We start from the raw sequence: 67,815 nt of genomic DNA on the forward strand, positions 1-67,815 counted from the left end.
GGTGGTCACTCTCTGACAGACAGACACGGTCAGTGAGAGGGAACCCTGCGGTGGTCACTCTCTGACAGACACGGTCAGTGAGGGGGATCCCTGCGGTGGTCACTCTCTGACAGACAGACACGGTCAGTGAGGGAGATCCCTGTGGTGGTCACTCTCTGACAGACAGACACGGTCAGTGAGGGGGATCCCTGCGGTGGTCACTCTCTGACAGACAGACACGGTCAGTGAGGGGGAATCCTACGGTGGTCACTCTCTGACAGACACGGTCAGTGAGGGGGATCCCTGCGGTGGTCACTCCCTGACAGACACGGTCAGTGAGGGGAACCCTGCGGTGGTCACTCTCTGACAGACACGGTCAGTGAGGGGGATCCCTGCGGTGGTCACTCTCTGACAGACACGGTCAGTGAGGGGGATCCCTGCGGTGGTCACTCTCTGACAGACACGGTCAGTGAGGGGGATCCTTGCGGTGGTCACTATCTGACAGACACGGTCAATGAGGGGGATCGCTGCGGTGGTCACTCTCTGACAGACACGGTCAGTGAGGGGAACCCTGCGGTGGTCACTCTCTGACAGGCAGACACGGTCAGTGAGGGGGAACCCTGTGGTGGTCACACTCTGACAGACACGGTCAGTGAGGGGGATCCCTGCGGTGGTCACTCTCCGACAGACAGACACGGTCAGTGAGGGGGATCCCTGCAGTGGTCACTCACTGACAGACAGACACGGTCAGTGAGGGGGATCCCTGCGGTGGTCACTCTCTGACAGACACGGTCAGTGAGGGGGATCCCTGTGGTGGTCACTCTCTGACAGACAGACACGGTCAGTGAGGGGGATCCCTGCGGTGGTCACTCTCTGACAGGCACGGTCAGTGAGGGGGATCCCTGCGGTGGTCACTCTCTGACAGACACGGTCAGTGAGGGGAACCCTGCGGTGGTCACTCTCTGACAGACGGACACGGTCAGTGAGGGGGATCCCTGCGGTGGTCACTCTCTGACAGACACGGTCAGTGAGGGGGATCCCTGCGGTGGTCACTCTCTGACAGACACGGTCAGTGAGGGGAACCCTGCGGTGGTCACTCTCTGACAGACGGACACGGTCAGTGAGGGGGATCCCTGCGGTGGTCACTCTCTGACAGACAGACACGGTCAGTGAGGGGAACCCTGCGGTGGTCACTCTCTGACAGACGGACACGGTCAGTGAGGGGGATCCCTGCGGTGGTCACTCTCTGACAGACAGACACGGTCAGTGAGGGGGATCCCTGCGGTGGTCACTCTCTGACAGACAGACACGGTCAGTGAGGGGGATCCCTGCGGTGGTCACTCTCTGACAGACAGACACGGTCAGTGAGGGGGATCCCTGCGGTGGTCACTCTCTGACAGACAGACACGGTCAGTCAGGGGGAACCCTGTGGTGGTCACTCTCTGACAGACAGACATGGTCAGTGAGGGGGATCCCTGCGGTAGTCACTCTCCGACAGACAGACACGGTCAGTGAGGGGGATCCCTGCGGTGGTCACTCACTGACAGACAGACACGGTCAGTGAGGGGGATCCCTGCGGTGGTCACTCTCTGACAGACACGGTCAGTGAGGGGGAACCCTGCGGTGGTCACTCTCTGACAGACACGGTCAGTGAGGGGGATCCCTGCGGTGGTCACTCTCTGACAGACAGACACGGTCAGTGAGGGGGATCCCTGCGGTGGTCACTCTCTGACAGACACGGTCAGTGAGGGGGATCCCTGCGGTGGTCACTCTCTGACAGACACGGTCAGTGAGGGGGATCCCTGCGGTGGTCAGTCTCTGACAGACAGACCCGGTCAGTGAGGGGGAACCCTGCGTTGGTCACTCTCTGACAGGCACGGTCAGTGAGGGGGATCCCTGCGGTGGTCACTGTATGACAGACACTGTCAGTGAGGGGGATCCCTGCGGTGGTCATTCTCCGACAGACACGGTCAGTGAGGGGGATCCCTGCGGTGGTCACTCTCTGACAGACAGACACGGTCAGTGAGGGGAACCCTGCGGTGGTCACTCTCTGACAGACGGACACGGTCAGTGAGGGGGATCCCTGCGGTGGTCACTCTCTGACAGACAGACACAGTCAGTGAGGGGGATCCCTGCGGTGGTCACTCTCTGACAGACAGACACGGTCAGTGAGGGTGATCCCTGCGGTGGTCACTCTCTGACAGACAGACATGGTCAGTGAGGGGGATCCCTGCGGTGGTCACTCTCTGACAGACAGACACGGTCAGTCAGGGGGAACCCTGTGGTGGTCACTCTCTGACAGACAGACATGGTCAGTGAAGGGGATCACTGCGGTAGTCACTCTCCGACAGACAGACACGGTCAGTGAGGGGGATCCCTGCGGTGGTCACTCACTGACAGACAGACACGGTCAGTGAGGGGGATCCCTGCGGTGGTCACTCTCTGACAGACACGGTCAGTGAGGGGGAACCCTGCGGTGGTCACTCTCTGACCGACACGGTCAGTGAGGGGGATCCCTGCGGTGGTCACTCTCTGACAGACACGGTCAGTGAGGGGGAACCCTGCGGTGGTCACTCTCTGACAGACACGGTCAATGAGGGGGATCGCTGCGGTGGTCACTCTCTGACAGACACGGTCAGTGAGGGGGATCCCTGCGGTGGTCAGTCTCTGACAGACAGACCCGGTCAGTGAGGGGGAACCCTGCGTTGGTCACTCTCTGACAGGCACGGTCAGTGAGGGGGATCCCTGCGGTGGTCACTGTATGACAGACACTGTCAGTGAGGGGGATCCCTGCGGTGGTCACTCTCCGACAGACACGGTCAGTGAGGGGGATCCCTGCGGTTGTCACTCTCTGACAGTCAGACACGGTCAGTGAGGGGGAACCCTGCGGTGGTCACTCTCTGACAGACACGGTCAGTGAGGGGGAACCCTGCGGTGGTCACTCTCTGACAGACACGGTCAGTGAGCGGGATCCCTGAGGTGGTCACTCTCTGACAGACAGACACGGTCAGTGAGGGGGAACCCTGTGGTGGTCTCTCTCTGACAGACACGGTCAGTGAGGGGCAACCCTGCGATGGTCACTCTGTGACAGACACGGTCAGTGAGGGGGAACCCTGCGGTGGTCACTCTCTGACAGACAGGGTCAGTGAGGGGAACCCTGCGGTGGTCACTCTCTGACAAACACGGTCAGTGAGGGGGAACCCTGCGGTGGTCACTCTCTGACAGACAAGGTCAGTGAGGGGGAGCCCTGCGGTGGTCACTCTCTGACAGACACGGTCAGTGAGGGGGATCCCTGCGGTGGTCACTCTCTGACAGACAGACACGGCCAGTGAGGGGGAACCCTGCGGTGGTCACTCTCTGACAGACAGACACGGTCAGTGAGGGGGATCCCTGCGGTGGTCACTCTCTGACAGACAGACACGGTCAGTGAGGGGAACCCTGCGGTGGTCACTCTCTGACAGACGGACACGGTCAGTGAGGGGGATCCCTGCGGTGGTCACTCTCTGACAGACAGACACGGTCAGTGAGGGGGATCCCTGCGGTGGTCACTCTCTGACAGACAGACACGGTCAGTGAGGGGGATCCCTGCGGTGGTCACTCTCTGACAGACAGACACGGTCAGTGAGGGGGATCCCTGCGGTGGTCACTCTCTGACAGACAGACACGGTCAGTCAGGGGGAACCCTGTGGTGGTCACTCTCTGACAGACAGACATGGTCAGTGAGGGAGATCCCTGCGGTAGTCACTCTCCGACAGACAGACACGGTCAGTGAGGGGGATCCCTGCGGTGGTCACTCTCTGACAGACACGGTCAGTGAGGGGGAACCCTGCGGTGGTCACTCTCTGACAGACACGGTCAGTGAGGGGGATCCCTGCGGTGGTCACTCTCTGACAGACACGGTCAGTGAGGGGGAACCCTGCGGTGGTCACTCTCTGACAGACACGGTCAATGAGGGGGATCGCTGCGGTGGTCACTCTCTGACAGACACGGTCAGTGAGGGGGATCCCTGCGGTGGTCAGTCTCTGACAGACAGACACGGTCAGTGAGGGGGAACCCTGCGTTGGTCACTCTCTGACAGGCACGGTCAGTGAGGGGGATCCCTGCGGTGGTCACTGTATGACAGACACTGTCAGTGAGGGGGATCCCTGCGGTGGTCACTCTCCGACAGACACGGTCAGTGAGGGGGATCCCTGCGGTGGTCACTCTCTGACAGTCAGACATGGTCAGTGAGGGGGAACCCTGTGGTGGTCCCTCTCTGATAGACACGGTCAGTGAGGGGGATCCCTGTGGTGGTCACTCTCTGACAGACAGACACGGTCAGTGAGGGGGAACCGTGCGGTGGTCACTCTCTGACAGACAGACACGGTCAGTGAGGGGGAACCCTGCGGTGGACACTCTCTGACAGACACGGTCAGTGAGGGGGATCCCTGCGGAGGTCACTCTCTGACAGACACGGTCAGTGAGGGGGAACCCTGCGGTGGTCACTCTCTGACAGACACGGTCAGTGAGGGGGATCCCTGCGGTGGTCACTCTCCGACAGATAGACACAGTCAGTGAGGGGTTCCCTGCGGTGGTCACTCTCCGACAGACAGACACGGTCAGTGAGGGGGATCCCTGCGGTGGTCACTCACTGACAGACAGACACGGTCAGTGAGGGGGATCCCTGCGGTGGTCACTCTCTGACAGACACGGTCAGTGAGGGGGAACCCTGCGGTGGTCACTCACTGACAGACACGGTCAGTGAGGGGGATCCCTGCGGTGGTCACTCTCCGACAGACACGGTCAGTGAGGGGGATCCCTGCGGTGGTCACTCTCTGACAGACAGACACGGTCAGTGAGGGGGATCCCTGCGGTGGTCACTCTCTGACAGACACGGTCAGTGAGGGGAACCCTGCGGTGGTCACTCTCTGACAGACACGGTCAGTGAGGGGGAACCCTGCGGTAGTCACACTCTGACAGACACGGTCAGTGAGGGGGATCCCTGCGGTGGTCACTCTCTGACAGACACGGTCAGTGAGGGGGAACCCTGCTGTGGTCACTCTCTGACAGACACGGTCAGTGAGGGGGAACCCTGCGGTGGTCACTCTCTGACAGACACGGTCAGTGAGGGGGATCCCTGAGGTGGTCACTCTCTGACAGACTGACACGGTCAGTGAGCGGGATCCCTGTGGTGGTCTCTCTCTGACAGACTGACACGGTCAGTGAGGGGGAACCCTGTGGTGGTCTCTCTCTGACAGACACGGTCAGTGAGGGGCAACCCTGCGGTGGTCACTCTGTGACAGACACGGTCAGTGAGGGGGATCCCTGCGGTGGTCACTCTCTGACAGACAGACACGGTCAGTGAGGGGGATCCCTGCGGTGGTCACTCTCTGACAGACAGACACGGTCAGTGAGGGGGATCCCTGCGGTGGTCACTCTCTGACAGACAGACACGGTCAGTGAGGGGAACCCTGCGGTGGTCACTCTCTGACAGACAGACACGGTCAGTGAGGGGAACCCTGCGGTGGTCACTCTCTGACAGACAGACACCGTCAGTGAGGGGGAACCCTGCGGTGGTCACTCTCTGACAGACAGACACGGTCAGTGAGGGGGATCCCTGCGGTGGTAACTCTCTGACAGACAGACACGGTCAGTGAGGGGAACCCTGCGGTGGTCACTCTCTGACAGACACGGTCAGTGAGGGGAACCCTGCGGTGGTCACTCTCTGACAGACAGACACCGTCACTGAGGGGGAACCCTGCGGTGGTCACTCTCTGACAGACACGGTCAGTGAGGGGGATCCCTGCGGTGGTCACTCTCTGACAGACACAGTCTGTGAGGGGGAACCCTGCGGTGGTCACTCTCTGACACACAGACACGGTCAGTGAGGGGGAACCCTGCGGTGGCCACTCTCTGACAGACACGGTCAGTGAGGGGAACCCTGCGGTGGTCACTCTCTGACAGACATGGTCAGTGAGGGGGATCCCTGCGGTGGTCACTCTCTGACAGACACGGTCAGTGAGGGGGATCCCTGCGGTGGTCACTCTCTGACAGACAGACACGGTCAGTGAGAGGGATCCCTGCGGTGGTCACTCTCTGACAGACACGGTCAGTGAGGGGGATCCCTGCGGTGGTCACTCTCTGACAGACAGACACGGTCAGTGAGAGGGATCCCTGCGGTGGTCACTCTCTGACAGACACGGTCAGTGAGGGGGATCCCTGCGGTGGTCACTCTCTGACAAACACGGTCAGTGTGGGGGAACCCTGAGGTGGTCACTCTCTGTCAGACAAGGTCAGTGAGGGGTATCCCTGCAGTGGTCACTCTTTGACAGACAAGGTCAGTGAGGGGGAACCCTGCGGTGGTCACTCTCTGACAGACAGACACGGTCAGTGAGGGGGAACCCTGCGGTGGTCACTCTCTGACAGACAGACACGGTCAGTGAGGGGGAACCCTGCGCTGGTCACTCTCTGACAGACAGACACGGTCAGTGAGGGGGAACCCTGCGGTGGTCACTCTCTGACAGACAGACACGGTCAGTGAGGGGAACCCTGCGGTGGTCACTCTCTGACACAGAAGCGGTCAGTGAGGGGGATCCTTGCGGTGGTCACTCTCTGACAGACACGGTCAGTGAGGTGGATCCCTGCGGTGGTCACTCTCTGACAGACAGACACGGTCAGTGAGGGGATCCCTGCGGTGGTCACTCTCTGACAGACAGACAGGGTCAGTGAGGGGAACCCTGCGGTGGTCACTCTGTGACTGACAGACACGGTCAGTGAGGGTGAACCCTGCGGTGGTCACTCTCTGACAGACACGGTCAGTGAGGGGGAACCCTGCGGTGGTCACTCTCTGACAGACAGACATGGTCAGTGAGGGGGATCCCTGCGGTGGTCACTCTCTGACAGACAGACACGGTCAGTGAGGGGGAACCCTGCGGTGGTGGAAGTCTCTTTTCACAGGGGTTCTTCCGCTGTCCATTGGGGTGGAAGGCGTTGTATCGGACAGTACCGGACAACAGGTTTTTGAGCCGGTGGACTGACTCCCCGTCCAGCTGTCTATCCTGCGTGCGGGAGGTGACGGTGTGCCACGCGTTTACGGAATATGAGCGGCTGCGGCCGCTCTTTGAATTCAGTGAGTGCTGCCGTTGTGGTTCTGGCTGCACTTCAGTCCCGCGCTTCTCATTTCCGGGCAGCCGGTTCGGAAAGCCGAGAGGCGGATCCCCTGGTAGGTTGGGTCCCGGGCCTGGCCAAGATTAGTGGAGGCGGCGGAAGGAGAAGGGCGCTGCCCGGGCCGATGCCTGCCCCTTTCCCGGCTGTCCTTGGAGAGGGAGCGGCGGGCACTGCGGGATTTCCGTGAGCGGTGGCTTCCCGCGGTCCAGTCTGTTTTATAGACGTAGTTACCGCTTAGTGATTTGAGTGTAACTGCTGTTTTGTAAATGTTATTGACTTGTGTCTGTGTGTTGTGAACAAACTTTGATAGTTCTGATACAATAAACTTCTGAATGAAGTCGGCGCTCTACAGGGAACCAATAGCCATGCACCTACCGTACGCGCGTCGTGACGCCATCACGCAGACGTCTCCAACTGAAGGGGATCGTAATCGCCCGCAGTGCCCAAGATGGCGGCGCGTTGCCTAGCGGCGGCCGGATCTATAGTGAGTTTATCGGGAATCCCCGCCGTCAGGGTTAACCAGTGCAGACTGGTGAGCATGTTCCAATTGTGCTGGGTACCGGGGACCCGGGGGTGCCATTGGTTATCGTTTGCAGTTGTGTCCATCTTGGGTTTACTGGTCCAAGGTCATTCTGGTTACGTAACTGTTTAGCGAGGGGATGTCGTGGGTAAGAGTTGTTGCTCCTGGGCCGAGATTGGAGGTGGTGGGTGAGAGTTGGTGCCAGTACACACGGGTGGGTTGTGGTGGGCGACTGTTGAAACCATTGGATGGGTGGGTGACTGTTGGAACCAGTGGGCCATGATGGGTCAGAATTGATGTCCGTGGGCACGGGGGTGTGTGGTTTGTGAGCAATAGTGTTAGTGAATGAGGTAGGTGTGATTGTCGAGGGTTTGGTTAGTGTGACTAGATAGACGTGTAAATAATGCTAATAGGTGTGTTTGCATAGCCACTTTATGTAATGTGTAACATGTGATAATGTCCATGAACGCACAGACATAGCAGCTTTGGGCCTGTATTCACTGGAATTTAGAAGAATGGATAGGAATCTCATTGAAATCTATCTGCCATTTCTTTGTTCCCTGTTACTACCTCATGAGCATCATTTTCCAGTGGTCCAATATCAACTGTCACCACCCTTTTACTCTTCATATAACTAAAAATACGTTTGGTATCATGCTGTGATGGATGGAGCCGGGCAGCGAGATCGATTGAGGATGGGTGAATTGAGCTCCAACTTGTGCACATTTCACTGTTTAGTTTCAGTGGGCCCTCTTTGCTTTTGCTCTACAATTCAACCATCAGGGGCAAAACATGTTAAAGTGCCGGGGTTAGGACTGAGCTTAAGTTACCACTCAATGCACTTTAGTAAACTATTTAAGAACTTTTTAAAAGCTATTTATTAATGCTTTTTGGGAGGATGATTTTAGATGCATATCATATTTATACTGAGTTAAATACTGTATGTAATTAGTTTTGCTACAATAAGTGTATGGGACACTGGAAAAATGTTGAATTTCCCCTTGGGGATGAATAAAGTATCTATCTATCATCTATCTATCTTATTCATAAATATAATTCCTTTAATCATATGCAGTGTGCTGTCTGTTGTTTCTTAGCATTGAGTTGTAACAGGGTTGCAAACTACACAGCCTCCGCACAAACCAGGATTTGGGGTGGAAGAGCTGTCTCAATCGCACCAGTTTGGCAGGGACTGGTGTGCCTCTTCTCTAGATGTACACAGCCAAGAAAACCAGAAGGTTTTTATATTATTGGCTAGTTTGTATTTCATCTTTTCCCTTCTTCTAGCTTTTTCAGTTAGCTTTTGTTTGATTTTAAAAACTTTCCAATTATCCAACTTTCCACTCATTTTTGCTACCTTATATGCCCTTTCCTTGGCTTTTATGCAGTCCTTAACTCCCCTTGTCAGTGGCAGTTGCCGACCCCTGCTGTTTGAGAACAACTTCTGTGGGATATATCTATCCTGTGCCATGTGAACTATTCCCAGAAACTTCAGCCACCTCTGCTCTGCCGTCATCCCCGCCAGTACCCTCCCCCAATCCACCTAGGCAAGCTCCTCTCTCACGCCTCTGTAATTCCCTTTATTCCATTGCGATACTTACACATGTGACGTGTGCTTCTCCCTCTCAAATTGCAGTATGAATTCAATCATGGTCACTGTCTCCTTAGGTAGTGGTCACCAACCTTTGAAGCCTAAGATCTCCTACCTTGGCCTTAGTGAAAGGCAAGATCGACTCCAAATCGATTAGTTACATGCATGCGCACTGGGGCAGAAAAGAACAGAAGTAAAACCCTGCAACCCGGAAGCAGAAATAATGTATAAACACAGGGGTCACCATTCTATTTTTTGCACGATGGACCGGTTTAATATTGACAATATTTTTGCGGACTGGCCGAAGGGGGGGCAGCGAGAGGGGCTGTCAAACACGACCGGAATACAGCGATACTCGAAGCAGGTTCCTTATGTCCAGTCTATTCCGCAATTTACGTGGCTCTCAGCACTTACCTGCTGTCCTGCTTGCTCACGTTTTTAATACTGGAAAAAAAAACTCAGTGGGTTTGTCTTTAAGTGCAGGGTGCTTGGACTCAAGGTACTGAAGCAGTTTTGAGGGCTTCATTGCCTCATTAGACAGCCTCTGGGCCTGAGCTCCAGCCTGCCGCCTGCCCGCCCGCAACCTTGGCCATGTGCGTCTGTTCCCGTGCCGGGGCCACGGCGGTCGCAGTCCAGAGAGAGCGGCCGAGCGAGAAGTGTGACAGGGCATGCGTCCACCCCTCTTGTAGGATCTATCAGCTGACAAAAGTTTGTTTCAGTAAATTGCAGCAAGGTAGCTGCTCTGTTACTTACAAAACCCTGAGCCGGAATTAGGTCCTCTGCGAATATTTTAGCACCAGGTTCCCCACAAACATTCGGTGTGCTAAACAGGTTTAGAGGTTGCGCCCATCTGTCTGCGTTCTGGGCCGGTAGCAACGGCACTTTTCGCCGGTCGCACAAAGCGACCGGTTACCCAAGGCCAACCAGTGATCGCTGACGCGCTTGGGTAATGACCTCGCGTTGGTTCAAGTTCAACAGTGGGTGTGACAGGGAATGAGGAAAGGTGCAGTTGACTCATAGCGTTTCCTTGCGGCCCGGTGGTTGGGGACCAGCGCGTGGCGTGGGAGCTACACGTATGCGCACTGGGCAGAAAGAACGGAAATGAAACCCTGCAACCCGGAAACAATCTCTCAACAGTATTCGTGTATTTATTTTTCATTTTTTTCGGGGTCTACTGGGAAAGTCTCAAAGATCGACTAGTCGATCGCGATCGACGGGTTGGCGACCACTATCCTAAGGGTTCCTTTATATCAAGCTCCCTAATAAGATCTGGGTTATTACACAACACCCAATTTAGAATGGCCTTTTCCCGAGTAGGCTCAAGCACAAACTGCACTAAAAAGCCATCTCATAGACGTTCAACAAATTCTCTCTCTTGTGATCTGACACCAACCTAATTTTCTCAATCCCCTTACATATTGAAGTCCCCCATTACAATTGTGTCATTACTTTTATTACATGCCTTTTCCACCTCCCGTTGTAATCTCAACCCCACATCTTGGCTACTATTTGGAGGCCTGTATATGATTCCCATAATGTTTTTTTAACCCTTGTAGTTTCTTAACTCCACCCACAAAGATTTGACATTCTCTGACTCCATGTCATCTTTTTCTAAAGATGTAATTTCATCTCTCACCAGAGCCACACCACTGCCTATGTCTTCCTGTCAGTCCTTTTGATCAAAAGTAACTCGCAACTATGACCTTCTTTCAGCCACTACTCAGTGATGCTCGGTGTCATACCGACCAATAGTGACTGCGTTATTACAGCAGGTAGAATGGACAAAAGGCCGAGTAACTAGTGGACATGGATCTTAAAATAGCATTTAATAGATCTAGTAAGAAAGGGAACATAACGGTGAAAGGAGTGATACCTCTTTCTCCATTGTCAGTGAGATGTTGGTGTTGGGATGGACAGTAGCTCTTTTTGATGGATTGTAGATCATGGTTTCTGGGGTGGGGGGGGAAGACTTGCATTGTGGGCGGGGGTGGGTGATCTTGCTGAAACAAGTTGGGAGATGGGGAGGGGGCGGGATGATGCTTTGGCTGCTGTTTGGGGGAGGAGGGGTAGCTTTGAGGTTCTAACATTTTCTGCTACTCATTTGGTTTTTTTCTTCTGTTTCTTGGATATCTGTGAAGAGTAAGGATTTCATTTTCAATACTGTATACATTCTTTGTGCAAAAGATGGTTGCAATTTGTGCTAAATTACCTAAATGTGGGATGAAAGCAGATACAGAGTAATGTTCACTCTAAGGTGTGCGCACTCACACATCTTTTGTTAATAGTGCATAAAGAAATTTAAAATGTGCACAAAAAGTTGTCACCCTCTACCTTGTTGGCATGTTGAGTACATTTCACAGTCGTGTACCTGTATGTTTCACGATTGTACACAACTACATAACCTTTTCCAGTTTCTGATGTGGATGGTGTTGACAACGTGGAGTTTGCGATAGTTTGTCTGCAGATTTTAGATCTGGCTTATTTATAATATTTTTCTTGAAGAAATTATTGATTCACTATGTTGAATTTCACAGAAGCAAAGGTGTGAAATGCAAACAAACTGCTAGTTCATTTAAACAGAATGGCTTAATGAAACAGTAGAAGCTGCTACATTGAAAGCTCATGAGATCAGGAACGTGCAGCTATGAGAAATATTTATGTACAGTCCAGAAACTGGAGTTGTCTGCATGTATTGTCATGATGCACAGATGGCTGAAGAAGTTGGAAGTGAAAGGAAGTGGAGTGATATTTGGAAACTTGGCTTTTTAAAGCATCATTTAACAAGCAAATCACAAAAGCTCCTGCAAGAAAATCCTTCGTTACCCGCTATAGACCTGCTACATATGTTTTGTGAGAGTGCAGATGAACCAGAATGAAAACAATGAAACCCAGAGGAGATCGAAGTTTTATTGACAATTATTTTGTTTCTTTTAAACAGAGAACAACAAACTGGACTTGGTGGTTTATTATCCTTAGAATAGCTTCAGGTTTATTTCCATTTCCAAATTCAGTGTGCACATGTCACTGGACAAAAAATTGCACAGCACAAGATTTTTACACACTGGTCATTACAAATTAGAGGGAACATTGCCATAGAGGCTAGCAACAGGAGATTAATAGCAGGAGTCTAATTTGTAGAATACTGTGGACAAAGTTGACTGTGAAATCGGATATGTTTGGGTGAATAGCTTCCTTTTTGTAAAATGCAGTGGTTCTGCTCCCAAAATAACTTGCCTCACGATTGATTTAAGCTAAATTGAATGTTGCACAGTACTCTATTTAAGTTTAGTGTCATCTGCAATAAGCGCTGTTTGAACTACTGGCCTCTTTTATTAAGTACTCCTGCTTGTTAATACAAACATCTAATCAGCCAATCATGTAGCAATAATTCAATGCATAAAAGCATGCAGATATGGTCAAGAGGTTCAGTTGTTGTTTAGACCAAATTTCAGAATGGGGAAGAAATGTGCTATAAGTGACTTTGACTGTGGAATGAATGTTGGTGCCAGACGGGGTGGTTTGAGTATCTCAGAAACTGCTGATCTTCTGGCATTTTCTTGCACAACACTCTAGAGCAGGGGTGGGCAAACTTTTTTGACTTGTGGGCCACAAAGGTTTCTAAAATTTGACAGGGGGGCCGGACCAGGAGCAGATGGATGGAGTGTTTTGGTAATACACCTCATAAGAGAAAATAAAATATCATGGGAGATGTAGAAAACATGTGCTTTAATTTCAATTGAAAATGAACAAATGCATTACAACAAAATATCTGTCTTTGAAGTCCCATGGTATTTAGCTATTTATTGAAATGACTTTTAAAGCACTGAAAATTAAATGAATAAAATACAGCTTTTTTTTAATAGTAACAGTTATTATTTTAAAGCACTGAAAATTCTGTTATCCTTCAAGATATTATCATCATCACTCTCCTCCTGACTGTCTTTATTTCAAAAACGGTAGGAGATGCAGGTCTACTTGTCCTGCTCCTTCTTATTCAATTGTCCCCTGTGCCAAAACTCAACAACGACCAGCACAAAGACAGAACAATGACAGCGCGCCAGTATGCGGAGCGCGTTATTTGATCTGGAGCGCATTTTTTATTTTGAGAACGTACGTGCACCTGCGCACTACACATGTCCATCACTTAACAGAAATGACGTGTAACATGTAAGGCTTATTGAAAAAAATATTTTCAAATGCATTTTTTTACATAACACAACGAAGAAACTTATTTTTAATTTCAGTGGGAACAGTGTTGTTGGTCTTCCTTTTTAGCCAGCGCATCAAAGTCTGGATTTAGTTTTGTTGTGGCGATTCTCAGGATGGATCTGAGGTTTTGGTCAGTTAACTTGGATCTGTGGCTGGCTTTGTTGATGTTCATGACGCTGAACGCCTGTTCACACAAATAGGTCGAGCCGAACAAAGAGTAAAGCGCAAATGTGGAGTAATACGCTGCACCTCAACAAAGGGCAATGTATATAGAGTGCGTCATCTATTCGGAAAACGCCAGAATTGCGGGGAAAAAACGTTAACAAGGTTTATTAATATAATTTCATCAAGTTCTGCGGGCCGGATTAAAAAGCTTAACGGGCCGCATATGGCCCGTGGGCCGTAGTTTGCCCATACCTGCTCTAGAGTTTACAGAGAATGATCCAAGAAACATCCAGTGAGTGGCAGTTCTGTGGGCGAAAACTCCTTGTTAACGAAATAAGTCAGAAGAGAATGGCCAGACTGGTTCAAGGTGACAGGAAGGCAACAATAGCTCAAATAACCACGCGTTGCAGCAGTGGTGTGCGGAAAAACATCTATGAATACACAACACATTGAAACTTGAAATAGATAGGCTGCTGCAGCAGAAGACCATGAACATACACTCAATGGCAACTTTATTAGGTACAGAAGGTACGCAATAAAGTGACCCCTCAGTGTATCGCTGACAGTAATCTGACAGTGTAGAGCATGGTATTAAAGACTTAGTAGCTGTATTGATAAAAATACTAGAATACTAGGTTTGTTTTCTCCACTCTGCTGGCTTCATGAGATTTTTATGCAGGTGATTTGAAAGGTGCCTCTGCTTGTGATGACTGTGCAATATATTATTTCTATAATTTAGTGTTTTATGTAATTTTACATTTTTGATCTTGTAGGTTTAATCGTTTATATTAATTGGGTTTTCTATTTTTATAGATCCCCGGCGTGAGTCGAACGGCAGCTCGTAGGTTCCACTTTGCTATCTATGGCAATCATAATAAAAATGTAGCAAAAGTGTCAAATTCAGTAAGTAAAAATCCACAAAGCATTTTCTATGGGCTCTTCCCATTGGTTTGAATGTAGAATGTCAATATTTTGTCATTCTGTAGAAAACTTAGACTTCAAATAAACAGTGAATCAAGTATTAATTTGGGAATGAGAGGAGCAGTGGTTGAATGTGATGAAAATAGGAATTTGTTCTTTTTTTCTCAAAGCCACGAGTTGGACATTCAAAAACGGGCACTGTGACTATTACACAAAGTGCCATTACACAAAGGCAAGTGTTAGGTCTCTTGAGAACGGGCAGCTAGATCTGGGGAGTACCGGAAGCCGCAAGTTTGTGGAAGTAGTTTCAAATGGACTGTTCAATCTGGTGTTGGTACATGCTGATGACCCAGGTTGGAGATGGAGAAAGAGTGAGAACATTTCCTCAGATGTTATCTATTACAGTGAGACAATGGAACTAGAAGTCAGGATCATGGAAAATGAGTGCTGACATGTTTTACTTCATAGCACTAAGTTAAGATCAGCTTCATTATCAAAGTAAGTATCTGCATCATAACTCAGAAATAATCTGATGCTCTGGAAATGTTTGGTCCCCATGGGGAAACACTTCCATAAGAGATCATGGCTTCATGTCTCTTGTATTATATTAATATATATTATTGTAATTATTAAAGTATAATAATTAGGAGGCTGGAATGTAAGGGCCATGCACCCATTTTCTATTTGTACTGTATTTTGTGTTGCACGTTAATTACATGTAATAAGGTAACTTGTCACGTGTGTGAAGGGAATAAGTTAAGTATTCATGCTTGTTTTAGGCAGTTTCGTTTGGAGCTGGGAACCAAAGGATGTCAGATCTTTCATCGACCGCTTAGTTATACTTAATTACTTCACTTCAAGATTGTATGTTTGCTAATTGCTTATGAAGGATCAAACACAGCTCTTCGACTTTTGGAGCATCATTACTGGAGTGATTGGAGAGCATGTCATAAAAGCCTGTTGAGCTTGCCAGCAGCAGCAGTTGGTTTGTTAGAATTGACCACTACACTGTAAAATAGGAAAGCTCTTTTTAATAGTGTTTATTAGTGGTGACTTGTGACGTCCTTGACTTGCCTTTCTCCTGAAATTGATGGGTCAGCGTTGATATATAAGATATAGCATTACTAGTTTCTACTTAAACCCATCACCCATACTGGAGCAGAGGCAGCTCTCCAGAATCCCCTGTCCTCGGCCAGTCTTTCAAGTTGTCCTCAAGTGTAGCCCATTTTCAAAGATCCTTTCTGTCTCAGAGATGAGGTCTTTGGAGCTTCTGCTGGCGTTTCTGTTGCACTTTTTTTTTGTGGGATAGGTTTGCCAGCCCCCTCCTCTCACAGACAGGCAGAGTTAGCCCTACTAGCTGCTGCTCTGGAAAGGTAGTAGGCCTTTTCACCTCTTATCATAGGTGGGGCAGATATTACTGAGCCACTTCAGTTTAACTTTCAAGCTTTCAGAGTCATTTTTCTTTAATTTTGGGATTTAAGTGTATGACCACTGTGCAGGCCAAGCCCTCTTCTCGCTGCAACCATCAGGCAGGGGGTACAGAAGCATTAGGTCCCACACCACCAGGTTCAGGAACAGTTACTATCCCACACCATCAGCTCCTGAACTAGAATTGGATCGCTTTCTTCAGTGCTACTCTGAACTGATTCTACGACCTGCAGACTCACTTTCAAGAACTCTACAACTCATGTTCTTAATGTTATTATTTTGCACACTGGTTGCTTATCAGTTTTGTCTGTTTAAGTACTGTTTTACTGAAAAATTTTTTGTATTCCATTTTCAATGTGTCATGGTAGCATAGTGCTTAATGATCTTGCACATCCTTCAGTTGTCGCATTATTGCCCCCGAACTACACTTTGATAATATAAAAAAATTAAAATACCACTGAACATTTGTTTTTGTGCAATATTTACCTCTTTGATCCTTTCTACTTTAAACCTGTTTCCGTGTTTTTGCTAACCAAGATGCCTGTGTTTTGTTTCTTTACACAGATCTCCACGCAGTATCCAGTGGTTGATCATGAGTTTGATGCAGTGGTTGTCGGAGCAGGGGGAGCTGGCTTACGAGCAGCCTTTGGTTTATCTGAAGCTGGCTTCAACACTGCCTGCGTTACAAAACTGTTTCCTACCAGATCGCACACAGTTGCCGCACAGGTGGGCTGCTCCGATATCTTTTCCGTGCTTTGAGAACAGTAATATTTTTTGATTTTGTACTAACAGTACTTTTCCTAAAACTATTATGACTGAGTAATGTGATAACTAGGAGCATACTGATAAAGTTCAAACAGTAAAGACAAGATTTTCTTTGGTTTTAGCAACTTTACTTTCTCCCTTCATGTTCGGTACACTAAGTTGCCATTATTTTTTAACTAACGTCCTCTCCTGTGCCACCCTCGTGCACGTGCGCATGCCAACTAAATGCCTATGTAGCTCAACAATTACAACTTTAAGTAATAGACATTGGTTGTTAGTACGTCTTTGTGTGTAGTTTTCATTGATTCTATTTTGACTCTTTGTGAACGCCCACAAGAAATTGAATCTCAGTAGTATATGGTAGCATTTATGTATTTTGATAATAAATTTAGTTTCAACTTTGAACTTTATGGGTGGGAACTGGTACTGGGATGGGACGAGTAAAGATATCAAAGGTTACGGGTAGAAGGCAGGAGAATGGGGTTGAGAGCAATAATAAATCAGTTATGATGGAATGGTGGAACAAACTCAATGGACCGAATGGCCTAATTCTGCTCCTGTATCTTATGGATATGGTAGGGAGCCAGTTTTGTCAGGGTGTAGGTTGGCATCTAAAATTGATGATTGTAAGTGATACTCATTTCAGTCTTAATGTAATTGCATGATTCTTATAATTTTTTTGTTTAGGCTCCCCTATTTGTTGATTAACACTACTCCAAGCAGTAAAGCTGCTTTTTGGAAGCCATTAATGATGCCCACTGTTGTTGTATTGCCAACTTACTGTTATTTCTAACCCTTGCTGTCTGTTTTATCCATCTTTTCTGATTCAATGTCTTGATCTTCCTAGCCAGTACATTCCTAGCCAGCTATCAAACATTTAATTTATTAATCAGGAGAATGAAAGGGTTAATGTATGAGGAGTGTTTGATAGCTCTGGGCCTGTGCTTGCTGTATTTTAGAAGAATGTGGGGGCATGGCATTGAATCCTATTGAATGATAGAAGCTTAGGTAGGGTGGGTGTGGATAGGATTGTTCCTCTAGTGGGGTAGTCTAGAACTAGTGGGCACAGCCTCAGTAGAGGAAATTCAGTGATGACAAGGAATTTCTTCCGCCAGAGGGTGGGGAATCTATGGAATTCATTGCTACAGATGGCTGTGAAGGCCAATTCCTGGGTACATTTAAAGCAGAGGTTGATAGCTTCTTGCTTATTAAGGGCATCAAAGGTTATGGGGAAAAGGCAGGAGAATGGGGTTGAGAGAGAGAATAAGGGGGAAAAGTTTAAAGGGAACATTAGGGGGAGCTTCTTCACACAGAGTGGTGGGAGTGTGAAATGAACTGCCAAATGAAGTGGTAAATGTGGGCACACTTTTGACATTTAAGAAAAACTTGGACAGGTACATGGATGAGAGGTGTATGGAGGGATATGGGCTGGGTGCAGGTCAGTGGGACTAGGCAGAAAAATGGGTTGGCACAGCCAAAATGGGCCAAAAGGCCTGTTTCTGTGCTGTAATGTTCTATGGCTCTAAATTAGCCATGATGGTACAGCAGAACAGACTCAATGGACTGAATGGCCTAATTCTGCTCCCATGTTTTGTGGCCTAATTCTGAGTATTCCCCACAATCCTTTTTATATTTTGATTTTAGTCTCACATGAATCACATTCTTTAATTCCCACTTTCTTCTGGTTGCAGTTTCAGAAAACTGTACTTATCCACCTAGTATCACAACCACATTTTCTGTCATTGTTTACCACATAGCTGCCCCGTCCTCCCTTTCCCCCTACTGCCATAACATGAACTGTCTTATACCATAGTATTATTTTCATGCCACGGTGTATCTCCTGCTTTATTAACTTATCTCAGTTGTTACTTATTCTGCTGTGCTTGAGATTAGAGAATAATTATTTTACGAGGAATTGCTGTATAAGTCAATAACTACTTGCTTTTGCTATTGATACTGGTTTATTATTGTCACATACCCAGTAAAAAGGATATTACTTATCATATTTTTGATATTTTCATTCCTAATATTCTTTACTTAAATTTAATTCTTGACCTTGCAAACATGAGACAAATCCAAAACACTGCTGAATGAGAAAGCTAAACATGAGATTCTGCATCTGCTGGAAATCCAGAGTAACACATGCAAAATGCTGGAGCAACTCAGCAGGTCAGGCAGCATCTATTGAGAGTAATAAAGAGCCAATATTTCTGGTTGAGACCGTCTATCAGGACTCTTGAAAACGTCCTTTCTTTTAAAGCTGTTGCTGATGTTATGGCCCCGGTAAATCTAAGTGCATTGAACAAAGGGGAATCAGTATGGGGAAGCAATGCTGTCAAATTAAAGTGATTCTAAATCAAATGCTGTACTTGGGTGGATAATTCCGATTTATTGCTTTATAGAAAAGATATCAATAATTTGTGTAACTCAAGTACGATTGAACAGTTTTAATTTTTAATAATGTTGTTATAAATTTAATGCCACTGAGAGGTCAGTCTCTGCTTGATGCAGTTGACAGCAAACAATAAAAAGGTGCTCCAAAACTTCTATATATTCATAATCGAGAGTTGGAAGTGCTCCTCTGAAATCTAACTGAAGAAGCATTAGTGGAACAATGTGGTTGTCTGTCATGTTCAATGATGACAGGAGACCTCTGCGGGACAGATTTTGAAGTGGGGAAAGCTGTTGCACTGGGGCAGTTCCATTCTCTCAACCTCCGAAGTCCCACTCTAGTGGAATGAACAAGTATCACAAACTGGGGTCTTCCTTGGTTGCAGTGGTTGACCATGACGTCTTCCATGCCTTGTCATACCCTTTGCTCTCCATGGAGTGTTGCAGTACCACCTTCTCGGCCGATAGATCAAACTGTAGATCTCACCTGCCCAGTCCGACTTTGTATGCCAGGACAGGCATGCCCCTTATCTTCCCAGGATTTGAGTCTTGCTGGCTACCCTCACCAGGTTTTGCTGCCTATAAAAGCATTTATGGAGGTGTGGCTATGGTTACATGCAAACAGCTGCTTGAAGCCACAGTTGAGAGCTGTGTCACTGGAGACACTTGCAAATTTCTATAGCTGTACTTGGGAGGGCATTCTAACTGACTGCTTCGTGGTCTGGTGAGGGGGAGGAATTATAGGCAGAATTAAAAGGGCTAAAACCTAACTGACTTATTTGCAGTTTGGCTAATAATGTTTCAAAGATAACTAATGAACAAAAGTGTGCTTGTGCATGAGAATGCTGGTCTGTGTAACTACTTATCAAGGATGCCTAGCAACAATCAGAGTACGTACAGTCGGCCCTCCTTATCCGCGGGAATTAGTTCCGGGACCCCCTGCGGATACTAAAAAAGCGGATGCTCAAGCCCCTTATTTAACCTGTATCAGTGCAGTGGACTTTAGGACCCGGTGGAGCTCGGGAATTGCCGCCTGCAGCTGCTGCAGTTTCTGTTCCGTTGCCGGAAAGCAATCACGATTGAAAATAAAGTGGAAATAATAAAGTGATTGGAAAGAGGTGAAATACCATTGGTCATTGGAAAAGTGTTAGGCTACAGTCGGTCAATAATCGGAACAATTTTAAAGGATAAAGTGAAAATAATGGACGTTTGACTAACTGACGCTAAATAATATCAATGTACCTGTTTCAACTTAGAGAACTTACATTTTTTTTTCAATTCCCGATCTGCGGTAACCTATGCATATCCTCCCATATACTTTAAATCTTCTCTAGATTACTTATGATACCTAATACAATGTAAAAGCTATGGAAATAGTTGTGATACTGTATTGTTTGGGGAATAATGACAAGAAAAAAGTCTCTACGTGCTCAAACAAGAAGTGCTGGAGAGAGAACTTCCGGGTTTTCCTGATCCGCGGTTGGTTGAATGCGCGCATGCGGAACCCATGGATAAGGAGGGCCGACTGTATGTGATAATGAATGTTTAACAAGCAGTCCCAGACAGTACTTGGAGCTCACTTGATTGCAGATTTTCCCAGTCTCTCTAGGTGGGGTTTTGTGGTTCAATGGAACAACGCAAGCTTTCTAATAAACAGTATGTAATTCTAAGTAAACTGTGTTTGACAGTTATTCCCTAGGTCTGAACCTAAAGTCCTCTGGCAGACACTGCACAGGATTGAAAGAAGCTACGGGGGGCGGTGTATGTGTATACATACACATAGACTGGTAGTTCATTGTTATTTTTTAAGCTATGTATCACATTGTACTGCTGCTGTAAAAACAACAAACTTCACATTGTATGTCGGTCCTATTAAACCTGATATTGATTCTGAGCTGAGTGTCCAGTGGGGACCAAAGGTGAATGAGCTGGCCTGGAATGGACATGACAAGCTCCTTCACCATAAGTGTTATCCCTGTCTGGACCTCCCATATGCCCCATTGGGACAATGTAGAGCAGATGTATTATACACTTCATCTGGCAGAATTTGATTCTAGTATTTAATATGGGGAATGTTTGATTTCCTCAGTAGCTGATAGGTAGCCAAAAAAAACGATTTAAATGAGTTGCTACGGATTTAGAGGAAACATTCTGAATCTTGTTACAGGGTGGAATAAATGCAGCTCTGGGTAACATGGAGGCTGATGACTGGAGGTGGCACTTTTATGACACAGTGAAAGGATCTGATTGGTTAGGAGACCAGGATGCAATCCACTACATGACGGAGCAGGCACCCGCTGCTGTCATTGAGGTAAGCTGATTTGTCTCCCATCTTAAAAACTGGAAATGCATTTAAAAGTCAGTAATGCAGCAACTTAACGTGCAACAATTGGCACCTCATTCTTGTCTTTGCAACTGGGATACATGTATCCTCCTTCGTTATGATATGGAACTTATCGTGTCTCATCATTAATTAGATGTCAGATTTGAATTACACTGATACAATAGAGTTGGGTTGTTGAATGTTACATGGTGATAGAATGATATTGAATATTTACTTAAGTACAATTGTAATTCACTCAAAATAAAATTTAATTCTTTGCATTTCCAACTTTACCACATTGTAAATCCCTGTGCCCGCTAATGTCACAGAGAATCACTTTGGGAACTGGCAGCATTTGCTTTTGGAAATGAACATATATTACACCCTCATTGTCCACATGATAAATTACATTCTCAAACGACTTGACCAAGTTTGTCAAAAGCTGTTTTTCCTTTTCATAAAACTGTTTTGATTGTGCGTAATCAACAATGGATTTGAGCATCTTCCCAATAAATAAAGAGATCAAATTGAAAGAATACGGAGAAAATTTACAAGGATATTACTGGGACTTGAGAGCCTGAGGAATAGATTGAATACTTTAGGACTTTATTCCATGGATCCTGGGAGAAAGAGGGGAGATTTGTTAGAGGTCTATAAAATTATGAGTAGTAAATGCAAGCAGGTTTTTTCCACTGAAGTTTGGTGAGACTAGGACTAGGGGGACATAGGTTAAGGGTGAAAAGTGAAAATTTTAAGGGGAATATCAGGGGGAACAACTTCACTGAGGGGGTGGTGAAAGTGTGGAAGGAGTTGCCAGTGCTTGTGGCGAATGCGGTTTCGATTTCAACATTTAAATGAGGTTTGGATAGGTAGGTGGGGAGCTCTGGTGCAGGTGGATGGGAATAGACAAACTCACTGGGGCGTAGGGCCTGTTTCTGTGCTGTAGTTCTCTTTTAACTCTATAAGTTGTGTATCTAAGTGGTCGTAATTCCTTGCTTTTTCCCTCTCATTTTGAGACGCTTTTGTAGTTTTCCAGCACGCTGGACTATCTTGAAGCTAATGAGGTCCAGAAGACCACAAAAAAAAAGCAAACGGTATCTCTATAGCCACTTCCTTGGGAAGTCTAAACCATTATTTTTTTCGGGATTTTTCTGAATCATTACTTTGATATAGATTGTAATTTGTATTTTCCTTTATCTTCACACCAGCTTGAGAACTATGGGATGCCTTTTAGTAGAACAGAGGCAGGCAAGATTTACCAGCGTGCATTTGGCGGACAGAGCCTGCAGTTTGGAAAAGGGGGACAGGCGCATCGCTGCTGTTGTGTTGCAGACCGGACGGGCCACTCTTTGCTTCACACGTTATATGGCAGGGTAAGGTGACATTAAAACAAAGTGCTGGGAGTATTCAAGGGGTCTTTCGCTCTTTATGGAGAGATATCTTAAGTTTAAAATATTGTGTTTACATCCTCCTTCATCAACTAAGGTTTACTTAGAGAAGCAATGTGGAACAGACCCTTCTGGCCCAACAAGCCACACTACCCTCAAGCCACTTATTCAACCCGAGGCTAAACACAGGACTGCGTGGGCCGCCGTGGTAGCAATTAGTACAACACTATTACTGCATGGGACGTTGAAGTTTAGAGTTCAGTCTTGGTGTCCTCAGTAAGGAGTTTGTAAGTTCTCCCCATGGGATAGTTGGGCTTGCTTCAGATGCTCCGGTTTCCTCCCACAATCCAAAGAAATAGATTTGTAGGTTAATTCGTCGTTGCAAATTGTTCCATGATTAGGTGAGGGTTAAATCAGAGTTGTTGGGGATCCCTGGGTCAGTGTGGTACAAAGGGCTGGAAGGGCCTACTCCACACCGTATCTCTAATTAAGTAACTTGTCAACCAGCACGTCTTTGTACTGTGGGTGGAAACCAGATCACCCAGAGGAAACCCACAAGGTCACTGGAGGACATACAAACTCATTACAGGTGGCATCAAAATTGAACACCCTGAGCTGTAATAGTGTCACTGCTCTCATGATGCCCCAAAATTAACATTTTACCCTACCTAAACATATTTTAATGTTTCCTTCCTAGCAGCCTGTTTATCTAATGCTATTAGTGTGACATAAAGCTTCAAGGTACTTTCACAGGGATTTTATTACACAAATTTTGGCACAGTTTTGACACGATAAAGATTAAAGATTAGTTTAATTTGTCATGTACATCGACACATTGAGATGTTCTGTGAAATAGGTCATTTGTGCATTGATCAACACAGTCAAAGGATGTGCAGTGTTGCCATGCTTATAGCACCAACGTGGCAAGCCCACAATTCACTAACCCTAACCCGTACGTCTTTGTTATGTGGGAGAAAACTGGAGCACCCACATTCACAAAGAGAACACACAAGCTCCTTTCAGGCAGTGACAGAATTGAATCCAGGTTACTGCCGCTGTAATCGAGTTGTGCTAACCACCACACTACCTTTCTGCCTGTGTCTAACCTACAAACTCCTTATAGGCAGCAGTGGAATTAAACCCCAATCTTATGATTGCTGGCACTGTAAAGCATTACAGAAACTGCTGCTGTACTGTGCCACCCAGAATGATGACTGAAAACTTGCTAACGGTGTTGATTTTGAGGGGCATCTTCAAAGAGGAAAGTCAGAGAGTTATAATGTTGCAGGAAAGAAGTTCTGGGGACTTTGTAGATGGACTGAGTTGAAACAAGAAATGCACCAAGTGTTAGCAGTAGCAAAGCATGGAGATTCTGGCGTTTTAGAGCTGAGAGACATATGTTTGGAGTGGATAAGCCAATGGAAATAGAAGTATGGGACTGTCGAATCTGGGTGCATAGAAGAGCGGGGTTGAAAGGGATAAGAAATCAGCTGTAATGAAATGGCAAGCAGACTCGATGGGCCGAATGGCCTAATTCCACTCCTGTGTCTCCTGGACTTGTGTTGATGATTTGTGGTAAGTGAGGACACAGCTGAGCTTGGTGTTGAAGTCCAGTACTCATAACATCATCGAATATTAGAAATGAAGTCCGACAACTTGATTTTGTAAAAAATTCATTAGGTGGCCATCATTATGTACTGTGTCATTTGATATGGGTCCATTTATCATTTAATGTGTCGTTTCATGCTTGTATCCATGATCATGATAATTCTTGGCAAATTTTTGTGCAGAAGTAGTTTGATATTGCCACCCTCTAGGCAGTGGCTTTACAAGGCAGGTGACCCCAGCCATTATCAGTACTCTACAGAGGTTGCCTGGTGTCAGTGGTCACATAACCAGGACTTGTGATATACACCAGATGCTCATTCGACCGTCCATCACCTGCTCCCATAGCTTCATGTGCCCCTGATCGGAGGTGGGGGGGGGGAATGCTACGCAGGTGCTACATCTTGCCCAAGCATGAATTGCCTGCTAGTGCAGGGAAGGAGTGCCTTACACCTCTTCTGGTAGAGACGTATCTTCACCCACATTAGAACTATTTGTTTTGAAAATGTATCACAAAAGATAATTGAGGGTGCAAACAGCTTCAAGTTCCTGGGCGTCAGCATATCAGAGGATTTGTCCTGGTCTCCACATATTAATGCAATTGTGAGGAAAGCAGGTCAGGTCCTATATTGTACTATATTCATACAAGATTCTGCAGATGCTGGAAACCCAGAGTAACACAGACAGAATGTTAGAGGAACTTCAGCAGGTCAGATAACATCTATGGGGTGGAATAAAGAGTTGACTTTTGGGGCTAAGACCCTTTCCAGTCTTAAAAAATCTTGGCCTTAAATGTTGATTCTTTTTTCCTATCCATAGATGCAAACTATCCTACTGAGTTCCTCCAACTTATGTTTTGGTACCCACAAAACAACAAATTTCATGATGTATGTCAGTGTCAATAAACCTAATTCTGATGGGGAATTAAATGATGCTGCCACATAAAATCATTTTGTTCTGTTGGAGACCTTTAGTTCATGTTAAACCCACATTATTGGGTAAGGTTCTGATTTTTGCATAAGAGTTGGTCTTCACCATTTCCCCTGCTGCACAAGCATTCTTTCAGTGTTATATCTGTAAGATAATGGAAGTTGTTGTCATGTGCTCCACAGTCATTACGCTATGACACCAGTTACTTTGTTGAATACTTTGCCTTGGATCTTCTGATGGAGAATGGAGAGTGTCGAGGAGTTATTGCACTGTGTATGGAAGATGGATCTATTCACCGATTTAGAGCCAATAATACTGTGCTTGCTACTGGGTAAGAGCTCGGTTTTATTTCCCTGTATTTGTTAAATTCTTTGTGCAATTTACAGTACTGTGCAAAAGTCTTAGGCAAATATATATAGCCAGGGTGCCTAGGACCTTTGCACAGTACTGTATTTGTCAACTTGGAGTAGAAAGTGAGCTTGTAAATCTGGTGTGAACAAAGGATGTTGGAAATGATGAGGGTGGAGTGCTGCAGGAAGGGTGTGCGACAGGTGGCAGAGAAGGAGTGCCAGGGACAAGGTATGAAATTAGAAATCGACAGCGCATTACAGGCCTTTGGGCCCAAAATGTTGTACCGACCATGTAATCAACTCTAGACACTGCCTAGAATTACCCTACCACATAGCCCATGTACCTATCCATGTAGAGTGTCTTAAAAGTCCCTATTGTATCTGCCTCAACGACCGTGGCCAGCTGTGTATTCCATGCACCTACCACTCTCTGTGTGGAAAAATTTACCCCTGACATCCCCTCTGTACCTACTTCCAAGCACCTTAAAATTGTGCCTCCTTGTGTTAGCCATTGCTCTGCAAAGTTTCTGCATCAATATCACCAGGTCCAACAGAAATTACACACTTCTCTTGAAAATGGTCACAATTATGTTGTCCCAGCTCTCCTGATGTGCTCCTTTCCTCTTAGTTTTATTGATTTATGTCATAATATATTTGTATCTTATTTCATAAGATATTTTCTGCCATATCTTTAGACTTGAGTAACAGTTTTGGCTGTTTTGGATAAAGATCGCAATTCACTAGCAATGCACTGCCCCACATAAATTTGTTTCCTGATATTCCACTGCAAATTTTCACTTAGCATGAGCAGTTTTGGGTCACTGATATAAGAAAGGGTGTGCTGGCATTGGAGAGGGTCTTGAGGTTCTTGATAATGATTCTGGAAATAAAAGGGTTAACTTACAGGGAGTGTTTGGCTCTGAGCCTCTATTCACTGGAGGTTAGAAGAATGAGGGGGGAGATCTCACTGAAACCTATTGAATATTGAAAGGCCTAGAGAGAAGACATGCAGAGGATGTTTCCTATAGTAGGGGACCAGAGGGCACATAATACAAAGATGTCCCTTGAGAGCAGAGATGAGTAGAACTTTCTTTAGCCAGAGGGTAGCACTCTGTGGAATTCTTTGCCACAGAGGGCTGTGGAGGCCAAGTCTTTGGATATACTTAAGCGAATTAAAGGTTCTTGATCAGTCAGGGCATCATAGGTTACGGAGAGAAGGCAGGAGAATAGTGTTGAAAGGATAATAAATCAGTTATGATGGAGTAGTGGAGCACGCTTGATGGGCCGAATGGCCTAAATGTGCCCCGATGTTTTATGGTATTATGGTTTTTAATCATCTTTCAAAATGAATGCTGAATGAATGTAGTCAATTCACTGTGAGGTGGGGTGAGGGGAGATGGTCATGTTTGAGAAAATCTTGGAAGTACCTCTTTAAAATAGTTTGTAACTGCCTAGTTGCTGTTAAGCTTTCCTCTATTCTTGGTTCTAGTAACGTTCTTCCTTACATTTTATGCTCTATATTGATTTGATAGCACTGAGCAATCCACTCGCTGTTGTTACTGGCTAAACTCCAAATCTGTTGTGCACCTTAATGGTCAAAAAAACATTTCAAGCCAAGCAAGTTGGCAATGGGAGAAGAAAGCAATGCCCTGATATTCCATAGAAGATGTTCATGTATTTAGTTTATAAAGACTTATAAACTAATAAGTCAAAAATCTGCTTTTCATTTGAATAATGTTAGAAAAGGTATTTGTAGATAACATGGCTGAGTTCTTTTTATGTAGATGTTAGGCAGTGAAGAAAATATTTTTACCTTGCAGTGGGTATGGAAGGACTTACTTCAGCTGCACTTCAGCACATACAAGCACTGGTGATGGATGTGCCATGGTCACACGGGCTGGATTATCAAACCAGGACTTAGAGTTTGTCCAGTTTCATCCCACAGGTATGTGGATTACTCCCGCATGTGTCCCACCTTACAAACTACTGACTTCTTAATGTCCCATTCCTGTGAACAAATGTTTGGAAGACTTGGTGTGTTGATAGTAATGGGAACAGGAGTGATGGGGCTGAGGATGAAATGGTAGCTTACAAACAGAGGCAGAGTGTAGTGAGACTGCTAGCAAGGAGAGGCTGATGATAGGGCAAGGTTCCTGTCAATGGGATGAGTTGCAATGTAAAAAGGCTCAAAGGGGTTGATGAATACAGGACTGAAAGTGTTATATTTAATGTACGAAGTATATGGATAAGGCAGGTGAACATGTAGCACATTAACAGATTGGTTTATGATATTGTGGACATCACTGAATCATGGGTGAAAGAAGATTATAGCTGGGAGCTTAACATCCAAGGGGACACTTTGTACCAGAAGGACAAGAAGGTAGGCTGAGGGGGTGGGTTGGCTCTGTTGGTAGAAAATGAAATTAAATCAATAGAAAGAGGTGACATAGAATCCTGGGTAGAGCTAAGAGACTGCAAGCGTTTTAAAAAAAAACTTGATGGATGTTAGATACAAACCTCCAAACAGTGATAAAGATGTTGTCTACAGATTTCAAGGGAAGATAGAAATGCATGCCAAAAGGGCAATGTTACATAGTCATTGGGGGGGGGGGGGAGTTCAATATACAGATAGATCAGGAAATTCAGGGGAAATCTCTAGAATGCCTACAAGATGGCTTTTTAGTGCAGCTCATAGCTTAGCCTACTTGGGATCAGCTATCCTAGATTCGATGTTGTGCAATGAACCAGAATTGATTAGAAAGTTTAAGGTAAAGGAACTTGTCGGGGCCAGTGATAATATGATAGAATTCACCCTGAAATTTGAGGAGAAGTACCAATATTACAATGGAGTAAAGAGAATCACAGGGGCAAGAGAGAGGAGCTGGTCAAAATTGATTGGAAAAGAACACTGGCAGGGATGACAGCAGAGCAGCAATGGCCGGAATTTCTGGAAGCAATTCAGAAGGTGTACGGTATATACAGTGGCATGCAAACGTTTGGGCACCCCTGGACAAAATTTCTGTTACTGTGAATAGTTAAGTGAGTAGAAGATGAACCGATCTCCAAAAGTCATAAAGTTAAAGATGAAACATTCTTTTCAACATTTTAAGCAAGATTATTTTTGTTTTGTACAATTTTAGAGTGAAAAAAAGGAAAGGAGCACCATGCAAAGGTTTGGGCACCCCAAGAGATTTGAGCTCTCAGATATCTTTTACTAAGGTATCAGACCTTAATTAGCTTGTTAGGGCTATGACTTGTTCACAGTCATCGTTAGGAAAGGCCAATTTCAAAGCTTTATAAATACCCTGACTCCTCAAACCTTGTCCCAACAATCAGCAGCCATGGGTTCCTCTAAGCAGCTGCCTAGCACTCTGAAAATTAAAATAATTGATGCCCACAAAGCAAGAGAAGGCTAAAAGAAGATAGCAAAGCGTTTTCAGGTAGCCATTTCCTCAGTTAGTAATGTAATTAAGAAATGGCAGTTAACAGGAACGATGGAGGTCAAGTTGAGGTCTGGAAGACCAAGAAAACTTTCCGAGAGAACTGCTTGCAGGATTGCTAGAAAGGCAAATCAAAACCCCTGTTTGACTGCAAAAGACCTTCATGAAAATTTAGCAGACACTGGACTAGTGGTGCATTGTTCTACTGTGCAGCAACACCTGCACAATTCATGGAAGAGTTGTCAGAAGAAAACCTTTCCTGTGTCTTCACCAGAGAATTCAGCGCCAAAAGTTTGCAAAGGAACATCTAAACAAGCCTGATGCGTTTTGGAAACAAGTCCTGTGGACTGATGAAGTTAAAATAGAATTTTTTGGCTGCAATGAGCAAAGGTATGTTTGGAGAAAAAAGGGTGCAGAATTTCATGAAAGGAACACCTCTCCAACTGTTAAGCATGGAGGTGGATCGATCATGTTTTGGACTTGTGTTGCAGCCAGTGGCACAGGGAACATTTCACTGGTAGAGGGAAGAATGAATTCAATTAAGTACCAGCAAATTCTGGAAGCAAACAGCACACCATCTGTAAAAAAAGAAGCTGAAGAAGAAAAGAGGATGGTTTCTACAACAGGATAATGATCCTAAACACACCTCAAAATCCACAATGGACTACCTCGAGGCACAAGCTGAAGGTTTTGCCATGGCCCTCACAGTCCCCTGAACTAAACATCATCGAGAATCTGTGGATAAACCTCAAAAGAGCACTGCATGTAAGACAGCCCAAGAATCTCAAAGAACTAGAAGCCTTTTGCAAGGAAGAATGGGCGAAAATCCCCCAAACAAGAATTGAAAGACTCTTAGCTGGCTACAGAAAGTGTTTACAAGCTGTGATACTTGCCAAAGGAGGTATTACTAAGTACTGACCATGCAGGATGCTTAAACTTTTGCTTTGGGCCCTTTTCCTTTTTTGTTATTTTGAAACTAAAAGATGGAAATAAAAAAAGTAATCTTGCTTAAAATATTAAAGAAATGTGTCATCTTTAACTTTATGCGTTTTGGAAATCAGTTCATCTTTTACTCACTTAGCTATTCACAGTAACAGAAATTTTGACCAGGGATGTCCAAACTTTTGCATACCACTGTACATCCCAAAGAGGAAGAAGTATTCTAAAGGCAAGATGTGACAGCTGTAGCGAACAAGAGAGGTCAAAACCAACATTAAACCCAAAGAGAGGGCATATAATAGAACAAAAAGTAGTGGGAAGTTAGAAGATTGGGAAGCTTTTAAAAACCAACAGAAGGCAACTAAAGTAGTCATCAAGAAGGAAAAGATGGAATACAAAGGTAAGCTAGCCGATAATATTAAAGAGGATGCCAAAAGTATTTTGCATCAGCCCACTTTGGAAGACACTAATAATGTCAGGGTGCAGAAATGTTTTAAGTTGCTATTACTAGGGAGAAGGTTCTTGGGAAACTGAAAGGTCTAAAGGCAGATACTTCATCTTGACCAGATGGTGTACACCCCAGGGTTTTGAAAAAGGTGGCTGAAGAGATTGTGGAGGCATCAATAAAGATCTTTCAAGAATCGGTTGATTCTAGAATGGAAGATTGCAAAGTCACTCGACTTTTCCAAAAAGGAGAGAGGCAGAAGAAAGGAAATTATAGGCCAGTTAGTCTGACCTGTGTGGTTGGGAAGATGTTGGAATCGCTTGTTAAGGATGTGTTTTCGGGAACTTGGAGGCACATGATAAAGTAAGCTGTAGTCAGCATGGTTTCCTGAAGGGAAAATCTTTCTTGCCAAATCTGTTGGAATTCTTTGAAGAAATTACAAACACAATAGACAAAGGAGAAGTGGATGTTATACTTGGATTTTCAGAAGGCCTTTGACAAGATGCCAGACACTGCTTAACAAGAGCCCTTGGTATTACAGGTAAGATAAATATATAGCATTGGCTGACTGGCAGATGACAAAGCCTGTGAATAAAGGGAGCCTTTTCTTATTGGCTGCTGGTGACTAGTGGTGTTTCACACATGTCTGTGTTGGGACAGCTTTTTACGTTAAACTTGGATCACAGTATTGATCTCTTTGGGGCCAGGTTTGCGGATGATACGAAGAAAGGTGGAGGGGCAGGTAGTGTTGAGGAAGCAGAGAGGTTACAGAAGGACTTGGACAGATTAGAAGAATAGGCAGAGAAGTGGCAGATGGAATATAGAGTCAGGACGTGTATGATCATGCGCTTTGGTAGAAAAAATAAAAGCACAAACGATTTTCAAAATAGAGAGAAAGTTCAAAAATCTGAGTTGCAAAGGGACTTGGGAGTCCTTGTGTAAGATTCCCTAAAGGATAATTTGCAGGTTGAGTTTGAGTCGGTGGTGAGGAAGGCAAATGTGATGTTAGCATTCATTTTGAGAAGACTAGAATATAGAAGCAAGGATGTAATGGTGAGGCTTTTTAGGACACTGCTGAGGCCTCACTTGGAGTATTGTGAGCAGTTTTGGGCCTCTTATCTAAGAAATTATTCTGGGATTGAAAGGTTTATCATATGAGGAGTGTTTGATAGCTTTGGGCTTGTACTCACTGGAATTCAGAAGAATGGAAGGGAATCTCACTGAGACCTATCAAATGTTGTAGTGCCTCAATGGAGTGGATTTCAAGAGGGTACTTTCTCTGTGGGGGTTCTGAGACTAGAGGACAAGCTCAGGATAGAGGGGTGTCCATTTAGAATGGAGCTGAGGTTTTTTTTTAGGCAGAGAATGGTGAATCTGTGGAATTCATTGCCAATGCGGCTGTGGAGGCCGTCATTGAGCGTATTTAAGGCAGAGGTTGATAGATTCTTGATTAGTTAAGGTATGAAGGATACGGAGAGAAGGCAGGAGATTGGGGCTGCGAGGGAAAATGGATCAGCCGTGATGAAATGTCAGAACAGACTTGATGGACCAAATGGCCTAATTCTATATCTGATGGTCATGTGATCTTATGGATTTGCTAGCTGTAGAGCAACAGGCATCTCACAGTGGGTGGGGATGCTGTCTCTCTTTCCTGAGCCATAATGTTCAGGCTGAGCTCAGCCGAGCAGAGCTGGGAGTGCTGTACTGGCTCCTTAACAAGATAGTGAGGATGCTTACCAGCTGCTCTTCCCATTTATGCCTAATCACCTTTTTATATGATCCTCTTCCTCAGTCAGATTTTATTCATTTCTGCCTTATGAGCAGTTTGGCTAACAGATGGTTCTCAGGAACAGAACCTGTTCCTGACAACTTGTCTGCATTGTAGAATATATCATTGCAACTTTTGATGATAAGGTTTTTTGTCTTAGCTGTCCACAAGACCATAAAACAAGATCAGAATTAGGCCATCTGGCCCATCGAATCTGCTCATCCATTCTATCATAGCTGATTTATTATCCTTCTCAATACCATCTCCTGCCTTCACCCTGTGCCCTTTGATACTCTGACACTAATCAAGATCCTATTGACCTCTGCTTTTTATGCACCCAATGAGTCAGCTCCTCTGACATTTGTTGCAATGAATTCCATAGATTCACATCCTCCTAGCTTAAGAAATTCCTCATCTCTTTTGTAAAGGGATGTCCCATTCTGAGGCTGTCTCCCCTAGGCCTAGTCTCCCCCACTATGAGATACATTCTCTCTACATCTACTCCACCTAGACCTTTCAATATTCGATTGGACATAATCAGACAATAATTCAACATATTTTAATAGCTAATGCAAGGAATTAATCAGTCAGAAAGGACATAATTAAAATTGTTTTCCCAATCCAATGCAGAACACTATTAATAGGACAAATGCTTTATTATACCAAAAAAGCTACCTTCTGTTTCAGGAGCAACACATACAAAATGCTGGAGGAACTCAGCAGGTCAGGCAGCATCTATGGAAAAGAGTGTAGCCAGAGTTTTGGGCCGAAACCTTAACTGTACTCTTTTCCTAGATGCTGCCTGGCCTGCTGAGTTCCTCCAGCATTTTGTGTGTGTTGCTCTGATTTCTAGCATCTGCAGATTTTCTCTTGTTTCTATTTTTATCTCAACTTAAGAGACTGTTTACAGGAAAAAAGAGATCTTTCCTTCACTAATACTTACTGAATGTCTTAAAGGTGGATCTTTTAATAGCAACAACAGCTTGTATTTACAATTCACCTTTGATCCACTAAAATATCTGAAGAACCTTCCAGAAACAAATAAGTAAAGGATGTAGTTGGATAAGCAAATAAAATCTTGGTCAAAGAATTAGATTTTTAAGGATTTATGACTTCAGGAAGGCAAGAGGTCCCAAGCAAATCCCACTATTCATAAATGGTGAGGTAGTGGAAAGGGTCTCCAGTTTCAAGTTTTTGGGGATGAGCATATCCGAGGAGCTGTCTTGGTCTGAAGACACCAGCGACTGTACTACCTGAGATGCTTGAGGAAACCTAATCTGCCCCAAGAATTGCTGGTCAGTTTTTATCGATGTGTGATAGAGAGCATACTGACAGTATGGTACTCTAGCTAAGCAAGACAGATCACAAAGCACTCCAATGGGTGATTGGAATGGTTCAGTACATCACTGGGAATCAACTACTGGACCTGGAGCCAAGTTCCAGCTCTCGGTACCTACGGCATGCTCGTAACATTATTAAAGACCCATCTCATCCCAGATGCTGCCTGTTCAGTCTCCTGCCATCTGAAACATCTTGGCCAAGACAGTAAGACTGAAAAGCAGCTTCTTCCCAAGGGCTGCTGTGCAGCTGAGTAACGCTACACCCCGGCTTGCCAATGGCCTTTGAGCGTTATGGACTACCAAAGTCACTTGTTACATGTACATATAGGAATTTTCATTTAATTAAGCCGCTCTGCATACATTGTAAATATCTTTTTCACACAGGCTGGAATAGCACCACAATCTCGTTTTCTTGACATTAGAGAGGAAATAACTTCATTTGGTAAACAGAATGTAATCAAACCTACTCAGCATTGTTTTAATGTAAAGTAAGTTCTGTTCAATAAATTCACTTGAATTCTTTGAGGATGTGACAAGGATAGTTGACAGTTGAGATTGGATGGGAACAGGATATGCACACTGGAGGAGGGTCAAAGAACAAGAGAGTCCTGAGGGTGCCGGAAAGTGGCAACACATATCAGCAAGGTGGTGAAGGAGGAGTGCAATACGTTTACCTTCATTGACAAAGGCATCAAGCACAGGAGCTGATACCTGTTTCAGCTGTACAAGATGGTGGTGAGACCACACTTGAATCATTGTGCGTATTTCTGATTACCAGGCTTTCGAAAAGATGTGATTAAACTCGTGAGGAGGAGTGTAGATGGGACTGGAGGGCTTGAGTTATGAGGAGAGACTTGATAGATTGGGGCTGTTTTCCCTGGGTTGTCAGAGACTGAGGGTCACCTTTCTAAAATAACAAAGATAGCATATGCTCGCAGTTATTTCTCCAGGGATGGGGGACTAAAAATAAACTATAGCTTCAAGTTGAGAGGAGAAATGTTTAAGAGAACCGAAGGACACGTTTCTCACAAAGGGAAATCTGTGGAATTTGTTGCCATGAACAGCTGTGGAGGCCAAGTCATTGGGTGCATTTAAGGCAGAGATAATATAGGTTCTTGATTAGCCAGGGCATCAAAGGGTATGGGGAGAAATCAGGGAAGTGGGGATGACTGGATGAAGTGGATCAGCCCATGATTGAATAACGGAGCAGACTCAATGGGCTGAATGGCCGACTTCTGCTCCTAAATCTTATGGGAATGATGGGTATATGAAATGAGTTGGTAGAGAAGGTGGTACAAACAGGTACAATTACAACGTTTAAAAGTCACTTGAACAGATGGGAAAGATTTAGAGGGATATCTAAAGGGTTTTAAAGGGATACTTGAAGGTTTAGAAGCAGATGTTTAAATTTTCAACTTGTACTATGCAATGTCAGATTTAAATATTCCTGCAAGCGATTTTTCTTTTCCTCCTGCATGGTCACCTATCAAACCTCCTCCCACCCTAATCCAGGAATCTATGGTGCTGGCTGTCTGATTACTGAAGGATGTCGTGGCGAAGGTGGAATTCTCATTAATGGTGAGGGGGAGAGATTTATGGAACGTTATGCTCCCGTTGCAAAGGATCTGGCTTCAAGGGATGTTGTTTCACGATCCATGACAATTGAAATTCGTGAAGGACGGTAAGATTTTCATACTTAGCCTTATGAATTCTTTGCGCAGTTGAAAATTGTACTTTATCTTTCGGCCACCTACCTTGTCTCTGCTCTTCCATCAACATCTGGCTCTCAGTTTGCAAAAATAGCCAAGCAATAACTCTCGAATTCCTTTAAGGGAAATAGCTGACTTGACACACAGATTTGTTTGAATTCTGGGACATCTCTTCTATGTAACACACGCAAAATGCTGGAGGAACTCAGCAGGTCAGGTGGCTTCTGTGGAAATGAACAATAGGTTGACGTTTCGGCCAAGACCAGGATGAGAAGAAATAGGGAAGATGCCAGAAGAAAAAGGTGGGGGGGGGGGAGAGAGGAGGGTAGCTAGAAGGTGATAAGTGAACCCAGCTGGGTAGAAAAAGTTGAGGGCTGGAGAGAAAGGGATCTCCCGTATGTAGTGCATTTAATCTAACCCTACTTCCCTCGTTTTCAGAAAGGCAGGGCTGGGGTGAATTGTTTTAAACTGCTGGTTTTTGATCATCCACAAGAGGGCAGAGATTAGCTGGAATTCTGTGCCGCAAGCTATAGAAATGGTTATAGAGTTTGATTAATTTAATGCTTAGAATAAGAGCAGTATTCCTAAGCTCAAACAGAAGTGTTGCTATTGAATCGGCTATATATGAACTGGGATGGGTTACAGTTCATGGAGCTTTGGGTCCCATGCCAAGTTCGGGAGCAGCCATCAATCATCGGGCTCCTGAACAGTTGTGGATAACTTCACTCACGAAAACACTGAACTGATTCCCCAAACTACGGACTCATGTTTGCAGACTTTACAATTCATATTCTCAATATTTATTTATTGATGATTATTATTTCATTTTATTCTTTTTTGTATTTGCACAATTTGTCTTGTGCATTAGTGCACTTTAATTGTTTGCCAGTCTTTGTGTGCATTCTTTCATTGATTCTATTGTGTTTCTTTGTTTTACTGTGAAAGCCTGCAAGAAAGTTCTATATATGTTCTATATATGGTGACATGTAGGTACTTTAATAATAAATTTACTGTGAAGTTTAAGTAGCACATTTGTTGAACTGATCGCTCAGATCATGGCTTTAATACAGTGACAGATTTATTCCTCACAGTTGTACTGAACAATGAGATGAGCTATTGATATAGAATCATAGAAACGTGGCACAAGAACAGGACTTAATTGCTCAATTCGTACACATTGACTGTGATACCCATCTACATTAGTCAGATGTGCCCATACAAGATCCAGATCCTGTACAAGTACTTGTCCTACTGGGTACATTCCATACACCCCACCTTCTGTTTCGAAGTTCAAGTTTAATTGTCATTCAACTGTACATAAATACTCAAGAATACAACCAAACGAAACAGCGTTACTCTGGAGCCAAGGTGCAAACCCAGTTCCAACAGTCACACACAGTACAGCGAACACGTAGCACATATAAGATAGCACAGACTCACTCGTGCACTCTTAAGTTCTGTAGAGATGTGCAGTCAAACACAGTACAGATTGTCTTCTGACGAGTGAACACTGGGGGGCAGCACGGACTCCGGCTTGGACATTGCACCACGTCACACTGCTCCCGGTGGAGCACATCGGCCGTGGCACCTCTCCTGGGCAGCACTACGGCTTGAGGCCTAGTCCTCACTGTGACTGAGGCAATGCAGCTCCCCCACCATCTGTCCCTGCTGTCCACCAATAAATTAGTTAATTGGACTTGCAGGATCCCACATTAACAACGTCCAACAGAGTCTTGTGATCTCAAGAAAAGTGACTAGAATGATCACTCGCTGTTGAACTACACACCTCCCTCACACCAATGCCTCTGACGCAGGCAGCACCATGATCCGCACCAAGTCCAGCTCCTTCAGTTTTTCCACAATGAGCAACTCACTGATGGGGTAGACTTTGAATACTTAAAGTTCTTAATGTCTAGCAAGATCTTGCAATGATCAAAAATACATTTAAAAGGCTCAATAACAACTTCGGTTCCCTTAGAAACTGCTACAGTCGAGCACACCACCATCTTACTGGAAGTTCATGACTAACCTTTGCTTGGGTTTCTTTTAAACCTTTCTCCTCTCGCCTATTGTTTAGTTTTACTCTCCCCATCCTTATTAAACATTTTAATTGGGTGACGTGGTAATGTAGTGGTTAGCACAGCGTTTTACAGGTTCAATTCCTGCTGCTTCCTGTAAGGATTCTGTACGTTCTTCCCATGACTGCGTATGTTTCCTCAGGGTGCTCCGGCTTCCTCTCTCTGTCCAAAAGCTTACCGGTTAGTAGGTTAATTTGACCCCATGTTTAGGCTAGGATTAAATTGGGAAATTGCTGAGCAGCATGGCTCATAGGGCCTGTTCCCTACTGTATCTCAATAGTATCTACCTGTATAGCCTCCTCTGGCAACTCTTCTCAGATCTGCACCACCCTCCACATTGTGGGGGGTGGGAACCTTTCAGATCCCCTTTAAATTTCTCCCCTCACCCTAAACTGCTGTTCTTTGGTCCTAGATTCCCCTGCCCTTAAAAAAGATTCAGACTATCCCATCTATGCACCTCATAAATTCGTAAATCTCTGTAAGATCATCTGCAACCACACACATTCAAGAGAGGGTAAACCAGCTTATCCACTTTATTGGTAAGCCCTCCTGCAGGAAACAGACTGGTGAATCTCTCATTTTCTGACATGTCCTTCCTGCCCATCCTGGTGAATCTCTCTCTCTCTGACATGTCCTTCCTGCCCATCCTGGTGAATCTCTCTCTGACATGTCCTTCCTGCCCATCCTGGTGAATCTCTCTCTCTCTGACATGTCCTTCCTGCCCATCCTGGTGAATCTGTCTCTCTCTGACATGTCCTTCCTGCCCATCCTGGTGAATCTCTCTCTCTCTGACATGTCCTTCCTGCCCATCCTGGTGAATCTCTCTCTCTCTGACATGTCCTTCCTGCCCATCCTGGTGAATCTCTCTCTGACATGTCCTTCCTGCCCATCCTGGTGAATCTGTCTCTCTCTGACATGTCCTTCCTGCCCATCCTGGTGAATCTCTCTCTCTCTGACATGTCCTTCCTGCCCATCCTGGTGAATCTCTCTCTCTCTGACATGTCCTTCCTGCCCATCCTGGTGAATCTCTCTCTCTCTGACATGTCCTTCCTGCCCATCCTGGTGAATCTGTCTCTCTCTGACATGTCCTTCCTGCCCATCCTGGTGAATCTCTCTCTCTCTGACATGTCCTTCCTGCCCATCCTGGTGAATCTCTCTCTCTCTGACATGTCCTTCCTGCCCATCCTGGTGAATCTCTCTCTCTCTGACATGTCCTTCCTGCCCATCCTGGTGAATCTCTCTCTCTCTGACATGTCCTTCCTGCCCATCCTGGTGAATCTCTCTCTCTCTGACATGTCCTTCCTGCCCATCCTGGTGAATCTCTCTCTCTCTGACATGTCCTTCCTGCCCATCCTGGTGAATCTCTCTCTCTCTGACATGTCCTTCCTGCCCATCCTGGTGAATCTCTCTCTCTCTGACATGTCCTTCCTGAATAGTGTGCAGTGATACAAATGAGGTCTAACCCATATTTTGGTCAACTTCAATATGACATCCCATCTCTTATGCTAAAGAACATGGCTTATTTATATGAAACTGTCTGATGCAATGTTGATTACTATAATATTTTGATACTAATAGTTTTAAATTTTTTGACTGATATATTTTTGACTATCTTAAGAATTGAAATTAATTTATCTGATGTGTTGTCCTTGATTATTGACTTTTGCTTTTAATTCTCTTAATAGAGGATGTGGCCCTGAAAAAGACCATGTTTATCTACAGCTGCACCATCTGCCCCCAGAGCAGCTGGCAATGCGACTGCCTGGCATTTCAGAAACTGCCATGATTTTTGCTGGTGTGGATGTAACCAAAGAGCCAATTCCAGTTTTGCCTACAGTGCATTACAATATGGGGGGTGTCCCCACCAACTACAGAGGACAGGTAATAGACTCAAGTGATTCTGTAGATGCTAGAAATCCAGAGAAATGCAAAGTGCTGGGGTAGAGCTCAGCAGGTCAGGCAGCATCAATGGAGAGGAATATATGGTCGACATTTCTAGGACCGAGACCTATCAGGACTTGCTGAAAGGTCTCGGCCTGTAGCATTTACTTTGTTACCTCACCACCTGGTAATTCTGCCAGCAACAGAATTGGCTGTGCTTACCCACACATTTGTGACTGAAGGGTGAACCGTCAGAAATATACAAAGCTGAGAGGCATGGATGTTTTCTTCCATGTTGGGAATGTCAGATACCAAAGGGAAGGTGGGGAGGGGAGGAGAGGGGGAAAGTTTAAAGAAGATTTGCAAAGCATAGCTTTCTGCAGCTTATTTCAGTCCTATGCAGTGCCTCCTCTCCACACCAGACAGTGATGCAGCCAGTTAGAATACCAGACCTGCTGAAGGGTTTCTGCCCGGGAACATTAACTCTATATTCCTTTCCACAAGTGCTCACTGACCTGCTGAATTCTTCCAGAATTTTGTGTGAGTTCCACTATAAAGTCGTGAAACAAAGAAGGGACCACTTTTGTTCCCTGACAACGTCATATTAGTATGTGGTCTACTATGAATAATGTGAATCTCAACCTTCTTAAGCCAGTAGAAACAAAATTATATTCTGCTTTCTTTAGGAACTTGATACATTTACAGCATTGACACTGTTTGTGTTATGAGGAAATAACAAAACCATAAGACATACCAGCAGAATTAGGCCATTCAGTCCATTGAGTCTGCTACACCATTCCATCATGGCTGATTTATCATCCCTCTAAACCCCATTCTACCTTTATCTGTAACCTTTGATCTCCCGACTAATCTACCAACATCCACTTTAAATATACCTGATGACTTGTCTGTGGCAATGAAATCCACAGATTTATGAGCCTTTGGCTAAAGAAATTACTGCTCAACTCTGTTCTAAATGGACACCCATCTATTCTGAGGCTATGCCCTCTGGTCCTAAACTCCCCCACTATAGGGAACATCTTATCCACATCCATTCTATCTATGCCTGTCAATATTCAAAAGGTTTCAATGAGAACCCCATCCCCATTTTTGTAAACTCCAGTGAGCACAGGCCCAGAGCCTCATACACAAACCCTTTCATTCCCAGAATCATTCTCATGACCCTCCTCTGGGCCCTCTCCAATGCCAGCACATCGATTCTTAGATAAGCGGCCCAAAACTGTTGGCAGTACTCCAAATTTGGTATAACCAATGCCTTATAAAGCTTCAGCATTACATCCTTGCTTTTATATTCAAATCCTCTCAAATTGAATGGCAACATTGCATTTGCTTCTCTCACCACTGACTCAACCTGCAAGCTAACCCTGCAGCAACGTGTCATATAATGAAGCTTGCTCGGTAATGGTAGGGGTCCATGGCATAAAAAAGGTTGGGAACCCCTGCTCTAAAGTGTTCATGAGGTGTACAGTTTTTTAAAACAGTTTATCTGAATGGAAGTGTGTTGGGCTCATGCTATAAGAATAGTTTCACTACATTTGAGTGTATAATTTGCTTCTTGCAGGTGATTAAGCATGTAAATGGTAAAGATGTTGTCGTCCCTGGTCTCTACGCTTGTGGTGAAGCTGCTAGTGCTTCTGTACACGGAGCTAATCGGCTTGGAGCAAACTCCTTACTCGACTTGGTGGTGTTTGGTCGTGCCTGTGCCCTCACCATTGCAGAAACGTCCAAGCCTGGTAAGCTTTCTGACTCATTCTGAAATGAAGCAAACCATTTCCAGAGCACGTCACAGAGTGTTCTAACCAATCAAGGTTAAAATAGGTTCTTGATCATTGGTTTTTTCTTCCTACAAAATGTCAGTGTTTGGAGGGCAAGTATTTATTCCTTGCCAAATAATGTTGGAGGATGAGAGGTAACTTGATAGAGGTGCATGAAACACACACAGATGCTGGAGGCCACGCATTTTAATTCCACTTCCCATTCCCATTCTGATACTTCAATCCATGACCTCCTCTACTGTCATGATGAGACCACACTCAGGTTGGAGGAACACCACCTTGTATTCTGTTTAGGTAGCCTCGAACCTGGTGGCATGATCATCAATTTCTCAGACTTTCAGTAATGCCACCGCCCCACCCCCACTCTCTCCTTCACCAGCCCCATCCCCTTTTCTTTCTTTCACCTTATCTCCTTGCCTGCCCATTAGCTCCCTCGGGTGCTCCTCCCCCCTTTTCTTTTCCACAGCCTTCTATCCCCACCTATCAGACTCCCCCCTTCTCCAGTCCTATTGTATCTCTTTCACCAATCAACTTCCCAGCTATTTACTTCATTCCTGCCCTCTCAGTTTCACCTATCACTTTGTGTTTCTCTCTGCCCTCTCCCACTCCTCAGCTTTCTTTCTCCAGTCCTGTCGAAGGGCGTCAGCCTGAAACATCAATTCTACTTTTTTCCATAGATGCTGCCTGGCCTGCTGAGTTCCCCCGAAATTTTGTGTGTATTGTTCAGATTTTCCAGCATCTGCAGATTCTCTGCCTCTTGGCACCTCGTACGTCTCTAACAACATAGACTGAGTGGACAGGCAGAGACATTTTCCCAGAGTAGAAATGGTTAATACCAGGGGATAGAGAATTAAAATTGGAATTTTGAACCTTGGGTTTATGGTAACTATTTTTCATACTGTCTGAGAACCCGGGTTCTAAGTTTTCGTATTGGAATCCAATGTTGTTGAGGTAACAGTGTGGAATGGGCCCAATGAGCCACCACACTGCCCAGCAATGCCCCAATTTAATCCTAACCTAATCACGGGACAAGTTACAACAACCAATCAACTTACTAACCAGTGTGTCTTTGGACTGTGGGAGAAAGCCGGAGCTCCCATGTGGTCACGGAAAGAACATACAAAACTCCTTACAGGCAGCAGAACCCGGTCAGCTGTGCTGTAAAGCATTGTCCTGACCACTACACTACCATGAAACAAATAAGCAAGTTCCATTGTCTGCCTCCCACCCAGCCAATTCCTCTCTTCCTCCTATTCTTCCCCACCAATAGTTAACAGGATTTCTTGGTACTGTACATTTTATTAAAGTCCCAATCAGAGCATGTATTGCAATATCCAATGTTAGGACAACTTTATAACTTTTGTTAAATAGCAAGTGAGCTTTGTTACTTATTGTCTTTCATATCCCTGAATTCTTCTTAGTGTGTCACATCTTAAGTACGTTCACTGTTACACAGCAGCCAACATTCCTTCACCAAGGACCACATTAAAGGACAAAGTCCAAAGTAAATTTATTATCAAAGTACATATTTGTCACCATATACAACCCTGAGATTCATTTTCTTACAGGCATTCACACCAGAACAAAGAAATATTACAGAATCAATGAAAAATACATACAAAGACTGACAAACTACCAAAGGCAAAAGGCAAACTGTGCAAATACAAAAAAAATCAGGCCATGTAATGTTAATTGATGGATCCAACCATTAAGTATACTTTTACCTCCCCGCCCCACTAATCTTCCTCCCTCTGGTGTCTTCCCCCTCCTTTCCAGTCCTGAAGAAGGATCTTAGCCTGAAACATCAACTTTTTATTCATTTCCATAGTTTCTGCCTGACCTGCTGAGTTTCTCCAGCATTTTGTGTGAGTTGCTTTGGATTTCCAGCATTTGCAGACTTTCTCATGTTTATGTTATTAAGAGAACTCCCTGCATTTCATATAGTGTTATAAGCTGGAAAGCAATTCATCATTACAGACTAAGTTCCACGTTGGTAGGGTATGATCACACAACTTTCTGACACTTGATGTAAGGATGCTTACTATATTGTTTCATGTTTTGTGTTTTTTTTTTTGTTTTTCAGTGCTCTTTCTACATGCTAGATCTTGGGGAGATAATAGCTACAACAATACTGTTCTTCTTTGTGGAAGAATTACTATCAACTGAATAGAATTTGCTTCTTTTTAAGATAATTTCTTTGTATCTGAAGTGCTATTCTTTCTTGCTGCAAACCCAGGAGAAGCTCTTGCACCAATTGATCCAAATGCCGGGGAGGAGTCAGTGGCGAACCTGGACAGAATGCGGTTTGCTGACGGAAGCACTCGCACATCTGAGCTCCGTCTGAACATGCAGAAGGTGAGGAACGGGGCAGCTTTCGGAAATTACTCAGTCAATATATTTCGAAGCTTTTGTATAGTATGGGGTAATTGAAGTTACTGTTGAAAATAGGGGCGCCAGTGTTTAAAAGGCTTTCCGTGATTCAGCTCAGCTGGTGGCTATTTAGTGCAAATATTAATGAATATTCCTATTAAAACCATTAAAGATCGGCAGCACTTTGGGATTGATGGTTCCTCCTGCCTATAACTTGGGGTGATGGAATATCTATGGGAAGATGCAAAACATGGTCAGAAATATTCAGCATGGACTAGATGGGCCAAAGGGTCTGTTTTTGTGCTGCAGTTCTGTATGACTCCATGCGCGATGAATGCTTCTAGGCTGAATCGTACAACAGTAGCAATGTGTTCCTTACAGGGTGGTATGGTAAGGTGGTGCTTGCTTAGCCTAACAACTTACAGCACCAGCAGTTCAGATTCAGTTCCTGCTGCTGTCTGTAAGGAGTTTGTTTGTTAGCCCTGTGACCGTGTGGATTTCCTCCAGGTGCTCCAGTTCCCCCCGCGTCCCAAAGACGTACAGGTGAGGGTCAGTAAGTTGTGGGGATTCTACGTCGGTGCCAAAAGCACGGCAACACTCGCAGGCTGCCCTCGGCACATCCTCAGATTGTGTTGGTCATTGACACAAATGACATTTCACAGTATGTTTTGATGTATGTGTGACAAATAAAGCTAATCTTTAATCTTCTCAAGGTTGTCCATAATGCTGAGTGGCTTCTTTGCCCCATCAGTGTATTTCTAATGACGCAGGGTAGGCCACGGATATACACTCAGTGGCCACTTTATTAGGTACACCTGTTCACCTCATTAGTGCGAATCATGTGGCAGCAACTCAATGCAGGCATCGTCAAGAGGTTCAATTGTTCAGGCAAAACATCAGAATGGAAAAAAAATGTGATCTAAGTGACAGATCTGAAAGAGGATCTCAGCCTGAAATATCGGCTGTTTACTCTTTTCCAGAAATGCTGCCTGGCCTGCTGAGTTCCTCCAGATTTTCTCTTGTTTGTGACCATGGAATGATTGTGTCAGACGTGACAGTTTGAGTACCTCAGAAACTGCTGATCTCCTGAGATTTTCGTGCACAACAGTCTCTATAGAGTTTACAGAGAATGGTGCAAATAACAAAAAACATTCAATGAGCGGAAGTTCTGTGAGTGAGAGCCGCCTTGTTAATGAGAGAGATCAGAGGAGAATGGTCAGACTGTTTCAATCTGACAGGAAGGCGACAATGTAAACAGCAATGTAAAAAGTGTTTTAAAGTGTGTGCAGTGCAGTGGCGGGGTAATAGATGAGGATGGGATGCTAATTTCTTGGGGGTGGGGAGAAACTTTTAAGATGGTGTGAAGTTTTTATTTTCATAGTGCTTTCTGGAAAGAAGCTGCACTGATGGTAGACTGCAGCCAATGACTTTTTTTGCTGACATGATAGTTCACTATGGCTTTTATATATTGTGAGAGGGTGCTGCAGATTACCAGACAGAAATAGCTGATGCAAAGATGCTCTCTGTGATGACAATGTAGAATTGTAGTATGTGCTACGGAAGATGGAATTCTACAAACTGCTGCAAGAAATGCATTTTCTGCCGAGCCTTTCTGTTAATGAAGGAGATGTGGTTAGGGTTATTACTGATTCTCACCAGAGAAATTAGATACTCTATATTAGCCCTATTGAGCCATTTGAAAACTGTGTACTTAGGTACCTTTTAATCTTCTAAAATGAAGCAAATGGGGTAATTTAGACAATCTAAGCTTGTAACTTAACTATAGGCCTCAATAGTGTTTTGACGTCAAAGCGTGAGAATTGACAGTACACATTTGTAATCTGTATCGCAGATGGCAAGCATTAGTCCTTGCTCATACTGCATTCAAAATGGAAATAATCTTCTTGTTACAGGGGACCAAACTGCAATTGCCAGTTTTGCATCAGGGTAGCAAGTTAAAATTCTTTGGCCTCAAAGATCTAAAATCAGTTATATTTTAACATAATATGGTTTTCAGTGGCCTAATTCTGCTCCTATGGTCTAACCCTAACCCTGAGTCTTTCAAATGTGGATGGAAACCGGAGCACCCTGAGGAGACCCATGCAGTCACAAGGAGAACGTACAAACTCCTTACAGACAGCGGTGGGAATTGAACCACCAATCACTGATGCTGTAAAGCGTTACGCAAACCGCAATGCTATAGGTTTCTTTATGTAGCTTCCCTCACACTGATGCATTCTTCTGAACAAAATGTAGCTACCAAAAGACATTATTGCTAATTAACTTGTATTTCATCTTTCGAATTAAACCTTTGCCAGCTTGCCTGCTTTAGCAGTGTGTTAGCTAGTTGATTTAAATTTAATTAGGAAATTAATTGTTTTGAATGGGCTATAAAATGTCTTGATGCTGATTAGGGATGTACGGAAGATTAATGTTCACTTAATTCCTACCTTCTCCAGTGCATGCAAAGTCACGCAGCAGTGTTCCGCACAGGGTCAGTGCTTAAGGAAGGCTGTGACAAGCTGAGTGATCTATACAATTGCTTGAGTGACATCAAGACATTTGACAGAGGTAAATATATTTCCTAACATAGAAATAAAGGATGTCGGAAATAGACAGCAGATTGGGTAACATTTGTGGAGAGAGAAATACAGTTCAGATCATTGTCATTTGTAACAAAAGGTTCATGACTTCCTTGATTAATTTATTTATAAGGCTTTGAGACTTTATAAGATATTGGTCAGCAGTTTTTGGGCTAATGGCATTTGAAAGGGACTAGAAGAGGTTCAAGAGAATGAGCTTGGAAATGAAAGGGTTAACATATGAGTGTTTGAAGACTCTGGGCTGGTACTCGCTGGAGTTTAGAAGAATGACAGGGGACCTTGGTGAAACCTATCGAATGTTGAAAGGCCTAGACAGAATGGATGTGAAGAGCATGTTTCTGATACTGGGAGGGTCTTGGACCAGTGGGCACAGACTCAGACTCAGAGTACAAAGAGATCCCTTTAGAACAGAGATGCGGAGGAATTTCTTTAGCCAGAGACTGGTAAATATGTGGAATTCATTGCCACAGATGGCTGTGGTGGCCATGTCATTGGGTGTATTTAAAGTGGATGTTGACAGGTTCTTGATTAATCAGGGAATCAGAGGTCTTAGGGAGAAGGCAGAGAAATGGGGTCGAGAAAAATAATAAATCAGCCTTGATGAAATGGCAGAGCAGATTCAAAGGGCTGAAAGGCCGAATTTTGCTCCCATCTGCCACAAGCAGGACTTTCTGGTGGCAAGTATTTCAATTCCAATTCCCATTCATGTTCCGAAGTGCTGATCCGTGGTTCCTCTTGTGCCAAGATGAGGCCACCCTCCAAATGGAGGAGTAACACCTTATAATCCATCTGGGTACCCTCCAACCTGATAGCATGAATATCGATTTCTCCTTCTGATAAACAGATTCCCCTCCCCCCAATTCCCCACTCTGATCTTTTACTTCTCACCTGCCTATTACTTCCCCCTGAGTCCCCTTCTGTTTCCCTTTCTGCTATGATCCACTCTCCTATCAGATTCTTCCTTCTCCAGTCCTTGACCTGTCCCACACACTTGGCTTCATCTATCACTTTCCAGCTACCCTCTTTCCCTCCCCCCACCCCATTTTTTTTATTCTGGCATCATTCCCCTTCCTTCTCAGTCCTGAAGGTCTCGGCCTGAAAAGTCAACTGAAGAGACCAGTATTATATGGGGAGGCCAGTAGGGTGGAAATAGAGGATCTGAGCGGTTCTGTGTTCTTCTTACAAGCATAGAACATAGAATAGTACAGCACATTACAGGCCCTTCGGCCCACAATGTTGTGCCGACCCTCAAACCCTGCCTCCCATATAACCCCCCACCTTAAATTCCTCCATGTACCTGTCTAGTAGTCTCTTAAATTTCACTAGTGTATCTGCCTCCACCACTGACTCAAGCAGTGCATTCCACGCACCAACCACTCTCTGAGTGAGAAACCTTCCTCTAATATCCCCCTTGAACTTCCCTCCCCTTACCTTAAAGCCATGTCCTCTTGTGCTGAGCAGTGGTGCCCTGGGGAAGAGGTGCTGGCTGTCCACTCTGTCTATTCCTCTTAATATCTTGTACAGCTCTGTTGTGTCTCCTCTCGTCCTCCTTCTCTCCAGAGAGTAAAGCCCTAGCTCTCTTAATCTCTGATCATAATCCATACTCTCTAAACCAGGAATCATCCTGGTAAATCTCGTCTGTACCCTTTCAAGCATATCCTTGCTCTAAGTTTTAAGAGGAGAAGGGTTTCAAGTAGAGATGCAAGAAAGGTCAGATGTGGTTAAGAAGGTTGTCAGTTACGATAGAGGTAAACCAGCAGTTCATGAAGAAAGATCTTTCTTCAAGGCATCAATGTTATCTGTGATCATCAGAACAGTTAGGACTATTCCAGAGGAACTGGGTGAATGAAACAGGGTGGGATCTTCTTTGATTCTGGTTATGAGCAGTTTAGTGGTAAGGATCTTGTGATTAATAAGCACAATACTTGTTTCAAATGTGCTGAGTGGTCAGTAAACTGTGTTTAATGAGAGCTATGCTGTTTGTTTCAGGTATCGTTTGGAATTCTGACCTGATTGAGACCTTGGAGCTGCAAAACTTGATGCTGTGTGCCTTGCAGACGATCTACGGTGCAGAGGCTCGCAAGGAAAGCAGAGGAGCACATGCTCGGGAGGACTTCAAGGTTAGAGTCATCTGACAGTCTGATGGGATCAAACAACATAACTCTCTTGCATCTCACATCGGAGCTGGGCGCTGAATCTTTATTGCATCAAAAGTGTCTAAAAGATATCCATGAAGTACAGAAAATACCATGGATAATCAGCAGATCGGATAGCAGTTTCCAATGAAGGGTCATTGGCCAGAAACATTAATTAGACTCGTAGAATACTACATCATAGTAACAGGCCCTTCAGTCCATCTAGTCCATTTCAGCTATTATTCTGCCCAGACCCATCAACCTTCACTTGGACCAAAGCCTTCCATATCCTCCTTCTCTTGAGTGTTCAAAGGTACAATTTAATGCTTTTTCTTCGCAACCATCCACAAAAACAGAGGAATATCCCAAGAATGAGTGACAGTTACATGTTAGAACCCCAAAGTCCTCTCCCCAGCTCCCCCTCCGTGCGTAAGCAGCAGCGAGCAACAACCCCCCCCTCCCCCCACTGGCAAAAATAAAGTGTGAGCAAAATAATAGCAAAGACTTGCAGTTACCCCAAAGACGACATTGTTCACCCGATAATTCGACATGCTGCAGGCTCTCTCTCTCTCTCCTAATAAGGGAGAAAGAGGTGACTCCATTTTCCAATGAGCGGGGAGACATAACAAACAACTCGCTGGTTTACGATGTTAAGAGTCTGTTACGTCGCTTCTTTCTAGCTCTGTGCCTGAAGATCGCAAGGATCCCGGGTCCACAGGCACAGAGCAGATGTTCCGAGTTCCCCAACGACACACAGGTCTCCTGTGATGACACTGACCCTTGATCCGCCCGTCTCCAGTTCCTTGAGATCCCAGGCTTCAGAATCCGAGCCGAAATCTTAGGCCAAGCCTTTGGCATGCCAAACAACGGCTGATCGTGGAACCCCGAGAGCGGGTCCCATTCCCGCAAAGAATCATAGTTGACGTGTAACTCCAGGTCAGGGTCTTCAAAAGAAAGCCAAAAGGGAAAAATAGAGATATTAAAGATGGAAATGGAACTGTTTTCGAAGATGCAAGCGAAGGAGTTGCTGTTGGTTACTTAGCTCCACCTCCTAACATTGAATGTTGCAGTTGAAATTGCACCATTTCCACTGACAGCTCATTCCACACTCTCCCCACCTTCCTGTTCCCTTTAAACATTTCATCTTTCATCTTAACCTATGACCTCTTACTCCAGTCCACACAGAAGATGCCCAATCTGTGAAGCAGATTCAGATTCATTTGTTTATACAAAAAATTCATCATTTGTGTTAACAGCCAACGGACTCAAGGATGTGCTGGGGCACATGCAAGTATCACCACAACAACAGATAAACAAGACTCCATCCTCCCTCCCAGCCATTCATTCACTCACTCACTCACTCATATACACAGACACATCTCCAACCCCAGGACAGGCCTCCTATCACCACTTGGCCATGGACTTGCATATTTTCAACATCTGCAATTTTTTTCCTTACCATTAAAATCTACCCTCTGTGAATAATGTTATGAATGTTGAGAACATTTATTGACCTTTCAAATAATTTCCCCTAATTTAATCATTGAATTTTAATTAATCTTTTTAGCTTCATTTCCTGGCCTCAGAATAGAATATCTTGTCAGAACCAGGGAAGCTCAGTTATTCACTTTAGTGAGATGCCTGTGGGGCGCTTAGAGTAGGTAGGCAGTGGGGGGTCGTTAAAGTATGAGGAGTTGTTTGATAGTTCTGGCCCTTTACTTACTGGAGTTTAGAAGAATGCAGGGGATCTCAGTGAAAGCTATTGAATCTTGAAAGGCCAAGATAGTGGATGTTTCCTAGTCTAGAACCAGAGAGCACAGCCTCAGAGTAGAGGGACATCTATTTAGAAGAGAGGAGGGAAAATTTCTTTAGCCAAAGGGTAGTAATGGCTGTGCAGGCCAAGTCATTGGGTATATTTAAGGCAGAGATTGACAGGTTCTTGATTAATCAGTGCATCGAAGGTTGTGGAGAGAAGGCAGGAGAATGGAATTGAGAGGGATAATGTATTAGCCATGATGGAATGGAGAAGCAGACTCGATTTTGAATAGCCTAATTCTGTCTATATGTCTTATGGTCTTATAATTTTAAGGTGATTAGAGGAAGGTATAGAGGAGGTAAGTTGTTTTTTTTTACAGAACGTGTTGGGTGTGTGGAATGCATTGTCAGAAGTGGTTGAAGAGGCAGATACATTTGGGACATTTAAGAAGCTCTTAGAAAGCCATATGGATGATGGAAAAGTGGCAGGCCATCTGGGAAAGAAGAGTTAGATTGATCTTGGAGCAGGTTAAAAGGTTGGCACAACATCTTGAGCTGATGGGCCTGTACTGTCCAGAAGGCTTCTGTGTTCTATGAAATTGAAAGGGCTGGGAATGATTCTCCGTGGGGCCATCTGAAATGTGCAATGATATAATTTGGGACTTCCTCATTTCATTTGTCTCTTTCAGCTGAGAATTGATGAATATGACTTTTCAAAACCATTGCAAGGTCAAGAAAAGAAACCATTCAGCGAACATTGGCGGAAACACACTCTCTCCTCTATGGATCCAAAGACTGGGAAGGTGAGGATCTTTGATTAGTGTACACAGACAGATTCCTAGGGTACAGACTGAGATAAGTATCATCCCATCTGAATAAAGCATTCTTTTGAATGATTAAATGGTTAGTTTTACAAAATTCTACAGGCATTAGATATTTTGAATTGCTGGTCATGCAAAGTAGGAAATTACAGTTACTCTAATTGTGACTTCCAACTGGTAAAGTTAGTTGTCAGTAAACCATGGGTGCTTTGCAGAAAGACACCCAAATAGAACTTACTGAATTACAACATCTCGATGGAAAACTCATGTTCTATTTAACATCTGTTGACATTCAATGGAAAAATTAGAAATCACCCATTGATTAGCTTCCGCAGATTTGGTCTGTGGTCAGGGGCAGGAGGTTTTGACTGCCAGAAAGGCGGGTAGTGGGATCTAAGCAACTGTGCTGGAGGAGCCTCAGATCTTGAGCTTGTTCAACAGGTCCGAGATTCTTGCTCTTGTGTGGATGAGAGTGGGGGCTCTAGGAAAGATGAGCAACCTAACTGTGGCACCGTAGTTCAGGGAGCCATTCAAGAGGCGGAAGAGAAGAGAAATGTAGTAGTAAAGGCAATAGACTTTCATGAGGATAGAGCGTCCCAAAGGCCGTGTGGCCTGCTTGGTGCCGAAGTTCGGGACATCTTATTGACATCAAGGCAGGATTTGACCGAGTATGGCATCAAGGCGCCCTAGCTAAAATGGAATCAGTGGGAATCACAGGGAAAAACCGCCGCTGGTTGGAATTATACCTGTCACAAAGGAAGATTGTTGTGGTGGTTGGAGGTCAATCATTTCATCCTCAGAATGTCACTGCAGCAGTTCCTCAGAGAAGTAGCTTAGGACCACCATCTTCAGCTGCTTCATCAATGACCTTCCTTCTGTCAGAAGGTCAGAAGTGGGGATGTTCATAGATGACTGCACAATGTTCTGCACTATACGTGACTCCTCAGATAGTGAAGCAGTTCATACCCAAAGGCAGCAGGACCTGGACAGTATCCAGGCTTGAGTGACAAGTGGCAAGTAACATATGAGCCACAGAAGTGCCAGGCAATGGCTATCTCCAACAAGAGAGCTCCTAATCATCATCCCTTGACATTCAGTGGCATCAACGTCCTGCGGGTTACCATTGACAGAAACTGAACTGATCTAATCATATAAACACCGTGGCTAACAGAACAGGTCAAAGGCTAGGAATCCTGTGGTGTGTAACTCACCTTCTGACTCCCAAAAGCCTGTCCGCCATCTACAAGGCTCAGGTCAGGAGTGTAATGGAATACTCGCCACTCACCTGGAAGAGTACAGCTCTATCAACACTAAGAAGCTTGACACCATCCAGTCCAAGGTAACCCACTTGACTGGTAACCCTTCCACAAACATCCAGTCCCTCCACCATCAACGGACAGTTGCAGCAGTGTGCACTATCTATGAGATGCACTGCAACAAGATACCAAAGTTCCTCAGGCAGCACAGCCACTACCATCCAGAGCAGATACCTGGAAACACCATCTCTTGGAAATCCCCCTCTAAGTCACTCACCATCCTGATTTGGAAATGTATTGCCGTTCTTTCATTGTCGCTGGGTCAAAATCATGGAATTTCCTCCCTAACAGCACTGTGGCTGTACCTACGCCTCAGGGACTGTAGCAGATCAAAAAGGCAGCTCATCACCTTCTCAAGGGCAACTAGGGATGGGCAAAAAACGATGACTTAGCTGGCAATTCCCACATCCCGTAAATGAATAAATAAAAGTAAAATAAAAACCTGCAGAGGAATTTGCAGAGAGAAGGGAAAGATGCAGTTGTTGTGGTCCATGTGGGTACAAACGACATATGTAGAATGAGGAAAGAGGTTCTGCTGAGGGAATTTCAGCAGCTCGGGACTAAATTAAAAAGCAGAACCAAAAAAGGTGGTAATTTCTGGATCACTAGCTGAGCCACGAGCAAATTGGCACAGGGTCAAGAAGATTAGAGCGTTAAATGCGTGTCTCAAGGATTGGTGTGGGAGAAGTGGGTTTGAATTCATGGGAAATTGTCACCAGTATTGGGAAAGGAGGGAGCTGTACCAATGGGACAGGCTCCACCTGAACTATGATGGGACCTGGCAAATCACATAACTAGGATAGGACTTTAAATAAATAGCAGGGTGGTGAGTTTAACAGATTGGAGAAGTGTGGATAAAGATAAAGTAAAAGCAAAAGATAAAAAGGGGAAAGTAAGAGTGGAGAGAAGAAAAGTCAAGTGCAAAAGGGAAAAACATTACAAGATATTTAAAACACAATGAGTGTAAGGGCACTTTATCTGAATGCCTGTAGTATTCAGAACAAGGTCAGTGAAATTGTGGCACAAACCAGTACAGAGGTATGATTTAGTGCCCATTACAGAAACGTGGTTGCAGGGTGGAGAGCATTGGGATTTAAATAGCCAAGAATATCAGGTTGTACAGAAGGATAGCAGGAAGGTAAGGGAGGTGGGGTAGTGCTCTGAATTAAAGATGAGATCAGGGCGACAGAGACGATCTAAGGAGCAGAATGTTGAATCCATCTGGGTAGAGATTAAGAATAGTAAAAGGAAAAACTCAAGAGATTAGGAATAGTAAAGGGAAAAACTCACTGGTGGGAGTTGTCTATCAGCCACTGAATAATAACAGTACAGTGGCACAGGTAATAAACAGAAATATCTGAGGCATGTAAGAATGGAACAGCAGTTATCATGGGGGATTTTAACATGCACATAGATTGGGTGAATCAAGTTGGTCGAGGCTGTCGTGAGGAGGACTTCATAGAATGCATTTGTGATGGCTTTCTTGAACAGCATGTTACTGAACCTACAAGGGAACGTGCTACCTTAGATCTGGTCCTGTGTAATGAGACAGATAAATTTAGTGATATTGTAGTTAGGAATCCTCTTGGAAAGAGTGATCACAGTATGATTGAGTTTCTTGTTAAAATGGAGGGTGCAATAGTTTGATCTAAAGCCAGTGTATTAAACAATGGAGACTACAATGGGATGAAGGACAGTTTGGCTAATGTGTACTGGGAACACTTGGTGGGATGGTTGAGGAACTATAGGCTGGTTAGTTTAACATCTGTAGTTGGGAAAGTGCTTGAAGATGTCATTAAAGAAGAAATAGCGAGGCTTCAGGAAAGAAATGGATCCATCAGGCAGATGCAGCATGGATTCAGCAAAGGCAGGTCCTGTTTGACAAACTTACTGGGCTTCCTTGAGGATAAAGGAGAACAGCTGGATGTTATTTACTTGGATTTCCAGAAGTTGTTCGATAAGGCGCCACATAATGACTATCCATAAGATAAGAATGCATAGATAGAGGATTGGTTAACTAATAGAAAGCAGAGTTGGGATACATGGGTGTTACTCTGGTTGGCAATCAGTGATGAGCGGTGTGCCACTGGGGTCGGTGCTGGGCCAGCAACTGTTCATGATATACATTAGTGATCTGGAAGAGGGGACCAAGTGTAGTGTATCTAAGTTTGCTGATGATACTAAACTGAGTAGAAAAACAAACTGTGCAGAAGAGACAGGGAGTCTGCAGAGAGGTATAGCTAGGCTAAGTGAGCGGGCAAGGGTCTGACAGATGGAATGCAATGTTGGTAAATGTGAGGTCTTCCACTTTGGAAGAAAAAATGAAAGAGCAGATTATTTATATGGTAAAAGACTGCAGCATGCTGCTGTGCGGAACTTGGGAGTGCTTGTGCACGACTCACAAAAAGTTGGTTTGCAGGTGCAGCAGGCTATCAAGAAGGCGAATGGAATGTTGACCTTCGTTGCTAAAGGGATCGGATTTAAGAGCGGGTAGATTATGCTGCAAGTGTACAGGGTACTGGTGAGGCCTCACCTGGAGTACTGTGTGCAGTTCTTTTCTCCTTACTTGAGGAAGGATATACTGGCTTTGGAGGCGGTGCAGAGGAGGTACACCAGGTTGATTCCAGAGAGGAATTTCCCACCTAAGGAAACATCCTCTCCACATCCACCCTATCTAAGCCTTTCAATATTCAATAGATTGCAATGAGCTCATTCTTCTGAATTCCAATGAGTACAGGCCCAGATCCATCAATTGCTCCTCATATGACAAGCTTTACAATCATGGAACCATTTTCGTGAACATTCTTCAAACTCTCTCCAATGTCAGCATATCCTTTCTTAGAAAAGGAGCCCAAAACTACTCATAATGCGCAGTGAAGTCTCTCACCAGTGCTTTATACAGCCCCAGCATTATATTTTGTAGGTGGGTTCTCTTGCTGTTTCTGTAGCCATTATTTTATCAGTTGAGAGGATGTTGATTCTATATGTAAAAATGGCTCTTGACGCCCTTTCTATGGTTGAGGGCTGCCACACATAGCCAGAACTTAAAAAAATATCTTGCAGAATATCAACATGCAATATGATAAGAGACTCAGATTGAGTGGACAGCCAGGAGCTTTTTCCCAGGGTTGCAATGGCTAACACCAAGGGGCATCATTTTAAGGTGATTGGAAGAAAGTAATGGGGGGATGTCAGAGTGGTGAGTGTGTGGAATATGCTGCCAGAGGTGGTGGTAGAGGCAGCTACATTAGGGTTATTTAAGAGACTTGTAGTCACATTGATATAGTGAAATGGAGGGTTATGTGGGATGGCTGGGTTCTTAGAGTAGGATAAAAGACAACACAATGTCATAGGCCAAAGGACCTATACTGTACTATGGTGTTCTATGAATACTTCATGGTTATTCCTAACCTGGGTCTGTAGGACTTACAATAAAACATAGTAAAGAGCATGGAAAACCTATGGCGCAGTACAGGCCCTTCGACCCACAATGCTGTGCCGAACATTTACTTACTTTAGAAGTTACCTGGGGTTACCCATAGCCCTCTATTTTTCTGAGCTCTATGGAGTCTCTTAAAAGACCCTATTGTATGCGCCTCCACCACCGTCACCAGCAGCCCATTCCACGCACTCAGCACTCTCTGTGTTCAGAAAGGGTTGTGAATTTCTCTCATTATAACCTGCCTGCTGACCCAGCAGAATAACTTGCTCAGCACAGACTTGTGCAGGTAGAGATTCTGATTAAATCGGCTATCTGAAATGGTGTTTTAAATTGGACTCTGCATGGGATGACTTTAATACATTAATTAGGAGCATGTGCTTAGGATCAGAGGTGAAAAGACAAAACACTAAACTACAGGCATTCCAGTGAGTCAGCTTTCACATAGTTACCCCATTATGTATGGACCATGGGTTTTCAAATTTAGATCTCATCAGATTCAAAGTCAGGTAAATAAACGTTCCTTTGTTATTGACTTAGCACCATTTTCTGAATTCCTATTTTCCTTTAGTTTTACTTTAGACTTTAAGACCAGAGGACATAGGAGCAGAATTAGACTGCTCCACCATTTGATCATGGCTGATTTATTGTCCTCTTACGCCTGTTCTCTTGCCTTCTCCCTGTAACCTGTGATGCTCTGGCTAATCTGCTTTAGATTTTCCCAGTGACCTGACCTCCACAGCCATCTGTGACAATGATTCCACAGATTCACCACTCTCTAGCTAAAGAAATTCCTCCTCACCAATGTTCTAAATAGATGTCCCTCAATTCTGAGGTTCTGCCCTCTTGTCCTAGACTCCCCCACTTTAGGAAAAATTTGCTCCATGTCCACTTTATATAGACCTTTCAATATTTGATAATTTTCAATGATTCTACCAACCCCCCCCCCCCCCCCATTTTCTTCTAAACTCCAGCAAGTGCTAGCCTAGAGCCATCAAACACTCCTCTACATTTGCCCTGTCATTCCTGGAATCATTCTCATGAACCTCCTCTGAACCCTCGCCAATCCCAGCACATCTTTTCTTGCTCACAGTAGTCCAAGTGTGTCCGACCAATGCCTTGTAAAGCCTCAGCATTACATCCTTGCTTTTATATTCAAGTCCTCTCAGTGCTAGCATTGCACTTTCCATCCTTACCACCGACTTCATCTGCAAGTTATCTTTTAGGGAATCCTGCACAAGGACTCCCAAGTCCCTTTGCACTTAAGATTTTTGAATATTCTCCCCATTTAGAAAATAGTTTGTCTTTATTCCTTCTACCAAAGTGCATGACCATACACTTCCCCACACTTTATTCCATCTGCCACTTCTTTGTCCATTCTCCCAATCTGTCTGTCCTTCTGCAGATCCCTGCTTCCTCAATGCTACCTGCACCTCCAACTACTTTTGTATCGTCTGCAAAATTTACCGCAAAGCCAAACTCTCTCTCTCTGCACTAATCCTAACCTCACCATCAAACCCGCAGAAAAGGTGGGGGGGGGGAGTGCTGCAGTAGTCTGGCGGTCTGACTCCATTCTCCAAATCATTTACACATAACATGAAAAGAATTGGCCCCAACACCAACCCCTGTGGAACACCACTAGTCACTGGCAGCTAACGAGAAAAGGCACCTTTTAATCCCACTCTTTACCTCCTACTAGTCAGCAAATTTTCTATCCATGTTAGGATCTTCCCTATAGTACCATGGGTGCTTAACTTCTTAAACAGCCTCATATGTGGCAACTTGTTAGAGGCCTTCTGAAAAGACAGGTAAACAACATCCACTGACTCCTTGTCTAACCTGCCTGTTAGTTCCTCAGTGATTTCTAACAGATTTGTCAGACAAGTTTTCCCCTGAAGGACTTCAGCCTGTTTTATCACGTGCCTCTAATGATCCTGAAACCTCCTGAAGAAGGGTCTTGGCCTGAAATGTCGACTGTTTACCCTTTTCCATTGATGCTGCCTGGTCTGCTGAGATTGCCAGCATTATGTGTGTGATGCCTTAATAATGGACTCTTAACATGTTGCCAAGTCCTGAAGTCAGACTAACTGACATGAGGACTCTTAAGTCTCCTTGCACCTTTGAGTTTTAAATATTCTCTTCCTTTAAAAAGTAGTCTACACCATTATTCCTTCTACCAAAATGTCTGACCATACACATCCCTACACTATATTCCAACTGCCTCTTTGCCCATTCTCCCAATCTGCCTAATTTCTCTTATTTTCTCTTCAGATTCTGATCTCTTCTTCCAACTCAAATCAATAAAAAATCTGGCCTAGCAGCACTTTTGAATTCCTATTCTCCTTTAGTTTTGTAGCTACATAAGTGTTACAAAGCCTACGTCATACTCGTCAAGTCGATATTGGAGGGTGTCTGGATTATTGTTTGATTGACTTGGACACTATACCTACATCTGTAGATATTGTGCATTGTGTGCAGTTTTGGTCACCTAATTACAAGAAGGATAATAATGAGGTTGAAAGAGTACAGAGAAGGTTTACAAGGATGTTGCCGGGACTTGAGAAACTGAGTTACAGAGAAAGGTTGAATAGGTTAGGACTTTATTCCCTGGAGTGTAGAAGGATGAGGGGAGATTTGATAGAGGTATATAAAATTATGATGGATATAGATAGAGTGAATGCAAGCAGGCTTTTTCCACTGAGGCTAGGGGAGATAAAAAAAACAGAGGACATGGGTTAAGGGTGAAGGGGGAAAAGTTTAAAGGGAACATTAGGAGGGCTTCTTCACACAGAGTGTGGTGGGGGTGTGGAATGAGCTGCCAGGTGAAGTGGTGAATGTGGGTTCATTTTTAACATTTAAGAAAAACTTGGGACAGGTGCATGGATGAGAGGGGTATGGAGGGATGTGGTGCAGGTCAGTGGGGCTAGGCAGAAAAATGGTTCAGCACAGCCAAGAAGGGCCAAAAGGCCTGTTTCTGTGCTGTAAGGTTCTATGGTTCTATCTGTTCTAAGCAGTCCTGTGCAAATTTGAAATTCTAGGTAACTCTGGACTACAGAGCTGTAATCGATACGACATTGGATGCAGAAGAATGTGCCTCAGTTCCACCAGCAATACGTTCTTATTAGTGCAACTCCATTAGCGTAATAAAATGGCCTACCTTGTTTATGTATTTAATGAATTTGTATGTAAATTGTTTTAGCAAAATATGTTCACTTCTGCACTATTCTGATTTTCTAATTATATCTTGGTGGAGGCTTCATTGTGTGCTCAATTAAAAGCAATGATCTATGTTGTGACATAATGGACCTGTGTTCTGGAAATTGTAAAATTTTATCTCTGAATAATTTTTCTATTGATGAAGTTTCATAATGAATCCAGTTATGTGGGCCACCTTGCTCCATATGCAAGTACAGATGAACCATATCTGTGTAGCAGCCTTTTGAGAGAACAGTGGAGCAATGTTTTATCAATGGCTTGGTTGCTTTATCATTGTAAAAACTAGAACGTCCAAATAAATGTACCGACATCTACATTCTGAATGAAGTAAGGCATTCTGCATTCTGAATAAAGCAAATGAAGTATTTGTATTGTTGATCTGTCTGAGGTATTTTTACTCCGTGGCCACTTTATTCGGTCCAGGACTGGAACCTGGTGTGGTGTTCTGCTGCTGTAGCCCAGCCACATCATGTTGTGCATTCAGAGATGCTCTTCTACGTACCACTGTTGTAATGTGTGGTTAGTCATAGAACATTACAGCACAGAAACATTTACTCTGTGCCAAACCGTTAATCTACTTAGTTCCCTTGACCTGCACCTGGTATAGCCCTCCATACCCTTCCCATCCATGTAGTTTAAATGTCAAAATCAACCTGCATTCACCATTTGCACTGGCAGCTCATTTCACACTCTCACCTTTCACCCTTAACCCCATGACCTCTGGTTGAGGTCCCACCCAACCTCAGTGGAAAAAGCCTGTTTGCATTTACCCGACCTTGTATACCTCAATCAAATCTTCCCTCAATATTCTATGCACTAAGCTAACGTATTCAACTTTTCCTTACAACTCAGGTAATCAGTCCTGGCAACATCCTCGTAAATTGTTTCTACACTCTTTCAACCTTACATCTTTTGTGCAGGTTGGTGACCAAAACTACACACAATACTCCAAATTAGTCTCACCAACATCTTGCAGAGTTTTAACTTGACATCCCAGCTCCTATACTCAAAACGTTGATTTATGAAGGCCACTGTCCCAGAGCTTTCTTTATGAACCCTACAGAACTCAGCAGATCAGGCAGCATCTATGGAAATTAATAAGCGGTGGACATTTTGGGCCAAGGTCAGAGTGAGAAGGCGGGGGGATGGGTGGAAGAAGTACAAAGTGAAACTGGGGGAAGGGGTGAAATAAAGAGCTGGGAAGTTGATTGGTGAAAGAGATAAAGGGCTGGAGGAGGGAGTATCTGATAGGAGAGGGTAGAAGATGGTGGAAGGAGGAGGAACAGAGGGTTGTGGTGGGCAGGTTAGGAGAGGGGGTGGGTAATTATCAGAAGTGAGAAATCAATGTTCAATCCATCAGGTTGGAGACCACAGATGGAATATAAGGTGTTGCTCCTCCAACCTGAGTGTGGCCTCATCACGACAGTAAAAGAGACTGTGAACTGAGACTATGAAATGGGATGAAAAGTGAAATTAAAATGCTGGTTCCTGGGATATCCTGTGAAGACGGTGCAGATGAGAGCTGGAATCAGGGGAGTGGGGGGAGGATGGAGTCTCTGAAACTCGGGCTGACGGTGGGACCTGAGAGACACAGGATTGCAGAGTGGTGGTGGGAGAAGGGGACACTGGGGTTCCAGTGGCAGCACGTAAATCTCGGCCTGGAGGAGCTGTCGGTCAAGGCCCAGGCTGGAGTCGGAGTTGGAGGTTGTACAATAAGCACTTTGGAGGTGTCCAGGGTCGTTGATGGCAGTGGAATCCGAGTTCTGAATCTACTCAGGGTTGTTGAAACCATCAAAGTCTGCAGCAGGTTCAGTGGTCTGCAGACGGGCGATCTTCTGTTTCTTGCTGGACATGGAAAGGTGAAGAACCGGTGATTGAAAGCATAGATGCAGCAGAAGATAAAGTGTCAGAGAGATCCACTGCAGGTGGCGGAGAGAGAATCCCGGAGTTATGGAAGCGACAGGGATATGGGCACCAGATATCTCCTGCGGCGGAAAGTGTGGCACGTAGAACGCAGCAGGAGAAGCAGTCATTCGAATGTGAGTACATGGTGTCCTCAGAGGCTCCCAATGGAGAAGCTTGAAAACGGATCTGGAAGCCAAGTGGCACAAGATGGCAGCGAAGATGTGTTCCCAGGAAGGATATATGGCTGTGGTTGCAGGTGTGGGTGAGCATATGGTCAGAGTCAGAAAGCAGCAGGGATCACAGAGGGGGAGCGGTCAGAACATAAAACGTAGAATAGTACAGCGCATTACAGGCCCTTCGGCCCACAATGTTGTGCTGACCCTCAAACCCTGCCTCCCATATAACCCCTCACCTTAAATTCCTCCATATACCTGTCTAGTAGTCTCTTAAGCTTCACTAGTGTATCTGCCTCCACCACTGACTCAGGCAGTGCATTCCACGCACCAACCACTCTCTGAGTGAAAAACCTTCCTCTAATATCCCCCTTGAACTTCCCTCCCCTTACCTTAAAGCCATGTCCTCTTGTACTGAGCAGTGGTGCCCTGGGGAAGAGGCGCTGGCTGTCCACTTTATCTTTTCCTCAATGTCTTGTATACCTCTATCATGTCTCCTCTCATCCTCCTTCTCTCCAAAGAGTAAAGTCCTAGCTCCCTTAATCTCTGATCATAATCCATACTCTAAACCAGGCAGCATCCTGGTAAATCTCCTCTGTACTTTTTCCAATGCTTCTACATCCTTCCTACAGTGAGGCGACCAGAACTGGACACAGAACTCCCAAGTGTGGCCTAACCAGAGTTTTATAGAGCTGCATCATTACATTGCGACTCTTAAACTCTATCCCTCGACTTATGAAAGCTAACACCCCATAAGCTTTCTTAACTACCCTATCTACCTGTGAGGCAACTTTCAGGGATCTGTGGACATGTACCCCCAGATCCCTCTGCTCCTCCACACTACCAAGTATCCTGCCATTTACTTTGTACTCTGCCTTGGAGTTTGTCCTTCCAAAGTGTACCACCTCACACTTCTCCCAGTTGAACTCGATCTGCCACTTCTTAGCCCACTTCTGCATCCTATCAATGTCTCTCTGCAATCTTCGACAATCCTGTACACTATCTACAACACCACCAACCTTTGTGTCGTCTGCAAACTTGCCAACCCACGCTTCTACCCCCACATGCAGGTCGTTAATAAAAATCACAAAAAGTAGAGGTCACAGAACAGATACTTGTGGGACACCACTAGTCACAACCCTCCAAGCTGAATGTACTCCCTCCATCACATCCCTCTGCCTTCTGCAGGCAAGCCAATTCTGAATCCACCTGGCCAAACTTTCCTGGATCCCATGCTTTCTGACTTTCTGAATAAGCCTACCGTGTGGAACCTTGTCAAATGCCTTACTAAAATCCATGTAGATCACATCCACTGTACTACCCTCATCTATATGCCTGGTCACCTCCTCAAAGGATTCTATCAGGCTTGTTAGACACGATCTGCCCTTCACAAAGCCATGGTGACTGTCCCTGATCAGACCATGATTCTCTAAATGCCCATAGATCCTATCTAAGAATCTTTTCCAACAGCTTTCCCACCACAGACGTAAGGCTCACTGGTCTATAATTACCCGGACTATCCCTACTACCTTTTTTGAACAAGGTGGCAACATTCACCTTCCTCCAATCCTCCGGTACCATTCTCGTGGACAACGAGGACATAAAGATCCTAGCCAGAGGCTCAGCAATCTCTTCCCTTGCCTCGTGGAGCAGCCTGGGGAATATTCCGTCAGGCCCTGGGGACTTATCCATCCTAATGTATTTTAACAACTCCAACACCTCCTCTCCCTTAATATCAACATGCTCCAGAACATCAACCTCACTCATATTGTCCTCACCATAATCAAGTTCCCCCTCATTGGTGAATACCGAAGAGAAGTATTCATTGAGGACCTCGCACACTTCCACAGCCTCCAAGCACATCTTCCCACCTTTATCTCTAATCGGTCCTACCTTCGCTCCTGTCAACCTTTTGTTCTTCACATAATTGAAGAATGCCTTGGGGTTTTCCTTTACCCTACTCGCCAGGGCCTTCTTGCTCTTCTCTGCCCCTTCTTAAGCTCCTTTCTTGCTACCCTATATTCCTCAATAGACCCATCTGATCCTTGCTTCCTAAACCTCATGTATGCTGCCTTCTTCCACCTGACTAGATTTTCCACCTCACTTGTCACCCATGGTTCTTTCACCCTACCATTCTTTATCTTCCTCACCAGGACAAATTTATCCCTAACATCCTGCAAGAGATCCTTAAACTTCAACCACGTGTCCATAGTACATTTCCCTGCAAAAACATCATCCCAATTCACACCTGCAAGTTCTAGCCTTATAGCCTCATAATTTGCCCTTCCCCAATTAAAAATTTTCCTGCCCTCTCTGCTTCTATCCTTTTCCATGATAATGCTAAAGGTCAGGGAGCGGTGGATCTGTCCCCCAGATGCTCACCCACTGAGAGATCTGTGACCTGTCCCGGTTCGTTACCTAATACTAGATCTAGTATGGCATTCCCCCTAGTCGGCCTGTCAACATACTGTGACAGGAATCCATCCTGGACACACTTAACAAACTCTGCCCCATCTAAACCCTTGGAACTAATCAAGTGCCAATCAATATTAGGGAAGTTAAAGTCTTCCATGATAACAACCCTGTTATTTTTGCACCTTTCTAAAATCTGCCTCCCAATCTGCTCCTCGGTATCTCTGCTGCTACCAGGGATCTTATAGAATACCCCCAATAGAGTAACTGCTCCCTTCCTGTTCCTGACTTCCACCCATACTGACTCAAAAGAGGACCCTGCTACATTACCCACCCTTTCTGCAGCTGTAGTAGTATCCCTGACCAGTAATGCCACCCATCCTCCCCTTCCCCCACCCCACCCCATCCCTTTTAAAGCACTGAAATCCAGGAATATTGAGAATCCATTCCTGCTCTGGTGCCAGCCAAGTCTCCGTAATTCCATGTATGTATCCAGGCTCTCAGTTCATCACCTTTGTTCCTGATGCTTCTTGCATTGAAGTACACACACTTTAGCCCTCCTACCATACTACCTTTACAGCCGTTATTCTGCTTCTCTTTCCTCAAAGCCTCTCTAGATGTTAGATCTGGCTTTAACCCATGCACTTCTTTCACTGCTCTATCGCTTCGGGTCCCATCCCCCTTGTAAATTAGTTTAGACCCTCCCAAACCGTGCTAGCAAACCTACCTGCAAGGATATTGCTCCCGTTGAAGAGAGAATTTAAACTTCTTCAGGGCAGGCATCCCTTGAAGGGACTTTGCGGTGTAAAAGTAGGATCACACACACGGGAAATCTGCAGCTTTTCTCATGTCTTTATGACCCTATCTACCCGTGACTCTGTTTTCAGGGATTATGAGTCTGTATTCCCAGATCCCTCTGCTCTTTCACACTCTGCAATGCACTACTGCTCACTGTGTGAGGCATACCCTGGATGGTCCCCCCAAAGTGCAGCACCTCACACTTGTCTGCATTAAATTCCATCTGCTATTTTTCAACCCATTTTTCCAGCTGGTCCAGATCCCGCTGCAAGCTGTCCACTACACCCCCCAGTCTTGGTGTTGTCCACAAATTGGCTAATCCAGTTAACCACATTATCATCCAGATCATTGCTAGAGATGACCAACAACAGACCCAGCACCGATCCCTGTGGCACACCACTAGTCACAGGCCTCCAGTCAGAGAGGCAACAGTCTACTACCACTCTCTGGCTTCTCCCACAAAGCCAATGTCTAATCCAATTAACTACCTCATCTTGATTGCCAAGCGATTGAACCTTCTTGACCAGCCTCCCACATGGGACCTTGTCAAATGCCTTGCAAAAGTCTATGTAGACAACATCCACTACCTTCATAGGCTTTGTAAGGCTTTGGCGAGAACAGGCAAGGTAAGTAGATAAGTTAATTCCTTATTTCTTATTTAAATCTTGAGAGAATAGAGGGTATGTCTACAGAGCCAGTGTTCTGTTCTGGGTGTCAGATGTGGGATTTCCAGGAGACTTTCCACCCTTCCCGATGGCCACATCTGCACCAGTTGCGTTGAGATGCAGCTCCCTAGAGAAATGTGTTAAGGAACTGGAGCTGCAGCTCAATGACCTTAGGCTTGTTAGGGAAAGTGAGGATGTGATAGACAGGAGCTACAGGGAGGTAGTCACCCCAAGGCTACAAGAGACAGATAAATGAGTGACTGTCAGGAGAGGGAACAGAGAATGTCAGTTAGTGGAGAACACCCCCGTGGTCGTCCCCATCGACGTAAGTGCTCCATTTTGAGTACTGCTGTGGGGGGAGATGAGTCCATGGCCAGATCACAATGATCTTATTGAATGGTAGAGTAGACTCAACGGGTCAGATGGCCGACCCCTGCTCCCGTTTCTTATGTTCTTATAAAAACTACAAAGTAACAGGCAAATTTACAAAAGTTATAAAAGCTGTTTAAGAGGCTTAGACCATAAGACACAGGAGCAGAATTAGGCCATTTGGCCCATCATGCCTGCTCCATCATTTGACCATGGCTGATCTTTTTCTCTTTCAACCCCATTCTCCTGTCTTCTCTGTTTGCACCCTGACTAATCTCCCTTTAGTGCTCCTCCTCCTTCCCTCTGCTTTAAATATACATAAAGACATGGCCTCCACAGCTGCCTGTGGCAAAGATTTCCACAGATTCATCACTCCCTAGCTAAAGAAATTCCTCCTCATCTTCATTCTAAAAGATGCCCCTCTATTCTGAGGCTGTACCCTCTGGTCCTAGACTCTCCCACCACAGGAAGCATCCTCTCCACAGCAAGGCCTTTCACCATTCGATAGGTTTCAGTGAGGTCACCCCTCATTCTTCTGAATTCTAAAGAATGCAGCCCCAGAGCCATCGCACACTCTTCATATGACAAGCCATTCAATCCTGAAATCATTTTCATAAACCTCCTTTGAACCCTCTCCAGTTTCAGCCCATCCTTTCTAAGATAAGGGGCCCAAAACTGCTCACAATACTCCAAGTGAGGCCTCTCCAGTGTTTTATAAAGTCTCAACATCACATCCTTGTTTTTAATCCTCGAAGTGGCTACTGGGTGTATACATAATCTGGCAATGGCGAAGTCCTCCTAAGGAATGCAGGAAAGAGCAGGAGGGAGGAGGTGATATCAAGATTGAGGTTTGGACACCCAGGGTTAAACAGTACATTGTCTTTAATGAAGAAACACAATAACTGGAGGTGTGAGTATGATAATCAACAAGAAATGGATGAGTATGTACTAGTAAGGTGTCCAAGGTAGAATCAAGAGAATTTAAAATTACCATGGAATAAAATACAATTTAATATTCAAAATATTTTACAGAAATCATCACAGGATTATTGCCTTACATATATAGTGCAGTTCCTTAAGAATACAGGTCTTTTTTTTATAGAATTTGATACAAATATAAACATACAGTATAAGTTTTAGATCTCCTGACCCTCATTCCAGCCCAGTAGGTGGCAGTAATGCACTTTAAACCTGTTTGCCACCGACCATAAACCCTCAGAAGAAGATGAAGAAGAAAAGAGTCCTCCTAATAATTGGTGGAGCCAAAGGATATGGGTGCGGTCTTAAACTAATACTTTATGTTGATGTTTACTGTGGAGGAGGTTATGGAAGCTGAGGAAGTTAAAAAAGATGGACTCTTGGCTTGACAATCTACCTCATTATGACCTGTGTACTTTTCTGTCTACCTGCCCTGTACTTGCCTTGTATCGGATAAACATTATTCTGCATTCTGCTATTATTTTACCTTGTACTATATCAATGAATTGATCTGTGTGAACAGTATGCAAGACAAATTCTTTACTGTATCCCAGTTCATGTGACAATAATAAACCAATTTACAGTAATTTCCAATCCCAATTCCAAGAGAACTGAATCAGATTGAGGGCTATTATCACTGATATATGTCATGAAATTTGTAGTTTTGTCACAGCAGTACAGTACATAATACTATTAGTTACAAGGAGAAATATAAAAAATACGAAGTAGTTCATAAAGTGAGCAAAATAGTGAGATAGCTTCAATGAGTTCATGAACCTTTCAGAAATCTGATGGTGGAGTAGAAGAAGCTGTTCATAAACTGTTGAGTGTGAGCCTTCAGGCTCTTATCCCTTCTCCCTGACGGTGGCAAAGAGAGGGGAGGGAGCATGTCCTGTGTAGCAAAGGTCCTTAATAATGGATACTGACTTCTTGGAGCATCACCCTTTGCAGATGCCCTAGATGCTAGTGCCCGTGACAGAGCTGAGTTTGCAGACCTCTGCAGCTATTTCTGATCCTGTGCCGTGGCCCCTCCATAACAGCTGGGGATGCAACCAGTTAGAATGCTCTCCATTGTACATCTCTAGAAATTTACTGGATTCTTTGCTGGCATGCCAAATCTCAAACTCCTAATGAAGTACAGCCACTGTCATGCCTTCTTCATAATGGCATCAATATGTTGGGCCCAGGACAGATCCTGAGAGATTTTGACACCCAGGAACTTGAAACTAGTCACCCTTTCCACTTCTGATCCCACAACGAAGACTGGTGTGTGTTCCCTTGACCTCCCCTTCCTGAAGTCCACAATCAATTGTATTGTCTTACTAATGCTGAGTGCAAGGTTGCTACTGTGACACCATCTCAACCAGCTGATCTTTCTCACTCCTGTATTCCTCCTCATCACCATTTGATGCTAACAGTAGTTCTGTCATGTGCAAATTATAAATAGTGTTTGAGTTGTGCCTAGCCACACAGTCAGGGGTGTGGAGAGAATAGACCAGCGGCCGAAACATGCATCTCCGATGTGCACCAGTGTTGATTGTCAATGAGGGGGAGATGCTATTTCTGATCTGCACGGACTGCTGCTTCCCGGTGAGGAAATGAAGAATCCAGTTACAGAGGGAGCTACAGATCGCCAGGTTTTGAAGCCTGTTGGTTAGTACTGAGGGGATGATGGTGTTGAGCTGTAACCAATGAACAACAGCCTGACGTGGGTGTTCCTGTTGTCCGGAGTCCAGTACCAGCTGGAGACTCC

The 67,815-nt window shown here is 44.8% G+C and overlaps 1 protein-coding gene across 2 annotated transcripts; it reads left to right on the top strand.

The window, feature by feature from the left end:
• Positions 1-7,467: 7,467 nt before the first annotated feature.
• On the top strand, positions 7,468-59,138 carry sdha (succinate dehydrogenase complex, subunit A, flavoprotein (Fp)). 2 transcript variants are annotated; one of them, XM_059984692.1, is made up of 15 exons: positions 7,468-7,609; positions 14,424-14,513; positions 16,524-16,685; positions 21,283-21,426; positions 22,647-22,811; positions 25,544-25,692; positions 27,532-27,656; positions 35,156-35,324; positions 39,116-39,311; positions 40,894-41,065; positions 43,344-43,462; positions 45,937-46,048; positions 48,070-48,200; positions 50,660-50,773; positions 58,585-59,138. In XM_059984692.1, exons 1-15 carry the CDS (start codon positions 7,574-7,576, stop codon positions 58,669-58,671), a joined length of 1,971 nt encoding a protein of 656 aa, XP_059840675.1. In that variant the 5' UTR covers positions 7,468-7,573; the 3' UTR covers positions 58,672-59,138. The 2 variants fall into 2 exon arrangements, with proteins under 2 accessions (XP_059840675.1, XP_059840665.1); XM_059984682.1 differs by having other exon boundaries at positions 7,541-7,657.
• Positions 59,139-67,815: the final 8,677 nt, after the last annotated feature.

The sequence above is a fragment of the Hypanus sabinus genome, chromosome 1 (assembly GCF_030144855.1).
Source record: "Hypanus sabinus isolate sHypSab1 chromosome 1, sHypSab1.hap1, whole genome shotgun sequence".
Lineage (NCBI taxonomy): Eukaryota > Metazoa > Chordata > Chondrichthyes > Myliobatiformes > Dasyatidae > Hypanus > Hypanus sabinus.

Bases quoted from the DNA above. Each gene is read 5' to 3' on its own strand.
- sdha (XM_059984682.1), top strand. From the start codon at position 7,574: ATGGCGGCGCGTTGCCTAGCGGCGGCCGGATCTATAGTGAGTTTATCG. The intron at 27,657-35,155 runs GTATGTGGATTA...ACCCTAATCCAG, and splicing joins TGTCCAGTTTCATCCCACAG to GAATCTATGGTGCTGGCTGT. The intron at 43,463-45,936 runs GTGAGGAACGGG...TACCTTCTCCAG, and splicing joins TCCGTCTGAACATGCAGAAG to TGCATGCAAAGTCACGCAGC.